This window comes from Saccopteryx leptura, chromosome 4 (assembly GCF_036850995.1).
Source record: "Saccopteryx leptura isolate mSacLep1 chromosome 4, mSacLep1_pri_phased_curated, whole genome shotgun sequence".
Lineage (NCBI taxonomy): Eukaryota > Metazoa > Chordata > Mammalia > Chiroptera > Emballonuridae > Saccopteryx > Saccopteryx leptura.
In genome coordinates, this window is record NC_089506.1 from 108,727,152 (window position 1) to 108,799,240 (window position 72,089).

Consider the following 72,089-nt stretch of genomic DNA (forward strand, 5'->3'; position numbering starts at 1 on the left):
TTTTTTCTTATTTTCCTCCTTAAAATCATAGGTGTGTCTTATGGTCAGGTGCATCTTATGGAGCGAAAAATGCAGTATAGCCTTTTCTATGGCTTTTGATGGGTTCCAAGGAGACTCGATAGCACCTGTGCCCAAAGTTGTCTAATTGCCCACCCCTCACCAGCTTTTACTTGGAACCTGTGCCCATACCAGGCTTTGAGCTTCCCTGGGATCACCTCTCTTTTTCCTATTTACATGATAGATTTGTTTTCTGCAAAACCACAGAGCATGTACCAGTTGCTCTGAGCATTACCAACTCTGATGCTCTGAGCCAGTTGTTTGGGGTAACCCATGAGGGCCAGTTCTTCTCTGCTGATGTCATTTGTGGCCCTTGGTCTTGCCCATCTCTTCATTCTTTCATTGAGATTGTATTGAGTGCCTACTGTATGCCATGCACTGTGGCATGAGTTGGTGAGACAGAGATGAAAGTATATGAACTTTGAGTAAGAATTGCTTCAAGGTCAGTGGCAGGGTAGGGCACATAATCCAATCAGTCTAATCCACAGAGACAGGTGACACATGGTAACTCTGATCAGAGGTGGGATGTCATGTCTCAGGAGACACCTAGATAAGTAGATTTTTCCATTTGCTGCCAGCTCATATGGTTACACTGAGCAAATCTCCCTTTCTGTACCTGAATCATTTATTTAGATTCCTCCCTCTGGACACATACACATACCCGCCAGTTTTAGGGTCCAGCTTGCAACCTTCCACTCCTATGGTAGTGAGTCTAGTGGGCCCAGGCTGCACATTCATGGTACACATGAGAAAGATCCCTCTGTTGTTGAACAAGAAGGGTATTCATACCATTTTTCTTCCTGTTTTTTTTTTGTTTTGTTTTTTTATGAAACTATACTCCCTCCTCTGTAATAAAGAAATTTGGAGTAGGGGTGAGGAAGGCTGGCTTCTCTTCCAAAACTTATAGTTTCATGCCACCGAGTCCAGACCTGTCTCTGGTTTAATTGCTCCTTTTTGGATATAGTTTAGTCTCTCCATCCTTCATTGAAGTGGGAAAGCTATAACCCAATACAATATTCTGAATTTAGCTGAGAGAAGACTCATAAATATAAGTAAATGAGGAACAATAAAAATAACAAAATAAAAAGGAGTTGGCACATTTGTGTGTATGTGTGTAATGCACGGGTTGGGAAAGAAAATGTGTTTTTATTTTCAATTTTACATAATGCAAAGTCAGTTCAAAGACTTTTTAGTATAGCATAATTGATTTTTACTGTCTTAGATTTTAACATATTTCTATTCTCTGATGTGTTTATGCTAAAATCAAATTAAGAAAGCTTGATGAAAATATCTGACTACATCTCTGGGTAGATTCTATGGCTATCAGTCCCTCAAGTCACACTTGACCTCTATTTGACCTTTCTTCATTAGCCATTGTCTCTGTATCCCAAGCAATTCCCTATTTCTAACTAACTTCCTAATGTAGTCATATATGTGGCTTTTTCTCTATGCCAAAGCCATGACCAAGTCCTGCTCTGATGCAGATAGCCACTGAAAAGGATTGCACAGACAACTGCAGGGCCATTTTGCTCACAGTCTCTGTGAATAATGCACAACTTGAGGAATTTACATGATCACTATTTTAAGGAGCACATAACCTGTGCGACCACACATTGCACCTGGATGCAGACAGCTTGTGATGTCTGCCTCTGAAATACAACTCAACAATCCTGTTCCTAATCTCGGGAGATTGTCATTGTATCAGAATTTAACTGTCATAGATATGGTAGATTTGTACTTGGCATCTATTCCAACTATATATCTTCCAGAATCCCTTGCAGCTAGGGTTATAAAGGCAAAGCAAGGTTCCCTAGTTAGATGCTCTCCCACAAGATTTGAAAAGGGGAGATATAACAAAAGTCAGATTACTATAGTTTTGGCTACTATTTCTGCTTAATGTGCTGTATTTTTCTGTAGCAAAATTCTGCAGCATAGTTTTGCCAGTCTCATATGAGTAAAGAGGCAATTGCATCAGCATGCTGATAGTTTCCAGGTCCCTAGCTCTGGTGCTGTGTTCTGGAACTCAGCTACTCCTGTGGCAGCTTTTTGGGGTAGAGGGAACAAATCCCCTCATGGCGAGGTCAGCTCTGCAGTACTAAAAGTCATTCTTGGAAAGCTAGAGAACGGTCTATTCTTCCAACCCATCCAGCAATTTTGTAAGCACTAAATCTGTGTTAAATTCCTTTCTGTTTAAAATTGCTAGAGTACTTTTTGTTTCTGGAAACTGGATTCTGATGGGTACATTTATCAAAAGTAGTTCCAGAATGGTAATTTCAACTCCTTTACCTTAGTTAAAAGTGTCTTGTGATCGATCTTGAAGAGCACTGCACTAAAACTTGAGGTTTAGTCCTGTATCTATTGCTTATACACCTGTGCCCGTGACCTTGAATAAGTCACTCATTTCTCGGGTCTTTTTCTTTATCTTGTTAGAAGCATTTTATGTATTATAGTAGCAAGAAGTATTAGAACAATAGGAAATAATGCCACCTTTTAAGTTTTAAGTCTAATGGTATACAGTGCCAGATACATAAAATTTCAGGGAGAAAAAGGGTGTAATTTATTCAAATCAGGATTTAAATCAAGTAAGTGAAGTGTATAAGTATGTTCTGTAAGCATTATAAAATTACCATTTTAGGGTGTGTGTATATTTCTTCAAATGAAAGAATGTGATGCTTTGCAACTACTTGCCTGAGGAGGTAAAATCTAAGGAGTCATTAAAAAATATCAATGTTATTAATGAAAATACCATACATACATTTGTATGGGTTGTAAAATATCTAATATTTTTATATATATCATCTCATTAGAACCTCATGGTAACTCTGTGTTAGATAGGGCACAAGTTTGTACATGGAGAAATGGATTTAGTCTAGTGATTGTCCCTTTGAACATACCAGACTCTGTTGGAAATGCTTTAGAGAAATGTACTTATCTGAAAAGTTTATTGGCTACCATTTTGTTTTAAGATGTCAGACTACACTACTAATTAGCTTAATACCCATTAGTAGATTACCAGTTAGGGTCAGAATTAGCTAATGATACCCTGGAGCCGACAGAAAAGCAAATTAATGTTTTTTGAAATGAGGGCATTGTTCATATGGGTTACAATGTTGGCATGAGTATGGTCTTGAAGTGTTTATTAAGATCAAAGTCTGTATAAAGCAAACAATGCTGAACATTTCATTCTAGGCATTTGTCTTTCTATCTCCCTATAGTATATATCTACACCAGGTACATTCAGAACTGCTAGAAGATGGGGTGCATATCTGAGGTGCTCTGAATTGGTTATATGTGGGTAAGAATCAACACCCTGTCTACTTTCAGCTCTCCATTCAACTGATGGGATGCCAACTAGAAATCAGTCCAAACTCTTGTGAAGAAAGAGATTAAGAAACAACTCTCTTTTGTTTTGAATAGAGAAATAAAATATAGAAAAGTATGTAAAATATGGCAGAGTTTTTTAAAGTTAGTTATTCATTTGCTTAGCTATGAAAATATCACTTTGCTATATACTGGGGACAGAGATGGAGACAGAGAATGACATGGTTTTTATCCTTAAGGAGATCAAAAGCTAGAGGGGAAGATGAACACACAAACAAAAACAGTTCAATAAGAATGTCTATGAGAGTGTGGAGATGGGAACATGGGCTGTCTGAAGGGATTTGGTAATGCTGGAGGGTGCAGAAGCTCGATTATGTCGGTGAAGAGAGGTACAATTACTCCAGGCAGAGGAAACAGAGTAAGCGAAAGCACAGAGACATAAAATGTAGGGATGATTGGTTACAATGGTCAGTGGTTCATAAAGTATATGCAAAAATACAAATTGTGATGGAGGAAGTTGCACAAGAAAATAAAGGGAATTTATAAGTGATGTTTCTTAAGGACACCTCTAGGGCAATGTGTCTCAAGCCTCATTGTGCATAGACTTTGTAGGAATCTCACGAAAATGTAGATTCCGATGAAGTTGATTAGGGGTGAGGGTGAGGTTCTCTATTTCTTTTTTTATTATTTTTTTTTAAATTATTTTTTTTTTATTTTTATTTTTATTTTTTTTCATTTCTGAAGCTGGAAACGGGGAGAGACAGTCAGACAGACTCCCGCATGCGCCCGACCGGGATCCACCCGGCACGCCCACCAGGGGCGATGCTCTGCCCACCAGGGGGCGATGCTCTGCCCATCCTGGGCGTCGCCATATTGCGACCAGAGCCACTCTAGCGCCTGAGGCAGAGGCCAAGGAGCCATCCCCAGCGCCCGGGCCATCTTTGCTCCAATGGAGCCTTGGCTGCGGGAGGGGAAGAGAGAGACAGAGAGGAAAGCGCGGCGGAGGGGTGGAGAAGCAAATGGGCGCTTCTCCTGTGTGCCCTGGCCGGGAATCGAACCCGGGTCCTCCGCACGCTAGGCCGACGCTCTACCGCTGAGCCAACCGGCCAGGGCCGAGGTTCTCTATTTCTAACATGCTCTCAGGTGATGCTGAGGCTGCTAGTCTGCACAGCATTTTGTGACTATGAATGGCCAGTGGGAGGAGGGCTGATGATAAGCATAGCATCCAGTTTGTGTGTGTTTGTGCATTGCATGAGTGTGTGCTTGTGTGTGCATGTGCATGTGCGTGTGTGTGAGTGTGTGTGTGTGTACAGACCATGGGCTAGATTTGATGCTGTTAGGTAATGGGCAGCAATGTTTTTAAACAGAATAGTGACAAGATCATGTGTGTTTGGTTGCAGTGTGAAGAATGGCTGAGAATGGGTAGAATTGAACACAAGAATGGGAGGTTGCTGCACTAATCTAGGGACTGATGTTGGAAGCCTGAACATTAACAGTGGCTGCAGGAATGAAGAGGATAGGGCCAATTCAAGAGATACTCATGAGGCAAGACAGATGGGACATGAAAATTGAATGGGTTGAGGGGCATGAGACAGAGGCAGGAGGAGAAAAAAAGAATCCCTAAGAGTCTGTCACAAAAGAGTGAGGGTTGGGCCCTGGCCGGTTGGCTCAGTGGTAGAGCGTCGGTCTGACATGCAGGAGTCCCAGGTTCGATTCCTGGCCAGGGCACACAGGAGAGGTGCCCATCTGCTTCTCCACCCCTCCCCCTCTCCTTCCTCTCTGTTTCTCTCTTCCCCTCCTGCAGCCAAGGCTCCATTGGAGCAAAGTTGGCCCGGGCACTGAGGATGGCTCTATGGCCTCTGCTAGAATGGCTCTGGTTGCAGCAGAGTGATGCCCCAGATGGGCAGAGCATCGCCCCTTGGTGGGCGTGCTGGGTGGATCCTGGTTGGGCGCATGCGGGAGTCTGTCTGACTGCCTCCCCATTTCCAGCTTTGGAAAAATACAAAAAAAACAAAAACAAAAACCCCCCACAAAAACAACAAAGGAGTGAGGGTTGGTGCTATCATGATGAAGTATATGATGCAGAAAGAGGAAGTGGTCAGTCTTGGGGTAAAAGCCTATAGGTCATCCAAGCAGAGCTGCTCAGAAAGCAGTTGTGATTCAGAACCAGGCTCTAGCAGAGCTGGATGCAGACCTAAAATGTATAGTGAACCCACACTACTCAGAGAAAGAAACAGAGAATTGAATGAAGGGTTCAGTAAGTGATGGCCCAAGTGGTAGGAGGAAAACAGCAGGCAGGCAGTATTGTAGCAAATAGAAGCCAATGCTTCAAGAGATAGGTCATGTTAATGTCCAACACTGCAGAATGGTCATATAAAGAAGAGGTGTATTAAGCACCTGAGAATTCAGGATGACTTTACTGGAGGTAGTTCCAGAAGCATTGTGGATGCAGGGCCATAGTTCATCAGTTAAGGAGGGTATAATAGACAGAATATGGTGTCCCAACAATAGGACTGCCCTCATCCCCAGAACCTGTGACTGTGTATCTTGCATGGCAAAGGGACTTACAGCTGTGACTAAGGTATGGACCTCAAGTTGGGAAGATTATCTTGCTGAGCCCAATCTAATTACATGAACCCATACAAGCGAGAAAGGAGCCAAGAAGGGTGAGTCACAGAGCTATAGTATGACCACTCAATTGCTGGATTTAAAGATAGAAGAAGGGGTCTATGAGTCAAGGAATGTGGTGATTTCTAAAAGCTGAAAATGGTTTTCATTTTACAGCCATGAAGAAAATGGCAATCTTGGCCTTGTAACTGCAAGGAATTCTGGCAATGACCTGAATGAGGAGGAAATAGGTTCTCCTCTAGAGCCTCCAGAATAAACACCGCCTGTTTCACCTTGACTTTAGTCTTCTGAGACCCATACTAGACTTCTGATCTGTGAAACTATAAGATAACAAACTGGTGTGTGTCATCCACTAAGTTTGTTGGTAATTTTTCATAGTAGTAATACAAAACTAATCCGGAGAAGTTAAGATTTAGAGTCATGGCAATCATGAAAAGTCAACTGGTCTTTCAAGATATTTGATGAATAAAATATAGGATTATGAAGGTTGGAAATATGGTAATAGAAAAAGTTTCGGAGTATCTTTGGAGTAGGAATTCGGATGTCTTGAGTCAGAGCTCTACACAGACCTCTGATGCTATGCCCTTTCAGACCTTCACTGGAGGAGGCCGAACCAGAGGTAAGGTCCCTGCACTTGCTGCAGGGGCCATAGCACATCTTGGCCCCCCTTTGAATTTATTTACAAATAAGATTTCTTTCTTTCTTTTTTTAATTTAAAAATTAAATTTAATGGAGTGACATGAATCAATAAGAGTACTTAGGTTTCAGGTGAACATCTCTATAACATGGGAACTATTGATTGTGTTGTGTGTCCATCACCCAAAGTCAAATCATTTTCTGTCACCATATATTTATCCCTCTTTACTCCTTCCCCTCCACACCCCTCCCCCTGGTGGCCACTTTAGACTATTTTTTAGAGCAGTTTAGATTCATAGCTAAATTGAGCAGAAAATCTAGAGAGTACCTATATATTCCCCCCCCCCAACATGTGAGCCTCCCACTACCAACATCCTACACTAGAGTGGCTAATCTGTTACAGTGGATGACCCTACCTTGACACTTCCTTATTGCCAAAGTCCAACCCCATTTACATTGGGGTTCACTTGTGGTCTAATAAATTTTTAACCTAAAAATAGAGAGATCCTACCAGCAAACTTGAGTACATTGATTCCCTGCTGTAATCAATCCATAGCCCCCTGGAGCCCACCCTGTGGCTTGATAGGAGTGTGCACATGTGGTCAAAAACACCTTTAATTCTTCCTGCTCTGTCTCCTCTCGGGTCTCCTGCTCAGCATTTTGGCTATTACAATAAGTGCTTAATGTGTGCTCTAGCGTTGTTGTGGTATCATTTGGCATGCTGGGCCGATGTGAGTCAGAGGCGGCAGAGTATTAAGGGCTCATGGTTACCAGCTTGCTGGGACTCAGCTGGTGGAGTGGTGGTAAGCCTCAGACGGCCTACTGAGACATGACCCTGTTTGTGTTCCTTCCTCATCCGGTCCCATCCCCTCATGCTCTGTCCCTTGTAAATGTTGTTTCCCAATGCTGTTTGAAGCAAATGTGTAGCTTGACTGCTTTTTTTGATCTTGTGCAACCCCTGGGAACATAGACATGTCAATTGGTGAAGATGATTTTATTGTTCTTGCCTTTCAAATGAGAAAGGGCACTGTAGTAATAATGGCCATGGAGTTTTAAAACATCTTTTTTAAAAAATAATAATTATATACATTTCAGTGTATATTTTAATTTCTCTAGATACTGCAATTGTTCCAATTGTACTCATTTGGTTTTGAAAAAAAAGTTACTAGAAGGTCTGTGCATATTTGATATATATTTAGTTTGCCCAAAATGTAGCATCCAGTGCCACCCCATGGATTTCTTATTAACACTGGTAGAGGTTTATACGTCTAAGCAAGCCCTTCCTTTTTTCTTTTCTGCATTCATCTATATTTTTCTTTTCTATCTGCCATAGGAAACTAACCATTTCTATATGGTCATCATTCATTTTAATTACTAGACACACCGTGGAGTGCTGGGCACTGGGTTGATAATAGTACCAACAACACTTACAATAATAATCATTAGTCAAGTTTTCTCTCACAGGTGCCCTGGGGAGCCAAGCAGGTATTCCCAGACACATGCATGGTTTTATGGGGCACATGCAAGGTACATGAATACTCTCTACCCTCACAGAAAGGGATCGAGTTCAGCCTATAGCTTTAGTCCCCAAAGAATTCCCTTTATCTCACTGGGGAACAATTATGAGGAGAAAGGAAGATTGCATTCTGTGAGCTGCTTACCCATCAAGCTACACTCTGTGTTAATGTGTATCCTTCCTGTCTCAGCTGTCTTGGGTCTCCTTACCCTAGTTGGTTGGTGGGTCAGTCTTTCTTATCATGCCCATCTTATCACGTATAATATAGGTACTGAACAATACAGGTAAATTCACAACAAATTCTTTGCCCACATTTGCTTTAACTCTTAGGGACCAGCTCCTATTTATTCTTTTTTATTTTTTTCTACAAATTTGTCTTCTTATCAGCAACACTGACACACCACCCCTATTTCTTTGATGGTTTTCTGATGTTAGAGACCTGGAAAAATGTATTCATGTGTAGATTCAGCATCTAGCATTTATTAACTATTGTGAAACAGGAATTTTTAGCAGATAATGAAAATATTTAGTTAAGTAAGACACGGTTTCTATGCTCAAGAAGCATAAACTTGTTTTTAACTGACCAATACCTTGCCCTGAGGGTGAGGTATTTGACTGACATGTGCCAAATGTCTCATTGGATGGTCCATCCTGGAGGAGTGGCTGACATGAACTGGAGTCAAGTTGGATGTCTAGGCCCACGTCTCCCTTCTGAGTATAGAGGCATCCTGGATGCACTTAAAATCTTCAGGTGGGGTGCTTGAGAGTAAGCCAGGAATGTCCTCAGCCACCTTCTTTTTTGACCTATAAATTCCATATTGACCTCTGTGAGTACTTGTGGCTAGGTGAGAAATCTGATGGACACCTGTATTCTCCAAGAAGCTGTGACCCTGTGACATTGTTGTGATGGTCAGGTGTAAGCACACCTTGAAACATAATCTTACATTTTATGTTTGAATATTTTCAAAAGTAAATGCATATACCTTTGTTTGATATTTAATTTGTGCAGTACCTCATTTAACACTACTAGTTACTAACTTGGATAACTCAACTAATCTAAATAATGCCTTCCTTTGTTACTGATAACACTGTGTCAGTGATATAAAAACTATGCATATATATATTATAGATATACAAACTTAATGTTTACACTTAATGAAATAAGTTTTCTATTTGTAAGTTTAATGAAATTATGGTAGAACATCACCCATAAAAGAAAGAGTATGTGTGAACAATTTCAGGTTAGTTTGTCTACATGTGAGCTGTTGTAGATAGCTTGGTAGTAACGATCATTGGTGAGGAGGAGAGAAAGAGGGGGGAAGTTGCAGAAGGAAGAAGTTGGGACAGGTCTAGGATGGCTTGAGTGTTCAAGTTCAGTAGAGTAGATTGTGCTAGGGCTAGGTTTCAGAACTCTGTGGGTGAATATTTAGAAAGTGGGGTGATGGTGCTTGGCCGCAAATACCAGTCAGGAGTTATGAAAGACCGGTTTGGGCAGGGGTGTAATCCAAGGAAGTATCATTTGCCTTCTTTTCATTAAGCTTCACTCTAGGCAGAGCAATGATGACTGATTTTTGTTCAGTTTGTGCCCCCAAAGCTCAGAAAACAGGAAGACATTTTCCATCAGTTATGCTTTCAAGATATCCCCTACTGACCACGGCATGCTGGCAGCCTCCCTGGTCTTGCCCACTCTGTGTATTCTTGGGCAGGAATCCTTCCCCTTTCACAGCCTGGGGACACAGAACACTTCAGCCATGGAGATCCACAACTACTTTCTCCTTGGTTGGAGGTTTTCTTGGCTCTGACAACTTCCTGTGTTTCCTGACCTCACCGTTGTGTGAAGAAGAATGGCCTGACTGCGGAAAACATACATGAATGTGTTCTGTTAGGAAAAAAGAAAAGAAAAACTAACTTGACCAGACACACCTTCAGTGGCCATTGTTCAGCACTCAGAGACTGTGGTCCTGCACCATGTGAAGGGGAGGAAGGGGTGGCCCTAAGAGGCATTTCCTCAGCAGAGATTAGAAAGAGCTGGGGAGGCTGGAATTGGTCGGGAGGAAATGAAAAGCAATGGTCTCCTTCCAAATAGGGTGATTCTGCAGCAGATGAGCTGAGGAAAAGATGTACTGACAGGACCTAACAACTAGGAATTTCGAAACAAAACAAAGCACTGTCATCACCACCTACCCAGCCAGGGGCTTCCTAGAATCTAGAGGTTCTATTCCTTACCATACGTAAAAAAACAGCACATTCACTCTTCAGCAATGCTTCAGCATCTTCTTCCAGCAATATATTCCAGAATCCAAAATTCCTCAGTCTGGAAAACTTCTCTCCTGTTTGATCCCAGACCCTGACACCACAGTGAAAGGCCATCACTCCTTCCTCTGTTCTGGTGGAGACGGAAATCACCTAGTCACCATTTCCACCCTAAGAATTCTTCAGACACTGAATGACTTAAAAACAAATCTTATTCTCCCAGGGTCATTCAGAACTTCTCTCTGAATCAGGCAATTCTAGGGAATTCTTCTCAAATCTTTAAGTTTGGGGGAGGGTGGAGTAAGTGCTAATTAACAAGAAAGATAAAAATGGCGACACAAACACCCCTATTATTCTTTGTCTAGAAAAACCGTGTGGCCATGGGCTCTTGATTTCCAAACAGAATGCAGCACACTGAGAAAAAGAGTATTTTGTTTTCCTTTTCTGGGACTCATTGTCCGTTGCATCAAAGACAATGAGTGTTTCATACAGCTGCAGTTGTCAAAGACTTAAAACTTCCCTTGCAGGTCTGGATGCGCGCTCAGAAAGAAGAGTAAAACTGTCAAGTAGGTGTGCGTGTTCTGTGTGTCTGTGTGTGAGGGCGGGGGTGGGGGCCTGGGGCCCACAACATCCTTTTTTCCAGCTTGAAGCATTCCCTGCCTCTTTCTTTGAGGCTCAAGCGGCTGTCCCTACAGTGACACACACTGAGGACCTGAATAATTGTTGGCAAGACCTGAGGGGACAGTAAGTCAGACTGGGCGGGTACAGCATTCCATTATTATAACACAATGCCATAATAGGACACAGAATTCTTTTCCTATTAATTCTTATACAATAGGAATCTCAAGGCTTGATCTTTACATGGAAGAGGGAGGCCAAATGTGGCCCTTTGCTGTGTTTTTGCAGCCGACGTCATCTTCTTCATCTGGTGGTGCTCCGTGTGGCCCTCCGCGGCCAGGCTCTGCTTTTAGAAAGTGGGGGGCTCCTCCTGAGCGGGACAGTGGCAGTCTCTCCCCCAGCCAGCTCAGAGCCTTCCCCTGGAGGCCTTCCCTGCTCAGCTCTGACTCTGGCAGCTGGTGTAGCTCTTGGGAAACTCATCTTTCTTGCCCTATGACCAGAGGGCCTTGGAGGGTGAAGCCAAAACATACCCAGGCCTTCTCAGAGGATGCTTTTCAGTTCCTGCAAAGCTGCTGGTGTACACCTAGATCTCCGAGTAAAGTGTTCACTTCCAACACCCCACTCCCAACCCTGGGGCATTGGCGTGATGCTCACCCAGGGCTGGCAAGGACAGGGTGTCCTCCTCCTGTGCCACTTTCCTTGGGCCTCACAGAGCCCAGTGCCTACCTCATCAATGTTGTTGACAGACTGACTCACAGACCGGGCACAGATGCTGGAACCCAGAAACCTGTATGCTATTTCAGGCTTGGCTCTGACTCCCGGCTTTGCTTTCCTACATGGAACCTGTGTAGAGAAGTCATCGGGCAGGTGCTCAATAAGGCAGCCTATTTGGGGTGGACACATAGGAGGAGACATGGGACTTTTTCTTCATAAAAAGTGTAGAAAATGACTTTAACAATCCTTGTGACCTGGTCCATCTCAAGTGCAATAGAGATTTGGCAACAGTAAGCAATGAAATAGATTCAAGAAACCTCTATGAACCCTGTAGAGTTTCAATACATCTTTGAGAGTAACTTCAATTTTTACCCTTAATTCACTGTTGTACTGATTTGTTGAATGTACATTTATTTAGGATATTTAATGAAAGACCTTCATAAAAATCTCCACCAACTCTAAGTGTACATAAGCTGCATTCTCCAAGTTTCACAGCTCTCAACAAGATCAATTCCTATTTCAATTCCTTTGGAAGCACCCTGCAAGGTAGGGGTTGTTCGGGCAGTATTTCAAATTCTCTTACTAATAAACATCTTGTGAGGAAGTTAGGACACACTTTCTTATTTTCTATTAGATTGGTACTTGCTCTTTGGATGAAAGGAACTCCAAATGTAAATGTGATTATTACTTTCTGAATTTCTTCCATGTGGTTAAGCACCAGGATCTCCTAGGCAGTTTGTACAAGATTCGGCCCTGGCTTTCCACAGCGAATCAACAAAGAAAAGCAATGAAATCCATAAAAAAATTAACATAGCTAAGGAGGACCACTGGTCCTCGGGGGTTATAATCCTAATGAAGCGGTTCTCTGATTAGTCAGAGCCGGCCCTGGCATCTTCCCCGGTATGAACACCCTGCTCCTAAGCCGGCCCAGCCAGTGCTTTCAGAGGCTGAATTTTCTCCCAGATTAGTAAGCTGGCAGTGGACAGCAGAGGACATTCCACTGAAATCGGGCCATCGGGAACTGGAGACAAATGCAGCTGATTCAAGTGCACCCAATTGGAGTTTCTCAAATCAAATATATTAAATTCACCATCATTGTTGATTGTTTTAATGGGAAGAAAGGGCAGCTGTACCCTTCATTTCCTAAGCATTTTATTTAGTGCCACAGGGAGGGAAGCAGGGGTGGGGGGGCAGGATGGGAAAGGAAGAGGGAGTAGAGATGGCTAAGAAAGCGACAGGAAGCTAATGTCTTTGGTCTTAAAAGAAAAATAATTCTGCATGCTCTTCAGACCCATACTGAGAGTTCCCAGAGCCATCACTTGAGGAGAAAACCTAAGATAAGCAGTTTATAAAGTACGTTGACAGCAAGCAGACTGGGGAGGCTGGGCAAAGGATGACTAGGGCTAGACGGATATGTGTTACTGGGTCCCTGAGAGCTGCCCAGTTGAGTATTTCCTCTCTACTTATTTGTGCTCTATACAAAAAGATTTCCATTTCAAGACATTGGTGGGAACTTACCTCCACTCCTTTGTAACCTTCCTGACTAAGCAGAATTCACAAAAGACCTTTCTACTATGTGAACAATGAGATTCAAAATTCTGATAAAGAAACTGATGGTCCAATGAATTTTTTTTCTAAAACAGTTTAACAGAAATTCTCAGAGTGGTGCTTCCTGCCCAGAGTGCAGCACAGCGACATGCGGTGTCCTGGGACGCACCTCTTGCTTCAAAGGAGAGCCTGGGTGGGTGACGTCACTTCCTCCGTCTGCTGACTTGGTAACAGGATGAACCTGCACAAGATATATGAACCAGACATTCCACTGTGTGATTAATTATTTCACTCTGCGGTGAGGCAGGGTACTTAGGTAGACATTGTTTTTGTACTTAAGAGCTCTGCACACACAAATGCCCTTCAAAGAGGAAACAAAAGGTCTAGGAATTGCTGCACGGGCCTCCAGGACTCACACAGGGGAACGTGAGTCATCCAGAGAAAGGGCTTTGGAGGCTGGTGCCTGTCACAGCCTGAAGCCAGCCTGTTTCTGAGCTGGAATGTGAAAGGCAGCTGGCTGTGTCAAAGGGGCAGAGAATAAAGCAACAGTGTAAAATGAAGACACCATTCAGCACAGAGAAGATGCTCTTAAAATGGTTTTTGCTCCTCAGGCAGCTCCTTTTGGAGGGTCCCTCCCCACCCCCCCTTTTTTTTAGAAACAAATGACTCTATTCCTCTTAGAAAGAAAAAAAATGTAGGGATTCCTTTCAGGAAAAATGTTATCGGACTCTTTTTAAATGTCCCCATTTGAAAGGAATCAAAAGGAATGTGATAAGGCAGCATCTGTAGACTCGGGGGCATTGTATCAAGCTGCACAATGCGGGCTCAATGAAGCTCTTCGTCTATTCGGAGGAAATCTAATAACTCAATCAATCAGCTCAGGTCTTCTGTCATATACAGTGGGCATCCAGCCCCTTTATGGAGGTTCTGTCCTTTACCACGAGACAGCTGCTTGAGGCGGGCTGGGGGGGGGGGGGGATCAACAGTGCATTCCTCCCCATGCCTTTCTCCTTCCCTCTCTCACAATGCCTTTTTGTTCCTGTAGCCCCATCCCTCAGGGCACGGCCTGAGCAGGGTGGAGGCTGTTGCCAGGGAGTTGCTCAGTGCCCAGGCATCATCATCTTGTGGTGGCTGTGTAGGGTAAGCCTCCCGGGCTAGCGTGGTGTCCCATGCAGAGTTGGCAGGCTCTGAGGAGGTGAGCACTGTTCTAAGCCTGGGTCTTGGTTGTGTTGAGTGTGGCCATCTCTTCCCACTTGTGGCTAGGGCCTGGAGGCCAGAAAGAGGGTGCAGAGGTGCTTGCGAAGACATGGAGCCACAGAGAGAGAGAGCTCAGGGGCAGGAGCTGAGTGACTTGAGTTGGAGCTCCAAGCACACTGAGCAAGTCTTAGGTAAGACACCTAACCTCACTGTAACTTGTTCTTCTCTGCAAAATTTAAGGCCTGAGGAGATGACATCCACAGTCTTTTTCAGGCCCAGCAGCATGTACCTCTCAGTATGTAAGAGGACATGGCACAGGAAACACAGTGGGCTTCTGGGGCACATGAGCCTCAATTTGAATCCTGATTTCACCCTTGTGAAGTTTTGATCAAGTTATAAAGCTTCTGTCTCTCTTTTGAAAACATACTGGATTAAATCGTATCTACCATACAAAGATGTGTGAGTTTAATGACCCAAATTACAAGAGAGAATACGGTATGATTCCTGGCACACAGTATTTTCTTCTAAATATCAGTTTTCCTTGCAACCTATAAGATATTGACTACTAAAAAATAAAAAGTACTTAATAAAAATATGCATTAGTCCAAGAGGTTTGAAATTCAAAAAGAAATTATATAACATTTCCATGTCTTAAGTTAGCAGTTGCTAGACATTTCTATTTCAGAGACAAGAAAGGTGGAAAAAAATAATTAGGACCGGTTGCAAGGTAGTATTATCAACTTTAAAAAAAATTTTTGGCCAAGTTTGAAAAAGAACAATTCTCAACTACTGTCACCATTACTTAAAAAAATAAAGGCCATAATGACCTAAAAGTCTTTACCAGGTAAGGACAGTTGTTCTTACTAAATTGACATGGATGTCACACATGTATTTTTATTATACATAAAACATATATAAATTTTGCCTTTCTGTTTCCTTTTATTTATAATTTACTACAGAGAAGTGACCATTTGTCCCATTCTGCCACCAACATGGGGCTGGTCTGAGGAAGCCAGTGTCTTAAGGAATAAATTTAGCTTACTTCTGGATCTCTATGTGTTGGTGTAAACAAACTATTTCCCTTTGTCATTTTTCTCCCTAGTCTCCTTGCCCCTGTGCATATACATCCCCCTTCTGTTACGTTAGCTCACCCAGCCTACGCCCAAGTTTCCGGAAGTGAACAAGACGTGCTGCAGGTGTCATACATCTCAATCCTGCACTCTCTCACTCCCACTTGAAGCGATGTTTTTTAGCAGCACACCTAACTTGTCTGCAGGAGAGGGTGCTCCTTTCATTTTGGGCAGACCGTGATGACACAAAGCCAAAGGGCTCCTTTCTCCTGTGGACCCACTGTGCTCGGGCATCTCCCGGTCTCAGGCATAGCTTCTCTGTATTGGCTCAGCTCCCGGGAAAGAAGGGCTTTTGATTCGCTCAGTTGGTCCCTGCTTCTTTCTCTCTTGGTAGAAGACAGAAGACCTCCGGGTCTTAGCCAAGACCGCTCCTTCAAAGCCAGCTCCTGGGTGGCATCAGCTGACGGCTGGTCCACCACCCCCGCAGCGTGGCGTCCCAGGGAAGCGCAGGGACTGCGGAGCAGGAGCTGGGTGGGAAAACTGGACTGCTCTCTGCCTCCTCTTGATTTGGATTCTCACACTGTGGCCTCATGTGTTGTCAATTATAGAAATACCAAACACACCACGTTTAAATACAAGTACTAAAGTGCTCTTGAATGCCAAGTAAAAGGGACTCTGAAATGCTCTTACTTGCACTGCCTGTACATGGCTTGCTCCGATGCGTGTAGTGGGGCTTGTGCTGGCCTGCTCACACCCACCAGCTGACACTGTTACCTGTGCTCATCTTGCACTGTGCTGCCAGAAGCTAGAGTTTTGCTGGGATCACATTTCTCTGGGAGAGGATGGACCCTTCTTGTAGTCATATTTGGTCTTCGTGGGAGGTCTACCCATGGTCAAAAAGGAATACACAGAAAATCCTTGAGGCACAATGTCAACTCTCTTTCTGGGGTAATGGATGTCAGTGATACTCACAGAGATCTGAATCAGAAATCTACAGTCTCCTGGGGCCCCCAGTGTGGCTAAGCTTAGTGGACCAGCCTCTGGCCATGCAGACCACCAAGCGTAATGCCATCTCCCTGCTCCCCCTCGGGGCCTGGGTCCCACAATATGCAAATCACAGTGATGTGCAGATACCAGCCAGGGTCTGCCCTCTGCTGCTCCCCCACCTCGCAGCCCTGCTGCGTCGGTGTCTATTTCCTGCAAGGTGTGGTAGAAGGTGTGGGCAAGAAAGTAGGGTGGGGTCCGCATTGAGGCTGGGCTTTATCTCTGTGGGCTGCTGAGTCTCTTTTGAAGTGATTTAGACCATAAAGAACAACGAGGCTTGTTTTTCGTTTGGAAGGCCTCAGTTCTACCAAGAAGCTTCTTAAATGTGGGGAGGCGCGCTGAGGTGGGCATGCTCCCTTCATGTGGTTCGGAGTTCTCATGTTTGACTGATTTTTGATGTGGTGTCTGTAGCCAATGAAAGCGATGCCCCCTCCTCCTCCCTGTCCCCAGCCCCAGTTCAAAGTTATAAACTGAGAGTTTGGGGTTTGTCTTTAACATTTCCTCTCCGACATCTCTGTAAAGCTGAGTATCTTTTTCTCAGTTACTCCCAGGTGCTTCAACTCTTACATGTTCTTTGTTCATTAACAGGGTCAGTGGCTCAGAGGACGGAGCCTAGAGTCAGGGCCAAAGGGCCTTGGAAGACATCCCTGAGTGCAGGCCAGGTGCCACGCACCATAGTAGGAACTCAGGAGCTAAAGAGCAATCAAGCAGAGACCTCCATCCCAAGGCGGTTCTTCAGCCTTCCTGGGGACAGAGGTTCTTCCTGTACCAGGAGATAGCTGGGTGAGGCTGGCTCAGGGACAGGAAGGAATTACTAGCACATTCCTTTGAGCTCTCTCTTTAAGGGCCAGCAACAGCCTTTTCATTGCCAATCCTTTCAGTTCTTATAACTTCTTGACTTCCCTCCAGTTGTGAGCCTGTTGATCGCCCCTTCTTCAGCTATTATTTTGTTCAATAGATACTTATGAAGTGGCTAATTCAATGCCATGGGCAGTGGTACAGCACGATAGTCAAAAGCAGGTTCTAGGGTTGGGTAACATCTGTATTCAAATCCAGCCCTGACTTTTCTTTGATGTATGACCCTGGTAAGTTATGCAGCTTCTCAGGGACTCGGTTTCTTCATCTATTAAATGGGGTAATAATATTACTTATCCCATAAGATTTTGTAAAGATTAAATATGATAATATGAAGGATGTCTTTAGAACAATGCCTTGGCACATTGTAGGTGCTCAATAAATATTGGCTTCTATTATTATTATTATTATTATTAATTACTATGAGACACTGTGCAAATCACTAGAAATATAGCTGTGAACCCAATAGTCCTGGTTTCTTTCCTCACCAAGTTTAAAGACCAGTATGGGAGACAGCCATTCAACAAGTGTGCATCTGTGTGTTAAAGTAAAAACCACAAGTACAGAGCTATGCTTCTGCAACCTGCAGAAGTCTGCTTCCTAGATTCTTTAACCTTTATTTCTCTGCCTCTGTTGTTGACTTGTCTTTCTCTTTTCTTCCACAAAGTAGTGACTCCCAAAGGTTCTGCGGGTTTTCTTTTCTTTCCTATGCCCCCACACCCACCCCAACTTTCCCACAGCTGGCTGTGAAGTCTCAAGATGAATCAAAGGCTTTGAATCTTCTCTATGGGGAGTCAATTTGGGGTAGGGGTGGGACAATATAAGGAAGTGCTTAAGTGTGGGTTTCCTTGTCAGGGGGAGATGGCTTCAGATGGCCACCCCCATTTCCTGCAGTTACCTAACCTCTCTACGACTCTTTTTAGTAATCTCAAATAGGGTGATAGTAATAGTCTCCATGTGGGATTAATTGACTATATAGATATATTCTCAACTATATATACACAATTTATGTTTTCATACATCTATGTAAACATATGTTTACATATGTATATATATGTATATGTATATATATATATGTATATGAAAAGTCTCAGCTCAGTGCTTGGTCCATAATAAGCACTCAGTCAATGTAGCTCCAGCTCTAGTTCTGGTTGTTTCTATTATCTGAGCATCCTTGTGGGGTGTGGCTATTGTAGCCCAGCTTCTGGGATCCAGAAAAGTGGTCCTGTACAATGTCACTCAGCCTTGTGTCATCACTAAGCTATAAATATGGGAGACAAAATGAACAGAGATTGGCTCATGCTCTTGAAGGAATTCACAGTACAGATTTTTGCACAGGTGACTCCAATGCAAGCCAAACTATAGAAGACAATCAAACTGAGGACACTTACCTAGAAACTCAGAGAGGAAACAGTTCTGCTCAGGACGTTAGAGAAGGTATCTTTAAGCTTAGGCACTTCAGTTTAGAGAATCAGAAAAATGTTGATGTGGGAGATGAAGCTGGTAGAAGGACATTCTTATCGAAAGGCAGAGGAAAGTGTTTGAGCAAATGCACAGATGTAGGTAGCCGCCTGCCAGGTTTGGGCTCTCAGCGTGGTGGCTGGCGCACGCACAGCAGGCACAGAGGGATTACATCTGCAAGGAAGGCTGGAGTCGTGGTCGAGGCTTTGTAGGCTACTGAACGGTCTGCAGCTACACACCTTTGAGCTTAAAATGTGATGTCCTGGAATGACTTGAAGAATCCACCAGGAGAAGACACACTTACCAACAAGAAAGGATTTGTGGAATAAGGATAGAAGGCAGTGAACCCTGCCAGTGACGGCACCGTTTTTTTTTGTTTCTATTGGCAAAGGACTGTCATTAAGTTAGAGTGCCATGGCCACCACCATCAGATTAAAATTGTCAACAGATTTCCATGTGTAATAGAAACTTTAACTTTTTTATTAAAGAGCATGGTGCCAAAGCCACAGTCTTGGTGTGATTAAGCTTTGGTATTTGAGCCTGGCTATGTGAGGAAATAATCTGAACACCAGTCCTTCCCCCCCATCTGACCCATCTTTATCCACATCTGAACCTTCCAGTGGCTTCCTCATTACCTAATAAATAACTTCCAAACTCCTAGGCATGATTTACAGCCCGCTTTACCCCTTCAGCCTCTTCTCAGTCACCCCTTACTCCTTGTATCTACAATGCTCTGTACCTGCTCTGAGCTTTCCCCTCCACCATCTTGGCCTGGATAAGCTTTCTTCTCCTTATCCAAAGCCCAGCAAGGCTTTCTGACCTTCTCTCTTTTGTTCTGGCATAGCAACCTGTGACTATCTTTATTGTGATAAACTCTTCTGCTATATTGTAATTGCTAATTTAATGGACCATCTTTCCCACATGCTTGTGAGCTTCTAAGAGCAAGAACTTCTCTCATCTGATAGTCCCAGTGCCAGCACATCATCTGGGCAAGAACAGGATTTCAAAATTGAAGAACAGCAAGTCTAGGAATCCAAAACATTCCGCTGTGTGCCTCAAGATAATATTAAAACACTTTTGGGGCCAGGATACAGCATTTACTCTTGAGTACTTGATATGAAAATAAATAAATAAAAGAATCCACCCTGGGAATGCTGAAGAAGGCAGGGTCTCTTGAGGAGTTTAAAAATTTCAGCTTTGGCCCTGGCTGGGTAGTTCCGTTGGTTAGAGCATCATCCTGATATGCCAAGGTTGCACATTCAATCCTTGGTCAGTGCACAAAAAGAAGCAACCAATGAATGCATAAATAAGTGGAACAACAAGTTGATGTTTTTCTCTCTCAAACAAAAAAAATAATAAATACAATTTTCAAATTTGACCTAGGCCAATATAGTCTTAGATTTCCTGCTTCAGAATTAACTGGTCTACCAGCTAAACATATTTCTTTTTTTTTATATTTTTTAATTTATTTTATTTTATTTTTTTAATAAATTTTTATTAATGTTAATGGGGTGACAATAAATCAGGGTACATATATTCAAAGAAAACATGTCCAGGTTATCTTGTCATTCAATTATGTTGCATACCCATCACCCAGAGTCAGATTGTCCTCCATTACCCTCTATCTAGTTTTCTTTGTGCCCCTCCCCCTCCCCCTTCCCCTCTCCCTCCTTCCTTCCCGCGTCCTCCCTCCCCCCACCCCTGGTAACCACCACACTCTTGTCCATGTCTCTTAGTCTCGTTTTTATGTCCCACCAATGTATGGAATCATGTAGTTTTTGGTTTTTTCTGATTTACTTATTTCACTCCGTATAATGTTATCAAGATCCCACCACTTTGTTGTAAATGATCCAATGTCATCATTTCTTATGGCTGAGTAGTATTCCATAGTGTATATGTGCCACATCTTCTTTATCCAGTCTTCTATTAAAGGGCTTTTTGGTTGTTTCCATGTCCTGGCCATTGTGAACAATGCTGCAATGAACATGGGGCTACATGTGTCTTTACGTATCAATGTTTCTGAGGTTTTGGGGTATATACCCAGTAGAGGGATTGCTGGGTCATAAGGTAGTTCTATTTTCAGTTTTTTGAGGAACCACCATACTTTCCTCCATAATGGTTGTACTACTTTACAGTCCCACCAACAGTGAATGAGAGTTCCTTTTTCTCCACAGCCTCTCCAACACTTGCTATTACCTGTCTTGTTAATAATAGCTAATCTAACAGGTGTGAGGTGGTATCTCATTGTAGTTTTGATTTGCATTTCTCTAATAAGTAGTGAAGATGAGCATCTTTTCATATATCTGTTGGCCATTTGTATTTCTTCCTGGGAGAAGTGTCTGTCCATGTCCTCTTCCCATTTTTTTATTGGATTGTTTGTTTGTTTTTGAGTTTTATGAGTTCTTTGTATATTTTGGATATTAGGCCCTTATCTGAGCTGTAGTTTGAAAATATCATTTCCCATTTAGTTGACTGTCTGTTTATTTTGTTATCAGTTTCTCTTGCTGAGCAAAAACTTCTTAGACTGATGTAGTTTCATTCATTTATCTTTGCCTTCACTTTCCTTGCCTTTGGTGTCAAATTCATAAAATGTTCTTTAAAACTCAGGTCCATGAGTTTAGTACCTATGTCTTCTTCTATGTACTTTATTGTTTCAGGTCTTATATTTAGGTCTTTGATCCATTTTGAATTAATTTTAGTACACGGAGACAAGCTGTAGTTGAGTTTCATTCTTTTGCATGTGGCTTTCCAGTTTTCCCAGCACCATTTGTTGAAGAGGCTTTCTTTTCTCCATTGTGTGTTGTTGGCCCTTTTATCAAAAATTATTTGACCATATATATGTGGTTTTATTTCTGGATTTTCTATTCTGTTCCATTGGTCTGAGTGTCTATTTTTCTGCCAGTAACATGCTGTTTTGATTGTTATGGCCCTATAATATAGTTTGAAGTCAGGTATTGTAATGCCCCCAGCTTCATTCTTTTTCCTTAGGATGCTTTGGCTATTCAGGGTTTTTTATAGTTCCATATAAATCTGATGATTTTTTTTTATAATAATTTTATTTTTTTAATGGGGTGACATCAATAAATCAGGATACATATATTCAAAGATAACAAGTCCAGGTTATCTTGTCATTCAATTATGTTGCATACCCACCACCCAAAGTCAGATTGTCCTCTGTCACCTTCTATCTTGTTTTCTTTGTGCCCCTCCCCACCCCCTTTCTCTCTCCCATTCCCCCCTCCCCCCCCGTAACCACCACACTCTTATCAATGTCTCTTAGTTTCACTATTATGTCCCACCTACGTATGGAATAATACAGTTCCTGGTTTTTTCTGATTTACTTATTTCGCTTCGTATCATGTTATCAAGATCCCACCATTTTGCTGTAAATGTTCCGATGTCATCATTTCTTATGGCTGAGTAGTATTCCATAGTGTATATGTGCCACATCTTCTTTATCCAGTCATCTATTGATGGGCTTTTTGGTTGTTTCCATGTCCTGGCCACTGTGAACAATGCTGCAATAAACATGGGGCTGCATGTGTCTTTACGTATCAATGTTTCTGAGTTTTTGGGATATATACCCAGTAGAGGGATTGCTGGGTCATAAGGTAGTTCTATTTTCAGTTTTTTGAGGAACCACCATACTTTCTTCCATAATGGTTGTACTATACTTTACATTCCCACCAACAGTGTATGAGGGTTCCTTTTTCTCCACAGCCTCTCCAACATTTGCTATTACCTGTCTTGCTAATAACAGCTAATCGAACAGGTGTGAGGTGGTATCTCATTGCCGTTTTGATTTGCATTTCTCTAATAGCTAAAGAAGATGAGCATCTTTTCATATATCTGTTGGTCATTTGTTTTTCTTCCTGGGAGAAGTGTCTATTCATATCCTCTTCCCATTTTTTTATTGGATTGTTTGTTTGTTTGTTGTTGAGTTTTATGAGTTCTTTGTATATTTTGGATATTAGGCCCTTATCTGAGCTGTTGTTAGAAAATATCATTTCCCATTTAGTTGGCTTTCTGTTTATTTTGTTATCAGTTTCTCTTGCTGAGAAAAAACTTCTTAGTCTGATGTAGTCCCATTCATTTATCTTTGCCTTCACTTCTCTTGCCTGTGGAGTCAAATTCATAAAATGCTCTTTAAAACCCAGGTCCATGAGTTGAGTACCTATGTCTTCTTCTATGTACTTAATTGTTTCAGGTCTTATGTTTAGATCTTTGATCCATTTTGAGTTAATTTTAGTACAGGGGGACAAATTGTAATCCAGTTTCATTCTTTTGCATGTGGCTTTCTAGTTTTCCCAGCACCATTTATTGAAGAGGCTTTCTTTTCTCCATTGTGTGTTGTTGGCCCCTTTATCAAAAATTATTTGACTATATATATGTGGTTTTATTTCTGGACTTTCTATTCTGTTCCATTGGTCTGATTGTTTATTTTTCTGCCAATACCATGCTGTTTTGATTGTCGTGGCCCTATAATATAGTTTGAAGTCAGGTATTGTAATGCCCCCAGCTTCATTCTTTTTCTTTAGGATTGCTTTGGCTATTCGGGGTTTTTTATAGTTCCATATAAATCTGATGATTTTTTGCTCTATTTCTTTAAAAAACATCATTGGAATTTTGATGGGAATTGCATTAAATTTGTATATTGCTTTGGGTAATATAGCCATCTTAATTATATTTATTCTTCCTAGCCAAGAACAAGGTATATTCTTCCATCTCATTATATCTTTTTCGATTTCCCTTAACAATGGTTTATAGTTTTCATTATATAAGTCCTTTACATTCTTTGTTATGTTTATTCCTAAGTATTTTATTTTTTTTGTTGCAATCGTGAAGGGGATTATTCTTTTGAGTTCCTTCTCAGTTGTTTCATTGTTGGCATAAAGAAAGGCTATTGACTTCTGTATGTTAATTTTGTATCCTGCGACCTTACTGTATTGGCGTATTGTTTCTAGTAGTCTTTTTGTGGATTCTTTGGGGTTTTCGATGTATAGGATCATATCATCTGCAAAAAGTGATACCTTTACTTCTTCTTTTCCGATATGGATGCCTTTTATTTCTTTGTCTTGTCTGATTGCTCTGGCTAGAACTTCTAGTACCACATTAAATAAGAGTGGAGAGAGTGGACAACCCTGTCTTGTTCCTGATTTAAGGGGTAAGCCTTCAGTTTAGTGCCATTTAATATGATGTTAGCTGATGGTTTATCATATATGGCCTTTATCATGTTGAGATATTTTCCTTCTATACTCATTTTGTTGAGAGTCTTAAACATAAAATTGTGTTGTATTTTATCAAAAGCCTTTTCTGCGTCTATTGATAAGATCATGTGGTTTTTGTTCTTTGTTTTGTTGATATGGTGTATTACGTTAACCGTTTTACGTATGTTGAACCATCCTTGAGATTCTGGGATGAATCCCACTTGATCATGATGTATTATTTTTTTAATATGTTGTTGTATTCGATTTGCTAGTATTTTGTTTAGTATTTTAGCATCTGTATTCATTAGAGATATTGGTCCGTAGTTTTCTTTTTTTGTGCCATCCTTGCCTGGTTTTGGTATGAGGGTTATGTTGGCCTCATAAAATGTGTTTGGAAGTATTGCTTCTTCTTCAATTTTTTGGAAGACTTTGAGTAGAATAGGAACCAAATCTTCTTTGAATGTTTGATAAAATTTGCTTGTATAGCCGTCAGGGCCTGGACTTTTATTTTTGGGGAGGTTTTTAATGGTTTTTTCTATTTCTTCTTTACTGATAGGTCTGTTTAGGCTTTCTGCTTCTTCTTGACTCAGTCTAGGAAGGTTGTATTGTTCTAGGAATTTATCCATTTCTTCTAGATTGTTGAATTTAGTGGCATAAAGTTTTTCATAGTATTCTATAATAATTCTTTGTATATCTACGGTGTCCGTGGTGATTTCTCCTCTTTCATTTTGGATTTTGTTTATATGAGTTCTTTCTCTTTTTTCCTTGGTAAGTCTTGCCAAGGGTTTGTCAATTTTGTTGATCTTTTCAAAGAACCAGCTCCTTGTTTTATTAATTTTTTCTATAGTTTTTCTGTTCTCTAATTCATTTATTTCTGCTCTGCTTTTTATTATCTCCTTTCTTCGGCTGGTTTTGGGTTGTCTTTGTTCTTCTTTTTCTAGTTCCTTAAGGTGAGAAGTTAAGTGGTTCACTTGGGCTCTCTCTTGTTTGTTCATATATGCCTGAAGTGATATGAACTTCCCTCTTATTACTGCTTTTGCTGCATCCCATAGATTCTGATATGTCGTATTGTCATTTTCATTAGTCTGTATATATCTTTTGATATCTGCACTTATTTCTTCTTTGACCCATTCATTTTTTAAAAGTATATTGTTTAGTTTCCACATTTTTGTGGGATTTTTTTCCTCTTTTTTGCAGTTGAATTCTAGTTTCAAGGCTTTATGATTCTGATGATTTTTTTGTTCCATTTCATTAAAAAAAGTCATAGGAATTTTGATGGGAATTGCATTAAATTTATAAATTGCTTTGGGTAATATGGCCATTTTGATTATATTTATTCTTCCTATCCAAGAACAAGGAATATTTTTCCATCTCATTGTGTCTTTTTCGATTTCTCTTAACAATGCTTTGTAGTTTTTGTTATATAGGTCTTTTACATTCTTTGTTATGTTTATTCCTAGGTATTTTATTTTTTTTGTTGCAATCGTGAAGGGGATTATTTTTTTGAGTTTGTTTTCTACTATTTCATTGTTAGCATATAGAAAGGCTATGGACTTTTGTATGTTAATTTTGTATCCTGTGACCTTACTGTATTGGTTTATTGTTTCTAGTAATCTTTTTGTGGAGTCTTTCGGGTTTTCGATTTATAGGATCATATCATCTGCAAAAAGTGATACCTTTACTTCTTCTTTTCTGATATGGATGCCTTTTATTTCTTTGTCTTGTCTGATTGCTCTGGCCAGAACTTCTAGCACCATGTTAAATAAGAGTGGAGAGAGTGGATAACCCTGTCTTGTTCCTGATTTAAGGTGGAAAGTCCTCAGTTTTATGCCATTTTATATGATGTTGGCTGATGGTTTATCATATATGGATGGTCTTTATCATGTTGAGATATTTTCCTTCTATACCCATTTTGTTGAGTGTCTTAAATATAAAGTTGTGTTGTATTTTATCAAATGCCTTTTCTTCATCTATTGATAAGATCATGTGGTTTTTGTTCTTTGTTTTGTTGATATGGTGTATTACGTTAACCGTTTTATGTATGTTGAACCATCCTTGAGATTCTGGGATGAATCCCACTTGATCATGATGTATTATTTTTTTAATATGTTGTTGTATTCAGTTTGCCAGTATTTTATTTAGTATTTTAGCATCTGTATTCATTAGAGATATTGGTCTGTAGTTTTCTTTCTTTGTGCCATCCTTGCCAGGTTTCAGTATGAGGGTTATGTTGGCCTCATAAAATGTGTTTGGAAGTGTTGCTTCTTCTTCAATTTTTTGGAAGACTTTGAGTAGAATAGGAACCAAGACTTCTTTGAATGTTTGATAGAATTCACTAGTATAACCATCTGGGCCTGTACTTTTATTTTTGGGGAGGTTTTTAATAGTTTTTTTCTATTTCCTCCCTGCTAATTGGTCTGTTTAGGCTTTCTGCTTCTTCTTGACTCAGTCTAGGAAGGTTGTATTGTTCTAGGAATTTATCCATTTCTTCTAGATTGTTGAATTTGGTGGCATATAGTTTTTCATAGTATTCTACAATAATTCTTTGTATATCTATGATGTCTGTGGTGATTTCTCCTCTTTCATTTTGGATTTTGTTTATATGAGTTCTTTCTCTTTTTTCCTTGGTGAGTCTTGCCAAGGGTTTGTCAATTTTGTTTATCTTTTCAAAGAACCAGCTCCTTGTTTTATTAAAATTTTCTATAGTTTTTCTGTTCTCTATTTCATTTATTTCTGCTCTGATTTTTATTATCTCCTTTCTTTGGCTGGTTTTGTGTTGTCTTTGTTCTTTTTCTAGTTCCTTAAGATGTGAAGTTAAGTGGTTCACTTGGGGTCTTTCTTGTTTGTTCATATATAAACATATTTCTAAACACAGTTTTCTACTCCCAAATCAAATTCCTGGAGGGTAGGACCTGGGAATTAGCATTTTAACAATTTCTCCTGGTATTTCTGATCCATCCTCAAGTCTGAGAACCCCTGATTCAGGCAAAGTTTCCAATCACTGTGATATTGGTAGGTGTAGGTTGAAAGGGGAGATTGTGGAGTGACAACACACATTGATATAGTTTTTATGGTTCGAAGAATCATCTTCCTAAATTAAACTGTATGCAGCGTCCCCCTTATTTACGGGAGATACATTCCAAAGCCTGCAGTGGATGCCTGAGACTGTGACTAGCACCAAACCCTGTACGTACTGTACTTTTCCTGTACATGCAATCTCACAATCAAGTGTTCTTTAAAAATCAGGCACATTAAGAGCTGAACAACAATAACTAATAATAAAATAGAAAAGACAATTGTAACAATATACTGTAATAAAAGTTATGTAAATATGGTTTCTCTTTCAAAATATTTTCTTGTACTGTGCTTACCTTTTCACTTCGAGGAAGCACTCTGTGGTCCCCTTTGGCATGTCTCAATTGCCAGCACCACTACTCTTGTGCTTTGGGTTCATGGTTAAGTAAATAAAATTTACTTGAACATAAGCACTGAAATACTGAGGCACTTACTCTGATCACTGAGAGGGCTACTAATTGATTGACAAGTGAGAATGACACAGAATGGGTACGCTGGACAAAGGGAAGAGTCGTATCCAGGCTGGATGAAGCTGCACCGTATGAGAGCTCATCATGCCGCTCAGAATGCTATGCGATTTAAGACTTATAAATCCTTTATTTGTGGAATTTTCCACTTAATGTTTTTAGAATTTGGTTGATGGTGGATAACTGAAACCACAGAAAGCAAAAATGGATCAAGAAGAACTACTCTATTTTGCAAACTGCCATTGAAGGGCGTCTTGACTTCAAAATTCAACCTCTCTCCTGCTTCCTTCATTCTGTGATTTTTGAAATCTTTATAAAACAAGGAACAAGACCAAGATTTTCTGAGTGTCATATTATCCTACTAGGATATTGGAACAAAAGCCATAGCCATGAGCAGTCAGAACAACCTGAGAGGTGAGGGAATGTCATTAGAAAAGACACTGTCATGGAGAGAGTTGAGGAAGGCTTGTGTCCCTTAATTTGCAAACAAATAAATAAATAGAGCACTTTGCAGGGCTTGTGGTGGATGGCTCTTAGGTTTTGTGTGTGTGTGTGTTTGTTTTGTTTTGTTTTGTTTTGTTTTTGCTGTTTTCTGGTTCCAAAGAGAATAAATCATAAATTCACAGAAATGAACTCTCAGCTTCCTAACCAGATAACTTCCATCAGATTGTGGACTCGTCTCAGGTTGGACAATATAGAAAGGAATTACAGGTATGGTGGCTCTGGTGACACACAGGTGGGGGAGACTAGTCCCTCCCATTGAAAATGAGAGGAAGAGGGGATGAAGACATCCAGGGGGAATTTTCCTGCTTGTCTCTCATCATATGAGAAGGCTCAGCTTCTCCCAGCCCGCAGTTTCCTTCCTGGGAGGAACTGTGCTTCTATGATGGTGGCAAGGGAAAGCTCTGGACCACATGGTGACTGAGCCAAAGAGAAGGAGATGGTCATCTTCCAACTGAGGTGTTGTGCTGATGGGTGAATAAAGCACCATGTCATAACCATCTGGAGATAAAAAGGCTTAGAGCTGAAACTGTTCAAAATAATTGTTGTAACCACAAGAAGACAAGACACATCAATAAAAATAGAAGCATGGCTTTGAAATTTCCCTTACCTTTGAAAATAAAGGCAGCTTTAGTTATAAAGGTTTCACTTACCTGGCAACGCCTGAATATATGTTGCCGGGGGCTAAAGAGCAGATTAGGGAATGCGTCTCTCCTGAATAAAGAGCTGTGGTCTATTTCTTCACTTAATCTATTTTTTTGAAATTGATAATGAGATAGAAAAACCTTGAGATTAAATTGACCTAGAAGCAAAGGGATAAATTATTTGAAGTTTTTTGTTTGTTTGTTTGTTTTAGCCAATTACCCCAATATTAAAGATGGAGACAAATTATTTTTCTTTTTTCATATATATATATATATATAGCATTTAAACATAAAATTGTTTTAGTTAATATGGACTTCTAATCACATTGTGAGACTTTCATAATGAAATTGTAACTTTTGACAACGACAAATCTGAAAGACATGGCAAAATACAATGATTAACATTTAGTGTGCAGACACTTTAAAACTCATTGGCCCTTATATAACAGAGAGAAAGTTTTGTATGACAGAACTATATCTAAACTTTCACTTACCTCGCAACACCTTTAAGTTCTTGCTGATGCAACCTAGAATAAAAGAGGTAATAATCAGGAAAAAGCTCTAACAGAAAATATAAGTTGAGGTGTAAAGAAAACTCAACGTGTGTCTATCAAATAATAATAAGAAAAACACCCAGAAAACAAAAAGTAGAGATGCTTATTTGTACTTAAATAGATAGATTTTCCACCTTTGCTCTGAGGTTGTTTTAACCAAATATTTGTTATGATTTACTTCTCCATTTTTTTTTTCTACACACAATTTTTTTAGGGATAGATTTTACACATAAAAGAAGCCAAATATATTTTGTTACCCATTTGTTGACTCAGTACATCTACAACTCTGCTCTTTAAATAAATAGGTGTCTCTTTTTCAGCTGTGGTTGAAAAAGTGAACATTGACACCAGGCAGGTCTCCATGACCCTGCACCATTGAAAGCCAAGACTGTTATTATTTATATTTCTTGGACAAGTGCAACTCATCTATGTGATGTGCTATGTTTCTGTATGATTCTGGAACATAATTATGACTAGGTTTGTTAACTATTGAAGAACTTCACGTGTCCATAGTCACTCAGACCCATGATTGCCACACGTGATAGCTCCCTACACTGGCTAAACCATCTTGCTCTGCTTACCTCAGAAATGTGCATCTGGACTTCTCATCAAGAATCACACCTGGAGCCAATGTATTTCTAGGTGGTGATCCTGTGTCACCAGGATACACCAAAGTATTACATCACATTTCTGCTGTGATGTGAAGCCTCAGGAGAAGGGATTGCTGAGAAGGCAGTTTCTCCTAACTAAAAGTGCCTTGTACATTCCTATTCTATTCTGAAATAGTATTCCTTCAGGGGAACAAAGATGCCGACTTAGTAGGCGGATGTTCCAACTGCTACCTCCCAGGCAACATCTTAACCTTTTCCTATGTTGCCTACGAAAAGTTTGCTATATCTCTTTAGACATACTATGGTCCTAAAAGGTAGATATATTAATGCCCTTATTTTCTGATAGAGAAATTGATGGCACAGATGGCCATGCAATTGTCCTACCATCATGTATTCAAACCCAAGCCATTCGATTTAGGAGGCTTCAGCTTTTTCTCCTTTACAGATCCCCTAAAGGTGACCATGCTGGAGACTGATCATTTTCTGCAGGTATTTAAATGATTCTTAAACAGAAGGACCTCCATGCAAAGGGCTAAGCTGGCTAACAGCTACTGAACAGTGGGGGCTGTGTGTGTGACAGACACAGAACAGGGTTTGCCATGCTTTCCAGCCGCAGTCCCCACGTCTGCACCCTACTGAGTCATGTGCACTATTCCCGGGACTTGACTTCAGAGGCAGTGCGGAAATTCAGATCTCCAGGTTCTGCCTGATTGCACGTCTGTAGAGTCAGAGGTTCATCTGGAGCTGGAACAGCTTCCCTGGCTCGGTCTAGTGCACCTGCAGATTCCCCACTACAACGCCTGCCAGATCAGTGATAATGATTCTGGGAGGGGGGGATATTATTTGCATTTGAATTAACATTGAGTTCAGAGACACAGATTCCTCATCAAGAAGGATTTAGAGCAATTGGCATATCCTGGGGAATCTGTGACCAGCTCATTATTTTCATCTCACAGGGTAGTACTAAATTTTTTTATTTTTTTTCCAAGTCTTCTTTTGAAAGTTTGGCTCTCTTTATCCCCACGATCATAATTATAATAATTTTGAAACATCAGCCTGTTCAGACATCAAGGTGTTGAACGGATAATTTCACTTTAATGAATTTGTCACATATGGGCTCATTTTCGACATCTGTCCTGAGCTGAGTAGTAACTGGTTAGTGTGAGGACTGTTCCATTTCATTAGCTTCTCCCTGTTGGTTTTCTTGAGCTGGAACTGATGCGCCACCAGTCGCAAGCCCTGTCAGCTCTTTTTTTTTTTAAGGCAAAGCACAGCTTCAAATCTATTTTAAGACACTGATTTCAACTAAAGAGAATTAAAAAAATGAAATAGTTTGATCATCCAGATACACTGCGGGATTCTGTATACCCTGGGGCTTCTGAGAGATTAGTGAGTACTTGTCAGGTACTTGGGTAAACTGCAAGGAAGTGCACAAAGTCCTGGCAGAAATGAAGACAGAAAGAAGTTTAATCAATGAGCATAGGAAGGGATAGGAGAAAAAGACAAAAAAAAAAAAAAAAAAAAAAAAAGACAAAAAAAAAAAGGCAGATATGTGGAAGGAGGCCCAGGAAGCTTGGTTGAAGGTCTAGAGTTAGAATGCAACAATTTCTAACCTTTTTAAAAGAAGGTCTCTTGATAGCTATGGTGGGCCAGAAGGATGTCTGTGGAAGAAGTTTAAGGTGAAAAGGAAGATGTCAGTGAATTACTGAGCCCCCTGGAAAGGGAAGTGTGCTGCCTTTTTCATAAGGGGGTGGGGAATGTTCACTAAGGTGCTCTGGGCTCTAAGAGAAACCCTGATGTTCACCACCAGGAGGAAAATCGTCTCTCACAGCAAGAAGGTAGAGTGTCCTTCAGGGATGTTTCATTCAATGGCTACGTGTCTTCAGGATCCAGTTACTGGGGTCTTTCTGCCCTATGTCCTTGGCATTAGTTTCATTCTTGAACTTTCTCTTCAAGGTTATATGATGGCTACCTGCAAATATTAGGGATTATTGCTTCCTTGCTTCCATCGTTGGGGTTGAGTTCTTCATTCATGGAGGAAGAATCCTTCATTTCCCTCTGATTGGGCCAATTTAGCTCTTGCCCCACTCTGACACCAGTGACTATTGCTAAGGGAATGCCATGAGTTGTTGCTGAAGCCTGAGCTCCAAAGCCAATCCCTGGTAAAAGGTATGGGTTGACCTGGACTAAGCAATACCTGCTCTTCGGGCTGGTGATGGGTCAGCTTTCTGTGACAAATATGGGCTATTCAGAGAAAGGGTGGAGCGTGAAGATATTAAGAAGAAAGAAATAGAAAAATAGTATACGATGTTAATTTACAAAACAGTGTTGCCAGTACTACCATGAAGAAGATAAGGATCTCAACTGAAGTCTACTAACCCCATAGGTAGATCAAGACAAGATCACCTTCCCTTAGTGATCTGAAACCAAATTCTTGCTCAGATGTTTATGAGCCAAACAAACAAACAAACAAACAAATGGAAATGAAATCAGAAAACAAAAAGCAGCACCAGAAACTCAGCTATTAGAGAGAGTAGGCATGTGTGTGGGAAACGCTTTGTGCTGGGTGTGTCCATTTTTTCCATCCACAATATCCCACCAGTGTTTAGAAGCGGCATGGTCTGTACATCCCAGGACTTTACTATCCAGCCAGAAGAAAGAGTGAAGACTGAGTCTCAGACCTTCATGGCATATAAAGTGTCCTCTTGCTTGATAAAACTGGTAAAACTATCACTCTAGCTGTCATAAAGTACTCTGTGCATTTTGTTATCTGTTTATACACATTATTTCAAGTGTGATTTTATACCTCTTAGTTGCACAGAAATGTTTTATAATTGTCATTTCTATGTATTTTTCAGTTTGCCCTCTGAGAATAATAAATTGTGTCATCTTTTTAAGGTTAAGGTTAAATATGTGTGGGGATAGAGCTATATCCCCCCAGATTATCCAATATTTGTATTTCCATTGTAAATTTTTAAGTAGTTGTGAAGTTAATCACAGATGTCCCAGGAAGAGTTGAGTATAGGTAGAGTCTTGAGGTTCATTCAAGTGGGATGAGCTTGAACTAGCTCATATCCAGTGAGAGACTCAACAGGGGTGCTACATGAGCAGAAACTAAAAGTTTGCAGTTTGATAAAGACAGTGACAAGAAGGAGAGAGCCATCTGTGTCAGAAGTAAGAAAGGGCTTGATTTCTGGTGCTAGTTGTGCAGTTAGGGACTAGTGACCCAGAGGGTAGAGTCAGGGACTCAGACCCCAAGAACAGCTAAGAGAGAGAGAAGACAGAAGGAATTAGGGGTGTACTAAAGCTAATGGCCACAATCCTCGTGCATATTCTTTTCTCTGAAATGGCGGTCTGGCTGATCCGCTGGTACAGACCTGCCTGTGTAGTTTTCTCTGTCCTCTGCAAGTTGTTCCAGGCATGAGGCAAATGCTACAACACGATGGCCAACAGACATGAACAGCCAGGCCATTCCAGAGAGACTTCAAACTCCCAGTGGGACACAGAGGGTTAAGGGTGTTTGAAGGAGCCCTGTGAAAGGAAATGGAAGACAGTGAGAAGAGCAGACAGTACTAATTTGTGATAAAGAGGCTCTTGAGGTTAATGCCATACCAACTTTAATCCAGGGCAAGGGTTCCCAGTGTCAGTCCAGTAGACATTTGGGGCTGGTCGCTCTTTGTTACGGGGCTATCCTGTGCACTGTAGGATGCTTACCAGTACCCCTGGTCTCTACCTCTTAGACCATGTGATAGCTCACAATGTTTATTTGTTAAGTAAACACATAAAATAGCTGATATTTTCTTTCTTTTTCTAAATTTTTTTTTTATTTGTTGATTTTTGGAGAGAGGGGAGGCAGAGGGAAAGAGAGGGAGAGGGAGAAAGAGGAGAGAGAAGTGGGAAGCATCTACTCAGAGTAGTTGCTTCCTGCATGGGCTTTGACCAGGCAAGCCCGGGGATTCAAACCGGCGACCTCAGCATTCCAGGTTGATGCTTTATTCACTGCGCCACCACAGGTCAGGTTTTTGTTTTTTAAGATATTTTATTTATTGATTTTTGGAGAAAGGGGAGAGAGAGAGAAACAGAGAGAGAGGGGAAAAGAGAGGAAGAGTGAGAAAGAGGGAGGTGATATTTTCTATCATTCCCTTGACACCCTCATTTTCTGAGAGCTCGAAGACTCCCTGAGCTCTTTCACTGTGAGTGGAGACGAGGCTGGGTCACAGAACCACAGCTTCTGTTGGTGGGCCACAGCTGGGCTGGTGCGGAGGGCTCTGGGCAAGGCTCTCAGGGCCAAGGATGAAGGTTCTCTTGAGTGGCTCCTTCAACTTTAATGTGCAAAGAAGTCACCTACTATTCTTGTAAAACCAGATTCTGACTGAGAGCTTGAGGTGGGGCCTGGAATCCTGTATTTCTTAATTTTGACGCCGCTGGCCTGGACGCATCAGTGAAGGAAACTAGTTCTTCTAAGTGTTTCTTTGTAAAGCAAATTTGCTAATGAAAGAACTGACCATAAAAATCTATAGGACACAAGAGAGTTGAAGAAATAGTGCTAAGGGCAAGAAGAAAAGGACAAGTAGTACCTTCCCCACCTGATAAACATGGTCAGAGACTGAGGCGCAGAGTGGCTTGAAGCCTTAAAGAGTGAGAGTTTCAGAGGAGTTGAAATAATTACAGCTTCATACAGCAGGTAGTAAACTTATGGAACCAATTATCCTGAAGTTTTAGTAAAGATTAAAAACACAATTACAAAAATGCTATAAATAAAATCGTAAATTACATACTTGCAGTAGGCAATGGAAGGAAGCAAGGGTATTTTGGAACACCTCCCTAAATCCTGAGGTTGGCACACATGTAAGCTCTTTTCGCATAATTTTTAAACCAAAAATAGGGATTTATGATTCACAGAGAATTCCTTCCTTTTCTCCCTGTCTCTGGGTGTAAATATGGGAAGATGTAGTATGGATGCGGGAATGGTAGGATTTCCAGGACTTTAATGGCTTCTGAGAACGAAGGGCCAAATACTTGAAGTGAGTATAAACTGGGAAGTCCAGGGTCTTCGGTCCTCCTTTCCGATACAGCACTGGACCAAGTTCCCGGTTATTCTTGTGGTACAGGATGTGCAGAGTGAAGCCTTGGTGTGTTGTTCTGTGCAGAGGGGTTCAGTATACTGGATCTCAACTTCCATATACCAACTCTTCGTTCCATTGCGTTAGCTTCTCTTTGCTGATTTTCTAAGATGGCTTGTAGGACAATGTGGCTCTAGTTACTCTGGTCACTGAGTGTAGTGAATTCAGTTGTAAATTACACAATTATTTGTAAATTATTACATGTCCAACACTGCAGAAATAAGGAGAAACAAAACACTAGCTCTCTCATCTCATGACACTTACCATCAAGTTGGGGAAAAATTTTGTAGAAAAGTTTGTCAGTTTTCAATAGCTTACTAAAGTGCAGATGAAGATGGGATACACACACTGATGAGCATTCTCAGATGGGGTGGTTCAGGGAAGGCCTAAGGGAATGACTTCCACATGGAATTCTTGAGGAAGAATAGGAGTTAGCTTGACAAAGAGTGAGGAGAAGGACATTCTAGGAGTACATAAAGATGCTAAAGCAGGAAAGATCTTGAAGGCTGTCCGTGGATGTCCTGATTGGGAGTAAGAGTGCTGTGTGCCAGACAGGCCATTAGCAGAGGGCCTTCTGGGAGGCAGTGAGTTCAGCTTTCCTTCTACCTACACTGGAACCCATGCAAGGGTCTTGAGCAAGGGACTGCCTTCACTTGCCTTGGAGCTCATGTTCTTCTAGCCTTCAACCCTGTGAGGGAGATAGAGGCTTGAGTGTGGATCTAGCCAGCTCAGCTGCCCAGTGGGCACAGAGAGATGGGCTAGGGCTGCTTTCATCACCCACCTGGATGGGCTCTGAGTTCTGTGCCATTGTCTAAACTATAAGGCACAGGGTGGCTCTGTGACAGAGAATACGGACAGCATGAACAAGCAAAACACATGAAAGCAAAGAGCACATCATCAACACTTGGCGTGGAGGAGAAGTGAGTCACACACAGAGCACTAGGGCATTCATTGTGAATTATGTTTTGTGCTTATGAACTCTTTTCCCCAAAAAGTAAGAGCAAGAGCTGCAAGGAACTCCAAAGCTGTTTAACATTCCAGATTCTGTCACTTGCATGTAGATTTCCCTCAGATTTGGGAGATAATTTAAAATATTCTTACTTGCTAAAAGGATCAGCCTTTTAGTGGTAGCTGGGAGATGAAGTTGTGTCTCTTTTTACAAAAATCATCTTATGATGAACTTAGTTTGATGAATTATTCACACATGTCTTAGTCTCCTTGGTCTCATTTACCTATAATTTTTTTTTACTATAGATGTGAGGGAATTCTTTCCTTAGGTATCACTAAGGAAAGAAGGGAGTTGAGTCTCAACCCAGGAAAAGGAAATCTTTCTTGTTTTAGCTTGTACACCCCCAGATAAATTTTCTGCTAATTGACTTGCATTCTGGGAAACAAGGAGAAAGATGGGGCTTAGAAGTCCGCCATACAGTTTTTAGCCAAATAATTTATTGTTTTTTGCACCCATTTAAGCATAAAATGTTTTCAAAAAGAACTTCTTATACTGTTGTGGTATCCCCTTCAACAAACCCCCTCCGAAAAAGCTGTTCTCAAAGTTGGAATCCAACAAAGAAAAGATGAAGTTCAGTATCTGCTTCCATAGGAGAGCATATATCAAATTAGAGAGACTGAATTGCTTAAGACTATAAAGTTAATATAACTGAGGACTTTATTTTAATTCTTTCCAAGAGTCATCCATAGCTTGTTTTCTGGGTATCTCAAAGCAAGTTGGGAAGAAGTTGGGGCATGGTCTCGTTCTGCCTATTTTGATGTGAGATTTCCTCATAAAGGAGCTTCTCCCGATACTGTCGAGACTTGGAGATGAAAGAGAACATGAATACTTAGATTTGTATAAAACATGCTTAGGTAACCAGAGTCCTAAGACCTGAGTTCTAAAGCCTCCATCTTCCTGGCAGACATCAGCTCAAGAACAAAAATGTAAATAAACAGACACTTAGGATCTCAAAAGAAAAAAGCATGGTACACAGAAACAATGTTAGAGAATAATACTCTGCTTCATTATCAACTATAAGAATAATTAAAGGGGTTTTGGAATCTCAGTGGCCACCACTGCACTGTTTAATAGTAATTATTTGGTAATTACATATTATTATATGAGAGATATATAATTACATAATTGTTATTATTAAGTATGATGTTGACCATTGTGGTTCTAACCCCTTCTGCACTTGTGGGACCTCTTTTGGGATGGTAATTGAGATAATAAGGGATAAAGTAGAGAAGAAGGAAAGTAATTGGGTGAGACCATGTTTGCTTGGCTCAGCTTGATCAACAGTCGGGGAGACGGAACCCTAGGAGTCAGTGTCACCTGTGCAGGAGCAGTTGGGTTAGCATCTCTGACTGACCTGGGATGTACCGTATTTCCCCATGTATCAGACACTCCCATGTATGAGACACACCTTCATTTGGGGGCCCGCAATTTGAAAAAAAGAATATATTACATAAAGTTATTGAACTCAAGTTTTATTCATCATAAAATTCATACAGCTCCTCATCACTGTCGAAACTCCCATCCATTAGCTTGTCCTCATCTGTGTCTGATGACGAATCACTGTCTTCAACAATGAGTGTAAAAACAAGTGCGAAAAAGTGGAAAATGCAAGTAAAAAAAATCTACAACTACTGTATAAGATGCACCCAGTTTTTAGACCCCAAATTTTTTGTAAAAATGTGCCTCTTCTACATGGGGAAATAAGGTAATTGTTCTCACAGAATTTCTGGCACGAGTGTTCTGACTTTATTTTTCTCCACTGCCTTTGCAAAGTGTGTGACCGTGGCATCAATGAGGACACGGAACACATTTTTGTGATATCCTGCTTTGGTTAAACTAAGAGACTCTGGTGGCTCTTGCTATCCCCTGTTTTGTGGAAGTAGCCTTCGGGCAGCTCAGAGGCATATGCTGGAGTCCGAACTGTCAGTGCCGTTCTCTGCACAGTGTGGCAGAAGGCAAGTCCAGGCTTGCTCGCCTGTCTCAGTGTAGCGCAGGTCATAGGGATGGAGTTGCCAAGCAGGAAGTGAGCAGCCTTCAAAGGCAATCAGGATAGTGAGAGAATAGGGCAGGCTTTGTAAAAAGGTGATGCTAGGTGAACACTTCTCACCTGAAGTCCCCTCCTTGGAGGAGGAGATGCCTGCAAAGGAAAAGAGTTACCATAGTTTTCAAAATGGAAACAGTGCCTCCAATCATTCCATAAATAATTCACTTCTTTCTTCACAAGCACATTTTCAAATGCTCAGCAGGAAAATGACCCATAGATGCAGACACACAGGGTACTAAGAGACATTAGGAGCAGGACGAGGCCCACCTCTGTGGTTTATTTTAATAACATTCTTCCTGGAGAGAGTCAGGTGGAGAGAAAGCCATTCAAAATTAGACTGACTGCAGAAAAATAAAGGATAACTGAGCTTATAAAATCAAGTCTTTAAAACAAAATGTTGAACTTTTCTGGTTCTTTCTCTCCTGAAAACTCAGATTATTATCAAGCATCTGCATTTAATTACTTATTTCTCCCTTTAATAGGAGAAAAAAATAGGAGGTAGTAGAATTCTAAGTGTGGGCAAGTTATGCCTTAAAATAAGGATCTTAAAATATGACTTTGATCTCTGCAAACTAGTGCTTCTATCCTTGGACTCTGTGATTAACAAAAGTTTTTTCTTATGTTTGTGTCTAATATGTATACAATTTTTCACTCACCTCAGAATTAGAACACCAATTTCTGATTTTGGTATTTTACTGTAAGATAATATAAGGTTGGTGTGAACAGGAGGTAAATTTAGCACTAAAATGAGTAACTGACTTGGGATCAGGGGAGTTAAAGGGTAGAGTGTTCATTCTGGGTAGATCAGTGCTGAGTATTTTTAAATAGTATTTGACATATGGAACTTTGAGCCAGTATGAGTGGCTTTGGCCATATTGAGTCAGCCACATTGAGTCAGGAAAAAGAGTCACCTTGGAAGTCACCTCCATCAACAGGAAGGGGTTCTTCTTCCCAGGTGAGTTTTACTTGACTTGACACTTACAATAATTCATAGGTAAAGATGAGCTCCATTTTTCTGGCTGACTGCCTGATCTTTCATTAACCATGTTAGTCAGAGGTGTGGCTACAATAACCTTAGCCCTAGAGTTAGAAGATTGGGTTCTGACAGTGTCCCATATTTAGGGTGACAAGATACTTTGTCATTCAAACTAGGACACTTTTGAGAGTCCAAGGAGGCCCTTTCCTAGTTCCTGTGGAACACCATGTAGAAAGGGGCCTGTGCAGTCCCCCCACATTGGTCTTGGGTATGTCACCTAACCTCACTGAGCCTCAGTTTTCAGCACTTTTAAAACAATAAATGCCTGTCCTGTCTATCTAACAGCGTGTGAGGCTCCTGTGAGACAGTACATGTGGAGAGTGTCTTTAAAAGAAGGATTCACTTCACAATTTACAGGTTATTTCCAGATGTTCAAAAAGGAGCCCAGAGGTGGGTAAAATGGGTAGAGGTGGTCAAAAGGTATAAACTTCCATTTATAAGATAAATAATTTCTGTAAACATAATAGATCATGGTGACTATAGGTAACAATACTGTATTGTTTGTTTGAAAGTTGCTAAGAGAGTAGATCCTAAATGTTCTCATTAACAGGAAAAAAATATTTGTAATCATGTGAGGTGATAGATGTTAACTAAACTTTGTGTGGTAATCATTTTGCAATATACACATATGTGAAATAATTTTGTTGTACATCTAAAACTAATACAATGTCATATGTCAATTTATCTCAATAAATTGGAAAAAATAAAAAAAAAAAAGAGAAGTAAGTCTGCAAATAGTATTAGGAGAGATCTGTATTATTATTATTTCTTTTTACCAATTAAATAAATAATTAAAAAGGAGCCCAGAGACATTTATTTCTTAATAGTGCTCAACCATGAACACAGCTCCCACAGTTCCAGTTTGATTACAAATAAACTGCTCCATTGTTATTTTCCTAGCCCTTGTACCCCTGTGGAGCCAATTCCATGACTGAATCTATCTTTTGGTACAAGGAAGAGTGATGTCCATCCAATGGTAGAGGTTACACCACATCTCAGTTTTGTTTCTTTTGGTCAGAGAGTGTGGAAAAGATATTTTCTTACCAGTGTTTTGAGTCTTTTTTTTTTTAAACCACATTCACAGGATTTAGCATCAGAAGCCAAGGAGTGGCATCTAGTTCGAGGTTTGGGTGCGGTTTTTAAATGTTTAAAAAATGACTAGATATCCAGCTTGTCTGTCTGCTGACAACTATTTTGGTGTCTTCTAAGTGGCAACAATTAAAATATTATTGCTTTTGTGCCATATAATTTCCCCATAACACAAAACCTAAATATATTCCCTTCAGTTTCATTGGAAGAACGTTGCTACAAGTGTGGGCTATAGCAGTCTCTGTGTCTATTACCACACAGGGTGGGGGTAGGGAGGGGACTCTTTACATATCCATGGGCTTCAGAGCCTAATTAACTTACTGCTTGCTGCATAGGCTGATCTTGACTCAGAGATAGAAGCTGGGGCTTTAAGGTCAAACTTTTAAAAATATATTATTAGGAAACTTGTTATAATTATATGGTGAAAGCATAGTGTGCTTGGGGCCAAATGTTGATTAATGTTAATTTGAGGGTAAAGAGGGAGAGAAAGACAGGAAAAGCTACTGGACTCCAATGCTAAAAATATTCTTGAGCTGAGACTCAGGACCTGTGAGTTTACAACCTGATGATTACTTGTGCACAGTGATTACCTGTCCTTATGTAATTATCCTGGAGGCTCATCTGGATGGCTAGGGCTTCTTGCCTGGACTGTCCCGATCACTGTTTCATGGACCACTGAGCTCAATAAAAAAATGCCCATGCACTGTGTAACTTCATGCCGCTCATTTAGAACAAGTGTCTTCTCTTTCTGCAATAGAAGAGTGATACTGTTTTTCAGGGACTGAATCTGTTGGGCAGATAACAGCAATGGCCACAGGGGTCCCCAAACTTTTTACACAGGGGGCCAGTTCATTGTCCCTCAGACCGTTGGAGGGCCGCAGCATACAGTACTCCTCTCACTGACCACCAATGAAAGAGGTGCCCCTTCCGGAAGTGTGGTGGGGGCCAGATAAATGGCCTTAGGGGGCCAGATGCGGCCCGCGGGCTGTAGTTTGGGGATGCCTGGTAGACATTCCTGTTGTGGGTGATGTGCATTGGAAAGGAGACACAGATGTGAGGGAAACTTGCAGCTTGGTTTAATTAAAGCCACTTGAAGAGCCTTCTCATCCTACAGTCCTTCTTTCTGTTTCACTTGGGATAGCCTGGGGCGGGGGGAATGTTAAGCAGCCCTTCAGCATTCTGGCACGATTAGTACAAGCTGTATCCAAAATAAAGAGAGAGTAAGAGACTGAAGGAGGCAGAAGGCGGCTTTCTAGGCGCGTATGTGAAATAAAGGAGAACACTCTGGACTAGAGCTGGGTTGAAATGAAATGTAAGTGGGGGTTGAGGGGCAGGAGAGACTGGAATCAATGATAGCTAGTTGATTACTTTATTTTCTAGGCAGATATTTTTGGTTGTTTACCAATAGCTATTTTCCTTTTCATCTTTATTAAGGGAACCCTGGTCTTATTTTGGATAATGCGCCCTCCCTCCCATCGCTTTGTGTTTCAGTATGACTCTGATGGTCATTGCATCTCCCTTCCAGGCATTGGTTTAGGCAAGAGCACATTTCCCAGTGAGATGGGAAGGGATGTTGTCGGGGCAGGGGGTGGATAGCTGGAAAAGATGTTTTTGGTTATAAAATAAGACCGCCGGGAAAGCGTAGGCACCTTTGCCTTCCTCCGCTGGATGTGGTGATTGTGTGTGTGTTGCCAGAGTCCGCCATCTTGCTTTCGAAAGGAGCTAGCTCCAATACCAGCCAACCTGTTGAGGAGGGCAGAGCTGAGAGAGAAGAGGAACTCGGCTCACAGATGATGTCAAGGAGCCCGTGAATTAACTAACTGTAAGCTTCCTTCCTTCCACCTTCTATGTGAATGACACTCTGGTTGAGTCAGGGTTCTGTTATCAGTATTTGAAAACATCCTAACAGATAAAGTACGTTTTTAAGGAGAGTGATATATCTTCAATAACAAATCCATTTCTTTGCTCATGCAAGGAGCCTCAAATCCTTAGGAGGGGTCTTATGAACCCTGTGCTGGACAATACTTAAGATTAGTAGTAACGCTCTGGCTGGTTTGCTTAGTAGATAGAGCATTGGGCCAGTGTGTGGACATCCCGAGTCCTATTCCTAGTCAGGGCACACAAGAGAAGCAACCGTGTGCTTCTAGTCCCTTCCCTTTCCCCCTTTTCTTTCTCTTCCCCTCTCACAGCCAGTGGCTCAATTGGTGTCAGCATCAGCCTCAGGTGCTGAGGATAGCTCAGTTGATTCAAGCCTCAGCCCAAGATGGGGGTTGCAGGGTACATTCTGGTCAGGGTGCATGTGGCATCTGTCTCTCTATCTCCCTTCCTCTCACCTTAAAAATAAAAAAAGATTAGTAATAAATAACTTGCACATTTTAGACTATATAATCTCTGAAGTACTTTGACATTGATCCTGACATGTGAGGCAGGTAAGATGAATATTATTATTCCTATTTTCAAGACAAGAAAATGAACACAAGGACGTAGAGTGATTTACCTGACACAGCAGAGTGGAGCTAATATGCCCAAGCCTGGCAAAGAGAAATATTTGCATAGTGAGAAACTGTAAATGTAGGAAAGGATGAAAAAGCAGGGAATTGGAAGGCCTTCGGAACGAGGTTTAAATTCTCATTCTACTTATTAATATTGTGGCCTTAAGCAAGTAACTTAAATCTCTCTGAACTTTAGCTTCATCCTCTGTAAAATGATAGTTAAGCCATACCACCAGGACATTTCAAGAAACCAATAAAAAAATGCACAGAACATACTGAATCTAGTGCCTGGTATATAATCAATTTCCCTCCCCTAAGCACTGCTCACCCCTTACTGAATGCCATTGAGGCCGCTCTGGTTTTGTTGCTGTTTACTTAATGACCCAACAATCCCTCTACCAGGTGTCTACCCCAAAACTCAAAAACATTGGTACACAAAGATAGATGCACCCTTATGTTCATCGCAGCATTATTCACAGTGGCCAAGATATAGAAACAACCAAAGTGTCCCTTGATAGAGGATTGGATAAAGAAGATGTGGTACATATATACAATGGAATACTACTCAGCCATAAGAAATGATGATATATTGCCATTCACGACAACATGGATGGACCTTGAGAACATTATACTGAGTGAAATAAATAAATCAGAAAAAGCTAAGAATTGTATGATTTTACACATAGGTGGGACACAAAACTGAGAGTCATGGACATAGATAAAAGTGTAGTGGTTACCAGGGGGAGGGGGATGTGGGGAAGGGGTTAGGGAAATAGTGTAAAGAGGGACAAATAAGTGACATCATGGAAATGGCGCCGTGAGCAGCGCGTCCGACAGCTCTCCCCTAAATCACAACAAATTTATCAACTAGAAACAGAAAAATCTATCCTCGGAGCATTCCGGAATTCCACACAAACTGATAGCAAAAGGACTGTTATCACTTGAATCTGAGAGACGAGGGTGTGGAGGAAGCTACCGCAGGGACGTTCATTCAAGCCGCGAGAAGGTGCGCCTGGGGTGAGTTGGCCCACACTCGGGAGCCGCGAGCCGCCGCGAGCCGAGCCGCCGCGAGCCGAGCCGCCGCGAGCCGCCGCGAGCCGTGCCGCCGCGAGCCGCGGGGCGCGCACCCGGTCCGGTTGCAGAGTGAGCACCGCTTGCGTTCCCAGTGGCCCACGCACTACGAGTGAGAGTCGCCAGCCACCGGTGCCCGGAGCGCCCCATTCGCGCGCGTGCCCTGGGCATTCCACGCGTCCAGAGCGCCCTACTGGCCCGCACACCCAGGGGGCCCCATTGTCCTGCGCCTGGTGCGATCCAGCCGCTGGCGGCAGGGCGAGCGGGAGAGGCTTGGGAGATTCTCTCCGTGGGCGGGGCACCTCACCCAGCCATTCAAGCTAACAATCAAGCGTTGGGGGAGGGGCGCGCGCAGGCAGCCTAAAATACCTTCAGGAGCACAGCTGCGACCCAATCACTGAAATTAGCTTAACCCATGAAATCTGCGCACCCTCGGTTCTAATTGATAAGATCTCTCTCAGTTCAGCGATCCAAGACAAGAGGCGTGATATTTTTTAGTGCCTCTCGCTAAAGGGGCGGGGGCAACTTCTGATTGATAGAGCCTCCATATTCAGGGATAAACGCTAACAAGAAGGACTTGGCAGATAATAAGATCTATACTACACTAGTCGCAAGCAGAGACTAGTGCCTCTTCTTCCCAGCAAAAACAGGCTACAAAGTGTGGAAAGCCTGGGTTGAGAGGTCCAACTGAATGATAGGCGCTGAACAGTCACCTTGACAACAATTGACTCCCACCCCCGCCTGATTACACTGGAGGCCCTGACTGCCAGAGCCTTTCCCAAAGCTTTGCACTGAGTGGGGATAGAGTGGGGATTTCCCAGCTCTTTGAGCCTCTTACTCCCCAGGCAGAAGCAGTGGCAGCCTTATAGCTGGATCACCAGGCTGCTAATTCAGAAAGGGGGGACTAGGAGAGAGAATCCAGGAAAGCAAACTCTCTCATCATTGGACCCTGCAAACGCCAACAAGCCTTGACTACCAGCAAGACTAAAGCCAATTATATGACATTGCCATAGAATCCCATCAACTGCAAATCCCTACCTAAGTGTGACACAGGGGCAGAGCCTGGGGTACAGAGTCACCGACCAAGAAGAGGGAGAGAAAAGATAAAGGAAGAAGTTAACCTCTCAAAATCAAGAAAAATCCACAGACTTTACAACTTGTTCCACTAATTCTTTTTTTTGTCGTTGTTGTTTGTTTCTTCTATCTTATTGCCTTTATTTCCTCCACCTCGGTCCTTCTATTCTCTGCCCATCTTATGCTTCCCTTTTCTTGAACTACACTACCCATGAGTGTTACATTTTATTTCTCTTCTTCATCCTCACCCTCCTTTAAGGTTATACTCCAAAACACTTAACTCTCACTCTCTCCTCTTTTGTTTTTTTTTTGTCTTGCTTTGTTTTTTTTCTCTTCCTATTTTACTTCTTCCTTCGTTTTTCTCTTTTTCTTATTTTTTCCTTTCTATTCGTTTTTTCTTTTCTCATTTTACTTTCCTCCCATTTAATCCTCAATCACAAACAAATTAGTTAATTTGGGACTCAAGGCATTTTTTGGCTTTATTTTTCTTTTTTGCTTTTGTTTTTATTTTTTTTCTTGTTTGCTTATTTTTGAGGCATTTTGGGTCCTCCCAACCCAAGGTCTCCATTGTATTTAGTCTTCGCTCCACTTAATACAACAGATTTTTACTTATTATTTTTATTTTTTTCTTCTTTATTATTCTTTTTTGGTCCTTTTTTCTGGTTCCCTCTTATCCCTCTCATTATATCTCTTAGTTGACCATCACTTACAAGCAAATCATCTTATGCTTGTCTAAGATTTTCTTCCTTTTTTTTTCTTTTTTTTTTCTTTTTTTTGCATTTAGTAGGTCCCTACTCCCTTTTTTTGCCCCATAGAATCCCATCAACTGCAAATCCCTACCTAAGTGTGACACAGGGGCAGAGCCTGGGGTACAGAGTCACCGACCAAGAAGAGGGAGAGAAAAGATAAAGGAAGAAGTTAACCTCTCAAAATCAAGAAAAATCCACAGACTCTTCACCCCAAATCAGGCCCTCCATTATAGGCACGATATTTCCCTGAGGAGGGGAGAGGAGGGAAAGAGAAGAAAGAAAAAAGGGGGAAATAATAAATTATTACTGTTTTTTTTTTTTTGTGGGGTGTTTTACCTTTTTTTTTTATTTTTTATTTTTTTTATTTATTTTTTACTTTTTACTCTTTATTAATTCTAATTAGTGCTATCAACAAGACCACCCTCAGATGCCGATAAGAAAGAGGAAATCGAATATTATGGATACAAAAGAAAGAGAAGTAACACAAATAGATGTGGAAAAATCTATGGAGAAAAGATTTAACATATTGGAAGCCTTGGAGCTAAATGACAGAGAATTTAAAATAGAACTCTTAAAAATACTCAGAGATATACAAGAAAACACAGAAAGGCAATATAGGGAGATCAGAAAACAACTCAATGAACACAAAGAATATATTACCAAGGAAATTGAAACTATAAAAACAAATCAAACAGAAATGAAAAACTCAATTCACGAGCTGAAAAACGAGGTAACAAGCTTAGCTAACAGAACAGCCCAGATTGAAGATAGGATTAGTGAAATAGAAGACAAACAACTTGAGGCACAACACAGAGAAGAAGAAAGAGACTCAAAAATAATAAAAAACGAGAAAGCCCTACAGGAATTGTCTGACTCCATCAGAAAGAATAACATAAGAATAATAGGTATATCAGAGGGAGAAGAAAAAGAAAATGGAATGGAGAATATACTCAAACAAATAATAGACGAGAATTTCCCAAGCCTGTGGAAAGAACTAAAGCCTCAAATTCAAGAAGCAAACAGAACACCGAGTTTTCTTAACCCCAACAAACCCACTCCAAGGCACATCATAATAAAGATGACACAACCCAATGACAAAGAAAAAATTCTCAAGGCAGCCAGGGAAAAGAAGAGTACAACATATAAAGAAAGGCCTATTAGATTATCATCAGATTTCTCAGCAGAAACTCTACAAGCTAGAAGAGAGTGGACCCCAATATTTAAAGCCCTGAAAGAGAGGAACTTTCAGCCAAGAATACTATACCCATCAAAGCTATCCTTCAAGTATGAAGGAGATATAAAAACATTCACAAATACAGAAAAAATGAGAGAATTTATCAACAGAAAGCCCCCACTCCAGGAAATACTAAAGGGGGTTTTCCAACCAGATTCAAAGAACAAAAGAAAACAACACCACAAGTAACAGCTCCACCAAGAACACAATAAAACCAAACTTAAACTGTGACAACAAAGGAAAAAAAGGGGGGAGAGGATGGAGATTAACAGTAGCAAAGGATGATGAAGTGCAGAAATACTTATAAGATAGGGTACTACAATGAATATGGTAGGTACCCTTTTCATTACTTAATGGTAACCACCCTTGAAAAAACCACCACAAAAACACTTGACTTAAAAAAGGTAGCAACAGAGGAAAGAAGTATGGAACACAAACAAACAGAAACAAATGATAGAAAAACAAAAGAGAAGAATCAAACTAGATACAAAACTAACAGAAAGCAATTTATAAAATGGCAGTAGGGAACCCACAAGTGTCAATAATTACACTAAATGTAAATGGATTAAACTTACCAATAAAAAGACACAGAGTAGCAGAATGGATTAAAAAAGAAAATCCAACTATATGCTGCCTACAAGAAACACATCTAAGCAACAAGGATAAAAACAAATTCAAAGTGAAAGGCTGGAAAACAATACTCCAAGCAAACAACACCCAAAAAAAAGCAGGTGTAGCAATACTCATATCTAATAATGCTGACTACAAGACAGAAAAAGTACTCAGAGACAAAAATGGTCATTTCATAATGATTAAGGGGAAGTTGAATCAAGAAGACATAACAATCCTTAATATATATGCACCAAACCAAAGAGCACCAAAATATATAAGACAGCTACTTATTGACCTTAAAACAAAAACTAACAAAAATACAATCATACTTGGAGACCTCAATACACCGCTGACGGCTCTAGATCGGTCATCCAAACAGAGAATCAACAAAGACATAGTGGCCTTAAACGAAATACTAGAACACCTGGATATGATAGACATCTACAGGACACTTCATCCCAAAGCGACAGAGTATACATTTTTCTCTAGTGTACATGGAACATTCTCAAGAATTGACCATATGTTGGGCCACAAAGACAATATCAGCAAATTTAGAAAAATTGAAATTGTACCAAGCATATTTTCTGATCATAAAGCCTTGAAACTAGAATTCAACTGCAAAAAAGAGGGGGAAAACCCCACAAAAATGTGGAAACTAAACAACATACTTCTAAAAAATGAATGGGTCAAAGAAGAAATAAGCGCAGAGATCAAAAGATATATACAGACAAATGAAAATGAAAATACGACATATCAGAATCTCTGAGATGCAGCAAAAGCAGTAATAAGAGGAAAGTTCATATCACTTCAGGCCTATATGAACAAACAAGAGAGAGCCGAAGTAAACCACTTAACTTCACACCTTAAGGAACTAGAAAAAGAAGAACAAAGACAACCCAAAACCAGCCGAAGAAAGGAGATAATAAAAATCAGAGCAGAAATAAATGAAATAGAGAACAGAAAAACTATAGAAAAAATCAATAAAACAAGGAGCTGGTTCTTTGAAAAGATCCACAAAATTGACAAACCCTTGGCAAGACTCACCAAGGAAAAAAGGCACAGGACTCAAATAAATAAAATCCAAAATGAAAGAGGAGAGATCACCACAGACATCATAGATATACAAAGAATTATTGTAGAATACTATGAAAAATTATATGCCACCAAATACAAAAATCTAGAAGAAATGGATAAATTCCTAGAACAATACAACCTTCCTAGACTGAGTCACGAAGAAGCAGAAAGCCTAAACAGACCAATCAGCAGGGAGGAAATAGAAAAAACTATTAAAAACCTCCCCAAAAATAAAAGTCCAGGCCCAGACGGTTATACTAGTGAATTCTATCAAACATTCAAAGAAGACTTGGTTCCTATTCTACTCAAAGTCTTCCAAAAAATTGAAGAAGAAGCAATACTTCCAAACACATTTTATGAGGCCAACATAACCCTCATACCAAAACCTGGCAAGGATGGCACAAAGAAAGAAAACTACAGACCAATATCTCTAATGAATACAGATGCTAAAATACTAAACAAAATACTGGCAAACCGAATACAACAACATATTAAAAAAATAATACATCATGATCAAGTGGGATTCATCCCAGAATCTCAAGGATGGTTCAACATACGCAAAACGGTTAACGTAATACACCATATCAACAAAACAAAGAACAAAAACCACATGATCTTATCAATAGATGCAGAAAAGGCTTTTGATAAAATACAACACAATTTTATGTTTAAGACTCTCAACAAAATGGGTATAGAAGGAAAATATCTCAACATGATAAAGGCCATATATGATAAACCATCAGCCAACATCATATTAAACGGCATAAAACTGAGGACTTTCTACCTTAAATCAGGAACAAGACAGGGTTGTCCACTCTCTCCACTCTTATTTAACATAGTGCTAGAAGTTCTGGCCAGAGCAATCAGACAAGACAAAGAAATAAAAGGCATCCATATCGGAAAAGAAGAAGTAAAGGTATCACTTTTTGCTGATGATATGATCCTATACATCGAAAACCCGAAGGACTCCACAAAAAGATTATTAGAAACAATAAACCAATACAGTAAGGTCGCAGGATACAAAATTAACATACAGAAGTCCATAGCCTTTCTCTATGCCAACAATGAAATATTAGAAAACGAACTCAAAAAAATAATCCCCTTCACGATTGCAACAAAAAAAATAAAATACCTAGGAATAAACATAACAAAGAACGTAAAGGACCTATATAATGAAAATTACAAAGCATTGTTAAGAGAAATCGAAAAAGATACAATGAGATGGAAAAATATTCCTTGTTCTTGGATAGGAAGAATAAATATAATCAAAATGGCCATATTACCCAAAGCAATTTATAAATTTAATGCAATTCCCATCAAAATCCCTATGAGATTTTTTAAAGAAATGGAACAAAAAATTATCAGATTTATATGGAACTATAAAAAACCCCGAATAGCCAAAACAATCCTAAGGAAAAAGAATGAAGCTGGGGGCATTACAATACCTGACTTTAAACTATATTATAGGGCCACGATAATCAAAACAGCATGGTATTGGCAGAAAAATAGACACTCACACCAATGGAACAGAATAGAAAGCCCAGAAATAAAACCACATATATATGGTCAAATAATCTTTGATAAAGGGGCCAACAACACACAATGGAGAAAAGAAAGCCTCTTCAACAAATGGTGTTGGGAAAACTGGAAAGCCACATGCAAAAGAATGAAACTCGACTACAGCCTGTCCCCGTGTACTAAAATTAATTCAAAATGGATCAAAGACCTAAATATAAGATCTGAAACAATAAAGTACATAGAAGAAGACATAGGTACTAAAATCATGGACCTGGGTTTTAAAGAACATTTTATGAACTTGACTCCAATGGCAAGAGAAGTGAAGGCAAAGATAAATGAATGGGACTACATCAGAATAAAAAGTTTCTGCTCAGCAAGAGAAACTGATATCAAAATAAACAGACAGCCAACTAAATGGGAAATGATATTTTCAAACAACAGCTCAGATAAGGGCCTAATATCCAAAATTTACAAAGAACTCATAAAACTCAACAACAAACAAACAAACAATCCAATAAAAAAATGGGAAGAGGACATGAACAGACACTTCTCCCAGGAAGAGATACAAATGGCCAACAGATATATGAAAAGATGCTCAGATTCATTAGTTATTAGAGAAATGCAAATCAAAACTACAATGAGATACCACCTCACTCCTGTTAGATTAGCTATTATCAACAAGACGGGTAATAGCAAATGTTGGAGAGGCTGTGGAGAAAAAGGAACCCTCATTCACTGTTGGTGGGAATGTAAAGTAGTACAACCATTATGGAGGAAAGTATGGTGGTTCCTCAAAAAACTGCAAATAGAACTACCTTATGACCCAGCAATCCCTCTACTGGGTATATACCCCAAAACCTCAGAAACATTGATACGTGAAGACACATGTAGCCCCATGTTCATTGCAGCACTGTTCACAGTGGCCAAGACATGGAAACAACCAAAAAGCCCTTCAATAGAAGACTGGATAAAGAAGATGTGGCACATATACACTATGGAATACTACTCAGCCATAAGAAATGATGACATCAGATCATTTACAGCAAAATGGTGGGATCTTGATAACATTATAAGGAGTGAAATAAGTAAATCAGAAAAAAACAGGAACTGCATGGTTCCATACATTGGTGGAACATAAAAATGAGACTAAGAGACATGGACAAGAGTGTGGTGGTTACCAAGGGTGGGGGGAGGGAGGACATGGGAAGTAGGGAGGGAGAGAGTTAGGGGGAGGGGGAGGGGCACAGAGAACTAGATAGAGGGTGGCGGAGGACAGTCTGACTTTGGACGAGGGGTTTGCAACATAATTTAATGACAAAATAACCTAGACATGTTTTCTTTGAATATATGTACCCTGATTTATTAATGTCATCCCATTACCATTAATAAAAATTTATTAAAAAAAAAATAAAAAGAGGGACAAATACAAGGTGACAGAAAATGATTTGACTTTGGGTGATGGGTATACAACATGACCAACTGTTCAAATACTATAGAAATGTTTACCTGAAACCTATGTACTTTTATTAATCAATGTCACCCTGTTAAATTTAACTTTCTAAATAAAAAGAAAAACAAAGAAAGGTGAGCTGGTTGAACATAAGTCCCAACTAATGGCAAAGGACTAGATAGAACTAATTATTTTTAAAAATCCTTCAAAACACAAAGAGTCTGTGGCAAGAAAAAGAAAACAAAACAAAGAATTAAAATTGAAAGTGTTTCTGGCCAGCTGGTGAAGGCAAATGATATAAAAACAGGATGCTGCATAATGGAGACAGGGCTGGGAAATTTATGTGGGAATAAAAATAAGACCATAAAAACAGAACGGGAAGGAGCTGGCAATGTACAAGTATGGGATAAAGACAAGCTGGGACCGCAGTGGTACGCAAGCTCAACACTAAGTCAGTTGTTGTTCCCCTACTGAGAAAAGGCAATGGTGCAGCTTTGGAATTCAAAAATAAGTGCCCAGCGTGCGGGAACTTCAAGGTGACCCTCCCACCCTGACCAGCCTCTGTTAGAGTTCTCGTTCTTTCTGGCATCACCTCTAAATAAGACGAAGTGACTGAGAAGGGACTTGAAGAAAATCCAGAGAAAGCAAATGAAAGTGATTAAATAGCTGGAAGGCGGGACAGAAGGAGCAGCAGTGGTTTCTCCTGTAGAAACGAGGCCAGGCTAAAAATCCAGTGACTTCAGCGCCTGAAGGGATGCTGTTCTGGAGGTCAGGATTCTGACCCTTTCCCCTTTCTGTGTCCTCTGCACCTGGCCAGGTGTCTGTATACATCACATATTGCTAATGATATCGGTGATGTAAGTTTTAAGTGACTTCTGGAAATTTAGGTTGAATATTATGAAGAACTTTATGATACTAAGTATTAGAGAATCTGGAATACGAGTGATTAAAACTTCTTTTCGGAACATTTTAAAGAATATTGTAGAAATAAGCCAAACAATAGAAAATCAGTATTAAAAAGCATGCAGTTAGATGACTGGACTCTGTGTTTGTGGCCCCGCTTTGCCACTTACTAGCTCTGTAATTTTGGGTAAGTTCATTAGCCTCTCTGAGCCTCAGTTTTCTTATCTGTAAATTGGGGGTAATAATAGTACCCACTTCATAGAGTATGAGGGTTAAATGCAATAATGCCTATTAGTACTTACACAGTGCTTAGAACACGAGCAGAGAGTAAAAAGCACAAATATTGTGTTTAGGAATGTCAGTAAATATTAGCCTTTATTGTGGAGGAGGTTCAATTTGCCTTAGAACTTCTTTAGTATCAGACACTGCCTGTAATTCACTAAAGTCCCGCTTTTCTGGACTCGGGTGGCGCCACTGCTGCAACGCCCAGATGCCCCTTCCAGCTCCACCTCGCTCCCTCCCACCTGCAGCCCCTTCTGAAGAGGGAGCCAGTGTGCCTGCTGCTGTGCCATGTGGCTTGACTCGGTCCTGACCACACAGGGTGAGAGTGAGCCCCTGAGCCCTGAGGGGGCCTGCTCCTGTTTGCCCTCTCGCCTTACTCTTTCTCTGAGGAATTTCAACAAAGAGACACAGACTGGGGCTCCATTGGTAGTGGTCTCCAAAGTTGGGACGTCATCGAGATTTGGTGGAGGGATCTTTCATTTCGGGAGTGGCACGTGGGTCCTGGTGAGCGGTCAGTGAGCACACAGCAGAGAAGGGGCACTCAGAGGTGAGAGACAAGTGGCCTCCAAGAAGCCGAGAGCTCAACATGCGACAGCCTCCCAGGTCACCTGAGCCCTGGCTGCACTTCTTGCATGTGTTCTATAATGAACCCTCTTGCGACTGGAGCTGCTTAGTTCCTTGAAACCAAATGACCTTTGACCTGGACATTGGTCCATAATCTTCTCTGTCAGGCATGAGGAGCCACTCAATAAATGTCGATGACCAAAACAATGATGATGACAAAGAGGGTAGTGTGGGCAGAAACAGTTTGTTTTATAATTTTTCTTCTTAGACACTGCTGTGCCCTCTGGATTCTGTAGGACTGCCTTGTCCTAGTCTTCAGCCAAGATAAGATGCACACAGTAAGGTCCTTGTTTTTTTTTTAGTTTGTTTTTTTTTAATAACAAGCATAAGTTCAGCTCCAGTGTCTACTGATATCCTCTTTCAAGCCACCACTTACTCTTCTCTCCTGTCTTCTGTGTTTAAAGTCTGCAACTCCGATACTTGGGTACCTGACATTCATTTTTCAGCTGAACCCTGAGTCCTTTTCTTTGATATTTTTGAGTTAACAGTTCTATTAATTAACATAATTAAACTACCATCTATATTTAAAAATGTAGAATAGCATGTTTTTTGGAGATGCGGTTCAAAAGTCAGTATGTGAGACAAAGATTGAAGACATTCACAATTACTGGGGAAAGCCCCTTATATCACCCTAAAGTAGATGGTGGTCTGCGTGGTTGGTGTACATTCACCTGTACAGTAATACTCATGTATAATGTTTGCTAATGCAGACAATAATATAGAGTATATGATAATGTGTTCTATACAAAGTACATTTCCTGCTTCCCCCTTTCCTGCCTCTGTCTCTCTTTTTGCTGAGCACACATAGTTTAATGCACATAAGTTAGATGCATGTGCGAGGCACTGTGCTATACTGAGCTGCACTGCGTTTCCTGACCTCAGGGGTTTCCACTTGGGGGCAAGGTTCTTGTCATCTGCAGTCCGCGTGGGAAAGGTCCCCTCATGCCCCTCCTTCTTCCCACACTTGCCTCGCAAACACTTCTGCAGCCCTGCAGGCAAATATACTCACCTGAGACCTAATCAGAAAAGTAAATGGAAAAACGAGGGGGTGGGAAAGATTCTAAAATTGTCAATTACCCACCTGGGACACCGGCTCTTGACTTCCCTGGCAGAGGCAATTTGTGGAAAGAAGGGCAGAGGGAGTGGAAGGGCAATCTGGAGCGTTCAGTCAGATCATGTGACCTGCTGCCTTGAGCGCGGAGGGTCGGGGAGTTACAGTGCAGCTGGAGCCTCTGGTACTCACCATGTGCGAGGCATGAGTTTCACATGCTCCGTTGAGTTTCATATCAGAAACTGGCAATCCTGCTGAAAACTTCAGATTGCTCTTCAGATATCAGTAATGACATCCCCGGGAACGAGAAGGCTCTTGTTCCCACGGAGAGCAGCTGTCTGCTGGCACGTGCCTTTAAGTTGTGCATTTGGCATGACTGACTTTTTAAATAAAAATCACCTAGCATGGTTTACCATATGTCTGATGAAATACTGTAAATACGAAGTGCAGATCTTTGCCATTTATTTTTAAGCAAATACATATACCATCACATCTCAGAGCAATTTATTTCTCTTTATTTTAAGTGTGCTCAGGGCCACCCATCCAAATGCACATCAAGTGCACAAGTAAAAATAAAAAATATGTTTTTACTTAAACATTAAAATTTTATCTGTAACATGAAATAGGCACAATGCTTTGGATAATAAAATAATAAAAAGTAATAAAATGTGTTGATTAATTTTGTAAAATGTAAGAGAATGCTGTAGATGTTAAAATAAAAAATAATAAAATAAACTAAAATGATATAAATAAAAATTTCAGAAAAAAATGGGCTGAATATGTATTTCCTAGGAGTTGGGACCTTGATTCAGGGGTTGGCAGGTGCCATCTGAGCCTTACTCAAGCTCTGAGGTGCCCTGTGTCATTGGATAAACCACGGTACTGTTCAGTGACCTAGTTTTCTGACCATTGGTGGAGAAGAATAGTTCAGTCTAGGTCACAGCCCCTGCCACAAGCATAATAAGGCGAGTGAGAGAAATAAATGCTTCATGGCTAACTGAAGCTCAGAAAAGTGGTCCTATATGTGTATGACTTCATGCATCTTTTGAAGCATAGGAACTGGCTTGTTAGTTACAGAAAAATTATTCTGAAGCTAATGGCCCCATCACTCTGAGCCCGTCATTCAGGATGGGGGTTGGTTGGATTGAGGCCAGGGAAGGGCTCTGCCGTTGGGGAGGAGGGGGAGCCTCCTCTATCCTGTGGAAGTGGGTGTGAGCAGGAGACTGGGACCATATGACTTTGCTGCCCCCTCAAGGGGTGTCAGGAACTGGTGTCAGTGCTGAAGTGTGCGCTGTAGTTGGCTGCCAGCTGCCTGTCTCCCAGCAGCTTCTCAACATTCTGGCTTCCTGTGTGGCCTGGCAGTGTCCCTGGAGAGGCCAGACTCTCCGCATCCCCTGGGGCCGTACAGCTCTCTGTAACAAAGGAGAGGTCGCTCCCTGCTGCCAATGTCACACAATTAGCAGGCCCAGCTTCCAGGAGAGCAGTTACCCCAAGGTTGGCCCGGGTGCCACCCTGACTTGTCAAGCAGAGAAATAAAAAGCCCATTCACACCATATGCCGAGCCTGGCACTGGTTCTCCTGTTCGCTGGCTCTTACGCAACACATGCCAGGTTCTCCTCAGAAATTAAGGAGCTGTCAAACCACTGCACTGCCTTTGTCAATAGCTTGGTTCAGCTCTCTTTTCCAAGTAGTGGACTCTTCTCCCATTTCTACAGAAAACATAAGAATTTTAGATAAGGAAGAGACCTTAAACATTAGCAAATATGCATGTTCTCATTTTAACGATAGTCATTAGGGCTCATGACCTGAATAGAGGCAGTGTACAAGCTGGCCTATCTTCTGCCTCTGTCCAGTGGAGATTTGGGGCGGCAGAGGGTGGAAATAACTCAGGATTCTTGAGTCCGGCTTGGGGACCTGCTGCTATGGCCCCCACCCCTCTACAGAATGCAAGCCCTACATGTTCCTTCCTGAAGGCCATGTCTAATCATCTCTGGCTAGCTGTGTCATTCCTTACAAGCCCACTCCTGGCTCTGGGAACATGGGATCCTGTGCATTAGTTTGCTATGACTCTCATAACTAAGTACCACTTTCTCATAATTCTGGAGTTTAGAAGTCCAAGATCAATGTTCTGGATTCTGGAAGATTTTTTTTTTTCTGGGGCCCTTCTCCCCGTGCTTATAAATGGATGTCTTATCCATGTATCACATGGTCTTCCTTCCGTGTATGGGCAAGTCTGGCCTGTTTGTAGTCTAATGTTTTCCTCTTAAAACGACACTATTCATATTGAATCAAGGTCCACCCTAATTACCGCATTTTAACATAATCACTACTTTAAACATCGTATCTCCAAACACAGTCTTATTCTGAGGTACTGGGGGGTTAGCATTTCAACATATGAATTTTGGGGGCACACAAGTCAGCCCAGAACAGCCTGCTTCTACTCAGCAATGTGAAACCTGTTCCCATCTTCCCCAAAGGCACTGGGCTTCCAAACACTCAGGAAATCGTTGATCATTCTGGAAATATGGAGAAGGAGCCCTGCCCTCTCCTTTCTCTCCTGGCCTGTCTGGTGGGCGTGGATAGCAGCCCCCCCCCCCCCCCAGGCAGGGTCTCCGGCCTGTGCTTCCTTTCTCTTTGCTCCTCATGAAGGGAGCTGCAGCCCCCGGTTCCCTACCGCTGCTCCCCTGCTCTTGTAGTGGGACCCACACATGGGAATGTTAGAAACCAGTGGACCTGATTGCTCTTCAGATGGGCAGCTCCTGACCGTCAGTGAGTCAGCTCTTTGCCATGTCTCTTGTCCCCAGCTCCCTGGAAACTGCGCCAGGCCTAAGGATCGCTGTGCTAACAACTTACTGTAAGTGTTGAATAGAGTGCCACATAATTTGGTAAGGTCATTATCATTACTCTTACGTTATAGGTGAGAAAGTGAAGATTCTAGAAGGTAAAGGGAACATAGCTGGGAAACAGAAAACTCCAAATTTGAACCCAGGTCCATGTGACATCAAGACTTGACTTATAACCATGACACTACATTGCTTTCCTAGCAAACCTGGTCAGCTTCTTTCTCAAAATACTTTGTATTTCTATGAAACCTTTTCTCACCTTCCAGAGTGGTTCTCAGGTTCCAACCTCTCAGTATTACTTTTTCCATATCATTTCTTGAAGACAGAGCTTAGTGCTGTGTAAAGGGAAGGGGGTCGATTTTGGGGTTAGGGCCACTTTCAAATACTGGCCACACCATGTACTAGCCATGTGACCCTGGGTAAGTTATTAACTTTTAATGAGCTTCAGTTTTACTGTTTGTAAAAGGAGATATCTCATAAAAATAAAATCAGATGAGGTATGCCAAGCACTTGCACATTGTCTAGCGTGCAGTAGGCACTCTGAAAAGGCAGTTCTTAATTAAAGGAGACTCAACAAACATGATAATTCAATGCACTTGAGACTTTTGATTGGCTTTTGCATTAAAAATTTAAAAATAATTATGTTAATATTATATGTTAACAATAATATATATTATATATAAAGTATATACTCAAATAGCTCTAGTCCCAATAATGTGCACATATGTATATATATTTGTGTGTATATAGTTTATAATGGGACAGTTATATGTGTACATTATTAGAACAGTCAGAGGAATTTGAATGTGGACTTTCTATTAGCTGTGAGTAAAAATGAGGTTCTGTAATAAATCTGACAATTTCCAATGACTCAAAGTAACTTCAAAGGGTGATCTGATCATGAATTCCTAACTGGGCAGGTCATGGTGGGTGGTCATGCCCCAGGCTTATGACTTCTTCAGTAAAAGTTTAATCTTTGTTTTAAGCAAGCCCTGTCCACTGTTTTTGTGCATCTAGGTTAATACAACGAGGTTAACAGAGAAGCCTCTTTTTCAAACTCTTGGGAAGCATAACCACCTTCAAGGGGAGCACATGATCTTGGTAACTATTCTGGAGTCCAATCATAGAGACTCTCCTGCTTTGCTTTCTCCTACTTTTACATAATCTTTCCTACGTTCCCTCCTTAATTTCAAATGTGTAAAAATATTGTAAAACTGTCATTCTCTGGAGTATTTGAGATCTTGCTTCCCAGTATGTCATCAGTTTGGCTCAAGTAAACTTATAAAAATTCTCTACAAGTTTGGCTGTCTCTTACATCGACTTAGCTAATAGTATGGTATTAGTGCCATATTTCCTGAGTGCGGTCATGGTGTTGTGGCTATGGAGAAGGATGCCCTTGTTCCTAAGAGACACATGCTGAAGCATTCAGGGGTGAAGTGTTTCAACATCTGCCACAGGCATTCAAATTGTTCATCAAACACATGAATACACACACGTGTGTGCTTATGTGCACATGTGTGCACACACATATTTAGAAACAGAAAGCATATGTGGCCAAATGAATATTCATTGTACTATTATTGTCACTTTTCTATAGGTTTGAAATTTCTCAAAGTAAAAATTTATGGGGTGAGGGGGCTTCATGAAAAGTGTGGGACACAAGCCTATGGGACAGCACAGTGAGAAATGGAAGTTTCCTTTTCTTTTTCTTCTGTTCTCTGTCATAGACATAGGAAACGGCCTCGTTCAGCATGGGAGTCAGCTCTTCTGATACCCGGAGGCTCACCACCACCTGGCTTACAGTGAGGAGCCCACCTGCTCTCCCAGCTGGGTCTCCACTCAGCATTTTAAAGATTTGCAAAAGTCCAAATTTAAGATTCCAGATGTAGAAAACAAAAATACAGAATGCCCAATTGAGTTAGAATTTAAACAGGAGTAATTTCTTTAGTATAAGCATGTCTCAAGCATTGCATAGGTCATAACTTTTACTGAGAAATTATTTGTAGTTAATCTGAATTTTAAATTTAACTGGACATTCTGTATTTTATCTAGCAGCCCTCCCCACACCTACCCTCTATCTCATCCTCACCCCCGCAACTAGAGTGCATGGTCATCTCTGAATGCTGAGTCTTAAGACCCAATAGAAAGGGTTTTCCGTCCTCTGACAAGGTTTGTAAATCACCACAGTGACCCTGGCCCTCTGTCGTAGAACTTACAAGCGGGTACATGAGAGGGCAGCTGGTTGAATAGGGACAGGCTCATGGACTTCAGAAATGGAGGAAACTGCCCAGAAATCCTCCAGGTCTCTAACCCAATCATGCGATGCAGGTGAGCCTGTGTGCTTTCCTCCTCCTCCCTCCACGTCCTCCCAGCTTCCTCAGCCTGCTCCTCTCCAGCTCAGCTGGAGGGCCTCACATGTCACCCTGTGGCTGCTAGCAGAGGGTTTGGAGCTGGCTGGCTAGGGGTTGAATCTCAGTCTCACCACTCAGTGGCTGGGTGTATTTGGGTAGGAAATGTATCTCACTCAGTTTCCTCATCTGTAAGATCCAGGTAATAGCAGTGCCTCCCTCACAGCCTGGTCAGAAGGTTTAAATGAGCTAATATTTGCAGAGCACTCTGGAAACTCCCGGAATGCATATAGTAAGCCGTGTACAAGTGTTTGTTAAATAAATAACCCCCTCGTGGAGGAAAGCTAGAGTCCTGTGCTGTAACCAACTATAAGCTACTGTTCCGAGGGTCCCAGGCCCTGCAGGGACTTCACCCTGGAATTAGGTTGGTGACATGTGCAATGCGCTCAATTCTTGAGGCTCGTTTCTTGCTGGGCACTTGCTGACATGAACTCAGGAGGTGACATGGAGACAAAAAGGTTGTTCACCTGGAGGAGTGACTGTGCCTCCAACCCAGCTAACTACCACCTGGGAGGACTCAGGCACTGGCGCCAAAGGAGCTCAGCGTCTAGGAAACAAACCTCGTGACCATCCCATCACCATGAGGATTTACTCATGGTGCCTCTTTTGCTCTCTGAGGTCTCTTTTTTTGACTCCATCAAGGCCTCCATCCCTCCCCTCTCTTTAGTTTTCAGTTCTGTTTCATGACTTCCTTTTTTCCGTTTACATTTATGCCTCTTCATCTTAGTTTTTTTCAAAAGGAAAAAAAAAAATCACTCACATGGTCCTCAGGGATGTTGAGGGTGATGGTTGAAGCAGATCAACTGGGGTCCCCAATCAGACCCAAAGGGAAGCATTTGATGGTGACAAATTGACTTGGAGCCAGGGGCAGACCTGCATCTTGTGTCTCCAACTGATGGGGCCCTGGGCCTGGGGGAGGGAGGCCACAGTGGCTCATGCTGGCAGTCACCTGGAGGAAATGACGCTTAAAACAAAAGAGCTGATTTCTTTGAGTACAGTGAGAAACATAACAGCCTGTGGCTGATGGGGCCTCTCCCTCCTCACAGGCAAGTTAATAGCGAGAAAGAGCCTCCAGATCAGATCATTCCAGTTCCCAGCAGCTAAGTCAGCCCCATCTCCAGGTCTTTCCAGCTGAGGGCCTGGACGTGCGAGAGCAGAGACAAAGTGCAGCTCTGTGCCCGGTCTGAATCCCTGCCCCCAGACTCCATGAGCGTGGTAACATGGTGGTCGCTCCATGCCCTTAGGTTTGGGTTAGTTACCGCAGCAACAGTGACCAGAATAGACTGTTTCCCACTGGCAGGGCAGGTGCTTACTTTTGTTGGTTTCCTTTTCCTATGCTTCCATCGCTACCAAGCCTTCTTATTATTGATGTATTTGCAATTTTTTTCCCCAAAATTAACATTACTATAAAAAGAGAAATTCAAGGTCCTGGCCAGGTGGTTCAGTGGAATAAACATCATCTCCACACACTGAGGGTGCAGGTTTGATCCCTCATCAGGGCACATACAAGAAGCAAAGAGTGCACAACTAAGTGGAATAATGAGCTGATGCTTCTTTTTTCTCTCAAGTCAATGGAAAAGTAAAAATAGAAATTCAAGATATAATTTACTCATGATCCCATCACCTGAACAAAACATTCCTATTTGTCTATATAATTGTCATTCGCCATATCATGGTTCACTTTTCGCAGTCTCACTGTATCACGGATTTTAAAATTGTATATATCTAATTTTGTATCGTGGATTTTTTGTTATATTGTGGGATTTTGTGGTATATAAGTATTTATATATATATTACTTTAGTTGTTTTTGCAGTAAAACAAGCAAATAAGTGTGGGAAATGTTTATAAGAGTGTGGGAAGGGTTTATAAAGCCTTAAAAATATATAAATAAGCCCTGGCTGGTTGGCTCAGTGGTAGAGTGTCAGCCTGGCGTGCAGGAGTCCCAGGTTTGATTCCCGGCCAGGGCACACAGGAGAAGCGCCCATCTGCTTCTCCACCCCTCCCCCTCTCCTTCCTCTCTGTCTCTTTCTTCCCCTCCCACAGCCAAGGCTCCATTGGAGCAAAGTTGGCCCGGGCACTGAGGATGGCTCCATGGCCTCTGCCTCAGGTGCTAGAATGGCTCTGGTTGTGACAGAGCAACGCCCCAGATGGGCAGAGCATCGCCCCCTGGTGGGCGTGCCAGGTGGATCCCGGTCGGGCTCATGCAGGAGTCTGTCTGACTGCCTCCCCGTTTCCAACTTCAGAAAATACAAAAAAAATATATATATATATATATATAAATAACAAAATAAATATAAGGTTGCTACTTTGCGGATTTTCGCCTATTAGGTGGGGGGTTCTGGAACCTAACCCCTGCAGTAGACGAAGGACCACTGTGTTCTTTGATTTTTAGATCCATAAGCACTCCCTAACTGCTTACTATGCGATGGGATATAAAGAACCTACATTTCCTCTTTCAAGGTCCTCTAACAAAACCTTAATTTCTGTGGAGACCAGTCTAGAGTCATGTTAAAGAAGAAGTTATACAGTGACACTAGTTAAATATGGTAAGAAAGACTTTATTCAAAAGGAGGACTATCACAATGGTTCAGGGACCATGGCAATGGGGTCTTACAGTGGGAGGCAGAATAAATTCAGTTCCTAACACAACTTGGGCAAGTGGGGCTGTATAGCCAGGGAGCAGGGTGGGTGTTGGTAGATGGAAAATTAGTAAGAGGAAATACTGGGGTAAAGGGAGATTCTGGCTACATTGACCTAACCAGAGTCTTGCTGAAGGCAGGCCAGTGGGATAAGACATAGCCTGAGGGTGGTGGAGAATGAGGAACCTGACCAGATACTGATGGTGATCAAGATCTTGAGGGTGGGGGATTCTAGTTAAACTGACTCATTCCGGATCTTCCTAAACTTGGGTAACGTAGAGAGAGCATAGAAGTTCAAAAGTCAGGTTGAGAAAGATCTCAGAGGAGCCTAGCAGAGCTCAGTCAATAAGAGAGTCTTTGCCACTCACAAACTTTATTTTTTAGACCTGTCATGGTGCAAAAGATAAAATGTCAACCTGGAATGCTGAGGTCACCAGTTTGAAACCCTTAGCTTGCCTGGTCAAGGCACATATGAGAAGCTATGAGTTGAGGCTTTCTATTCCTCCATCCTCACCTCTCTCACTCCTCTCTATCAATATCAAGAAATAAAAATCTATAAAAATAAAACAAAAAACTTAAAGATATTCTAGAGTTGCAATCAAATCTTGCTTTCCTGAGATACACTTTTTTGCTTAATGATTGACTTTGAATATCATTGATATTGCTCTATTTTGTACCAATTTACTGGTTTAAGGCCAAAGACATATTATTTACCTAATTTCCAAGTTACTACTATTGGTGGTAGCAGATACTGAACTTCTGTCACACCTCCATTCCATCCGTACTAACTTTTCCTTACTTCTCTCTCTTTCCTTCAATTACTTTTGCCCTAAGTTAGGATTGTCAGTCATATTGCCTATGACATGGGAGTTTAGTAAAACCCCAAATACCTATAACTTCAGATGTGGACTGTGCTCAATAAGAAGTTATATACATCCTTAAATGTCTGAAATCTAAAGTTCTCACTGAGAACTTCCGCGCTTAATTAAATAAATAATGAGCCTTAATTCAGTACCAATTCACGGTGCTTTTCAGGTCAGGTTTCAGACTCGATGCATAGGTTTCTGCATTTCCTAATTCCCTTGTCTCCTCTCTCTCTCAGGGGTTTTCTGCCTGTGTCCCCTGCCTTTCCCCACCGTTACCACTGGGGATAGTTTCAGAGCCTTTCGCTCGATGTAGAGCCAAGGCTGCTGACTTGGGCTAATGTTCTCAGGCCACAGTTGATGGGAGCACTACAAAGATGACCTTTAAGAGTTCACTTAATTTTTTTTTTTTTTTACTGAGAGAGCATTTTTAGATTGTAGAACAGCGGTCCTCAACTTTTTTGGGGCCACGGACCAGTTTAATGTCAGAAAATATTTTCACGGACCGGCCTTTAAGGTGGGATGGATAAATGTATCACCTGACCGAGACAAGCGTCAAGAGTGAGTCTTAGATGAATGTAACAGAGGGAATCTGGTCATTTTTTAAAAATAAAATATCGTTCAGACTTAAATATAAATAAAACAGAAATAATGTAAGTTATTTATTCTTTCTCTGCGGACCGGTACCAAATGGCCCACGGACCCGTACCGGTCCGCGGTACCAGTCCGTGGCCCCGGGGTTGGGGACCACTGTTGTAGAAGATAGACAAGCCTGTGGTTAGAATGAAGCAAATGAGACAGAGTTGTCTAAGTGCAGGGCTCATCTATCCTTATTTAAAAGTTTGATTTTCTCTATTAATTTTAAATTTTTAGAAAAACAGCTTAAAATAGCAGTTATCTTGATTTCTGAGTTTTGTCCCCCTCTGTAATGCTGGTGGATGAGGCCAGGCAGGTTCCCATTGAATTCAGGCAGACGGTAGAGGAACTGCGGAGCTGGAAAGCGTCAGGTCATAACCGTTTATTGGAGGCTTTCAGAGACACGTAAGTAAATAAACAACAAAAGGAAAAGGCTAATAAACAAAAGAGAATGTGCTTTTTGCAGGGAAGGGCAAAGGAGCAGGGAAAACTACACCCCACAGTGGCGGGAGAACAATCTGGCAGAACTGTTGCCCAGGGAAAGCACCCACAGCCTTACATAGGCTACGCACACGTGGTGCTGCCACACACTTACTTACCCATCAGGCAAAGGGCTTGCAGCCGGTAAATCCGCTGTGGGGCAGCTGTGTTAGGCTTGCTCGTGGTTTACCGGCTGCAAGCCCTTTGCCTGGTAAGTAAGTGTGTGGCAGCGCCACGTGTGCATAGCCTATGTAAGGCTGTGGGCGCTCGCGCTCAGGGAGATTGCAGATGCGTGGATTGCCTGCCTGCCCGCCACTGTGAGGGGCCGTTTTGCTGTTTGTTTGCCTGAGAGGCGGTTTCCCCTGCCTGTGGGCTCATCTGCCATTGTGAGACTTTATTAAACGGAATGGCTGACACTTTCTGGCTCCACAGTTTCTCTACTGTCTGCATGAATCCAGTGTGGACCTGCCTGGCCTCAGCCACGGGCATTACATCTGGTGTAGTGGGCAGGGTTCAGAGCAGATTAGTATGGAGTCGCAGACACCCTTGAAGGGTGGAATAGAGAAGTGGCTGTTCCTGGTGGCTCTCCTGGTGGGGACTGTGGGCCCCGTGTTTTTTACAGCCCTATGTGAGGAAACTGAGAGGGCTGTGCGAGAGGTGGCCTAAGGTTGGGAGTTCCAGGGTGAGTTGCAGACCCAGTGGCAGCAACAGCTTGAACTGGAGCTAGGGCTGGAGAAGGAAGCCAAACGGGTTCATGATTTGCAGTTTGACCTGGAGGTTGAACATTGGCAGAGGCAGTTGTTGGAGGAACAACTGCAGGTTCAGCAGCTAGAGAGTCAGCTTCAGGCCGAGAGCTGGCAGCCACAGGAGCTGAAGCAGGTGCAGAAGGTGGAGCTGCCTTCCTGCCAGTGGAGTGGCTCTGAGTTGGCAGGAGAGGGCATTTCCAACTCTTCTGAGGGGGAGGCTCAGGCTGCAACTGCCTTCCGCAGACTCAGAGCCCTGCTGGTGGTCACCAAGAAGGTAAAGACCCAGCAACCAAGAGTCCCTCAGGGGCAGCCACAGCCTCCTCCCCAGGTAGTGGAGCACTCGGTGGTCCAGCCCTAGACCCAGGCAGAGCAGATGGAGCTGGGGGTGAAATTCAGGCAGAAACCCACTGAGCCCCTGGCACCCTGCATGGTGTGGCTGTGGGACAAAGGGGGGGGATGGCATCATGGTCTTCAGAACAGAGATGGACCTTAAGGCAGTGAGGGCTGCTGCCCGTGCCGCTCCCACCCCCGCCCCAACTAACAAGAGAAATGGGCCTGTGAAAGTTACTGAAACACAGAAATTAGATGGCAAGCCTAATAAAGTCTTGTTGGAGCTTTGGTAGCAGATTGAGTCAGAACAGAGATTCCAGCCGCTGAAAAAGTGGGGGAAGCGGGTGACTCTGGCATCTGCTAGGAAAATGGCTGGTGTTCAGGTTATAGGATCCCCAAGATCCATTGTCCCAGTTTGAATAGGGGGAAGGGCGAGGGACCCATTTGACAGGGCCAGGCTGGGGTCAGAAGTCCCATGTGAAATTGGCAATCCACTGGTCCCCTTCTAATGTGCAGCAGATGTTGGCATTAGATGGTTATAAGTGCTTGCTTTTTTTTTTTTTTTTTTTTTTTTTTGTAGCTAAGAGAACTGTTAGGTAACACAGGCCTTGAACGCGGTCAACCCCTCCAGGCCCTGTGAAATTGTTGAGGGGTTTGGATGGGGCTTGTGGCAATGGGCAGCACTAACTATGGAAAGGTGCTGAAATCTGTTAATAAAGAGCTGTATGGCTAGTTGCCTGTAATGGACCTTTAACCTGGTGATTTGCACTGACAGCTGGGCTGTCTATCGTGGACTGACCCTTAGGATTGCTACTTGGCACATTAACCAGTGGACGGTAATGCACCATCCGCTATGGGGGCAGGCCATGTGGCAGGACTTATGGGAAATAGGACACCAGAAGCAGGTGACGGTATACTATGTCACAGGTTATGCCCCCCTTGCCCATCCTGGGAATGATGAGACAGATACCTTGGCAAGGGTGTGATGGTTGGAGACTGTGCCCACAGGTGATGTGGTAAAGTATCTCCACTGGCATCTGCTCCATGTGGGACAAAAAACTATGTGGGCTACCATTAAGGCATGGAACTTGCCTGTGTCCTGTGCAGAGATACTTGCAGGCTACAAGCAATGAGCTGTGTGTTCCAAGGAGCACCCGCAGAGACAACTGGCATCACCTGGACAGATCCAGAGGGGTCATGTTCTGCTGACATGGTGGGAAATAGCCATCATGGGACCCTTACCAAAGTCAGATGGACGGGTACCAGTATGCAGTCACCTGTGTAGATACTGCCACCGGTCTGCTTGCTGCTTACCCTGCCCGTAACCCAGACCAAAGAATAGTCATAGAGGCCCTGGACTGCCTGAGTGCTGCGTACGGGCAGCTGCTGGTCCTTGAAAGGGACAATGGTACCCATTTTATGGGTTTTATGGTGAGGCAATGGGCTCAAGACCTAGGGGTGGACTGGAAGTACCATGTCCACTGCCACCCCCAGGCTACTGGTATTATTAAGCAGTATAATCTTAAAGCAGGGACTGCGACAGGAGGGGGGTACTGGCTCCTTTACTGGATGAACATGCCATTTGTGGACAGTACTGTGGATTCTGAATGAGAGACCTTGACGGAGGTGCCAAGCTCCTATGGAGGCCCTGCTGCATCGGGCAGCTGCTCCCATCCAGTTGCAAATACACACCAAGGACACTTTTCTCAAGCTGGGCTTTGGACAGCAGGGCAACATGCTTTTGCCTGCCCCAACAGCCCTCCTTAAAGGCCAACAGTTTCAATGGACTTGACCCTGAACTGTACAGGTCCCCCACCTACGATACGTGTTCTTGTTGGCACCATGGGGTAGGGGGCTAGAGGTGGACTTCCAGTTAACTTACTGGGCAAACAGCACTTAAGCACCTAAGGTAGAAGTGTATTGTCCCTTGAGTGCTCAGGGGGACAGCATTATGAAGGCAACCTTTGTAATTTCTTTATGGCCCATAATGAGTTCTCCCACTTTTGCTGCACCTTGAACCAGCAGATCTTGGTGTGCAGGCCAATGAGGTTTGGTATGCCCACCCGGGGCGGCCTCTGGTACCAGCTACTGTGCTGTCCGCAGACAGAACTCTGGCCTATATTTGGCCAGAAGGGAAAGATTTGCCTCTCTTACCACTGCTGAGGATTCTCTCATTTTGCCCATAACTTGTGTTTTATAATTCTGTAGTCTGCACTGTTTTGGTTTTTGTAATGCACCTCACTCCTCGCACAGGGACCATCATGGAAGAAACCTGTTACGTAGATTGTGAAGCGAGCAAATCTAAAGAGGTGGAATGTGGGGCAGCTGTGTTAGGCTTGCTTGCGAGGTTACCAGCTGCAAGCATTTTGCCTGATTGGAGCATGAGTATGTGGCTGCGCCACATGTGTATGGCTTATGTAAGGCTATGGTTTTTTGCGCTCGAGAGAGATGGGTGACTGTGGATGTGTGGATTGCCTGCCCGCCACTGTGAGGGGCCATTTTGCTGTTTGTTGGCCTGATTGGCAGTTTTCCCTGCCTGTGTGCTTGTCCGCCATTGTGAGACTTTTATTAAATGGAATGGCCCAACGCTTTCTGGCTCCGCAGTTTCTCTACTGTCTGCCATACTCCAGGGTGGTTGCCTGGCCTCGGCCACTGGCATTATACCCGCAAACAATCCTAACAAATGTAAAAGTTAGTTTTTAAAGTGAGTAATGTGTCCCCCACTTCTCCTCTTCCTGAACCTCTTCAAACCCTTTGAGTTGGGGTAGGGTCTGAATTTCAAGGGTGACATATAGGTTAGTTGACTTTTTGGAAGGGGTGAGGTTATCTGCTTTCCCATTTTTTAAAAAAATAATTAAATTAAATTAGCAAAAACTGAAATTTAAAAAAATATTCTCCAATAACAATAGTGGTATCAAAGTGGCAATGTCCAACTATTATGCCCCCCCCCCCCACTTTCCTGATCCTAAGTTTCTAATGGATATCAATTTAACTTAAAATTTACTAAAGCTTCAGGGAAAAAAAAGCTAATGAAATGGAAGATTTCTTTAACGTTATGAATATAGGCAGATAAATATGGGCTTCTTTCTTTCTTTCTTCCCCCTCCTCCTGTCCTCCCTTCATTCCTTCCTCCCCACCTGCACTTTCAAATGTTGGAAATCGTCTTGGATTTGCTTATTAGCCATTCACTGCAATGTATGATGTGCATTCTAATGAACCAGGTGCAATTTTGTGTACATCTTAAATACTGATAACTTTGGTTTAGTAATGATAATCAAAGGTTTTGCTTGGCCAGATTAGGCATAAAGAATATCTTCTTCCAGGAGTCTCAAGGTATTGACTAGTGTGGTCTTCTCCTGCATAAAGAGAGAACTCGTTGAGATGGATGGGCCGTACAGTACAGGGCACATCAGAGCATCAGAGTTCCGCTTTCTAGTATGTGTTTTGACTAAAGCTTAATTCACCTTATAAAAGAATTTAAAATATATTCTTTACCTATAACATATATTTGGTAACACTTTGAATTTTAATGTGAACCTGTGCCACATAGATACAACTAAATCTACAGTATTAATACGCCACTGATAACACTTTATTTTAAAGAATTAGCCTTCTTCCCAGTTCTCAGCTAGAAGCCCATAGACAGTAATTAAGCCATTATGAAAACACAATAGGATGTAACATAATAGAACCATCATACTGTCAAGGCACACAGAGCAGGGAATCAGGATAACACAAAGGAACACAGTACATACGATTTAGTCCTGTGGCGAAAATGTCACAAACCAGTACCTTCCAAGAAGCAGTAGGAGGAAAAGTTGTTTCCACAGATAACTAGAGACAGAGTTGGAATTTTCAGAAAATAGTCAACCAACCAACAAACTAATCCATCAACCAATCAATCAGCAAGAAGCATCTCTCCACATCATGGTTAGAATTAGAAGATGCAATCTTTGCACAGTCATTTGGAAAGTAAAGACTTAAAAGATAAAAATACTGTATGACAGTGGTTCAAGAGATATCACAAGAAGGATGGGATTAAGCAAACAATGTGGAACACATGTTATATAAATCCAAAGGAAGGCAAGGTGACTGTGCCCCAGAAATGCTGGGGAAGCCGGTACTTGAGGCAGAGGGCTTGAAAAGGGCTTAATAGGCTGTGGAAAATATGCATGACAAGACAGAAGAAAGGAACTGGTATGGAAAAAAATATTGGGGAGCCAGACATTCAGGAACATATTTACATGCAAATATTTGGTGCCGTAGTTCACAAAATAAAGTATCAGACAATTAAGCTGTGGATATATTGTCTTTCCTTTAAAATGGAACAATGATAAAATGATAATGTATAGTAAAAAAAAGTAGATCCACAATGTACATACAGTACAATCAATCCATTAAAAACAATTTATATGTAGCAGAGAATAAAGACTAGAAAGAATGACATCAAACATCAATATCTTTTTTCAATAGGGTATAAGAATATGAATGACTTTTATTTTCCTCAAATTTTTCTGTTTTTCATATCCTAATCTAACCCTTAAAATCTCTAAAATTAAGTGAAGCAAAGGGAGACAAATATTTTTCAAATATATTTTTGAGTGGCCTGTGTATATAAATTTTACAACCTACCATTCATTCATCCATAGACTAATACACATTAAAGGGATTTTTCGATACTATCTGTATGGACTGAATCCTGTTTCCTCCCCAGATTCGGCCTTTATGCCCAAGTGGATGTATTTGTAGATGAGGCTTTAAAGGAGGTAGTTAAGGTGAAATGAGGTCATAAGTCTAGGATCTGAACCCAATAGGACTGGTGTCAGGATAATAGGAAGAGACACCAGGGATGCATATTCACAGAGAAAAGTCATGTGAAGACACAGTGTGCAGGAGGTCATCTGTAAGTCAAGGAGAGAGACCTCAGGAGAAACCAAACCTGTCAACACCTTGATTTAGATCACCAGCCTCCAGAACTTTGAGAAAGCAAATTTCTGTTGTGTAGGTCACCCAGTCTGTGGTGCCATAACAAAATTGTTATGGCAGCTCTAATAAACCAATATACTATCTTTACATAACTGACCTAATAATAATTTAATTTGTTCACCTACATTTTTGCTATAAAATTAATATAAAATAAGTCATCATATTTATCCACCAGAATGAACCTGCCATACCTGTTATGTCTCCCACTCTTGGTGACTTCTTTTGCTGATTACCATTAGAAAATTGGCCAAGGGTCAACACCTGAAGAAGCTACAGATTGTACAAGACTCAGAAAATAGCCAACAAATAGTAAAAAGTAGTGTCAGTGGGCCTTGCTGGTCACCTAAAGGTCTCAATCCAGGTAGGGGGGCCCATTTGCTTCTTTTCTCATGTATGTGGCTCCACCCAGGTGTTTTGCAGGAGTGAAGGAACTATACCCTTAGTTTCTGGTGCTGCTAGCTGGCATCCCTCTACCATCAGCTCACTTTGGAAACTGTCTTTTATGAAGACAACCTTTGTTTTTAAAATCTGTCTGCTTTTTTTTTCTTCTTTTTTTCTGAAGTTAGAAGCGGAGAGGCAATCAGAATCCCATGCGCCCGACCCGGATCCACCCAGCATGCCCACCAGGGGGTGATGCTCTGCCCATCTGGGGCATTGCTCTGTTGCAGCCAGAGCCATTCTAGCACCTGACATGGAGACCATAGAGCTGTCCTCAGTGCCCAGGCCAACTTTGCTCCAATGAAGCCTTGGTTGTTGGAGGGGAAGAGAGAGATAGAGAGAAAGGAGAGGGGGAAGGTTGGAGAAGTAGATGGGCACTTCTCCTGTGTGCCCTGAGCGGGATTCAAACCTGGGACTTCCACACGCCAGGCCAATGCTCAACCACTGAGCCAACTGGCCAGGGTTAAAACTGCCCAATTCTTGAGGGCAGCCTCCATCCCATAGCTGGCCAATGCAAGCAGATAAAAATCTGCACCTCCTTGTCCCAATGGGGGACATTTCTGAAAGATCAGTTCAGCTTTAGAGCTTTCCATGCTGTTCATTGCCTAGTCCACAGTCCAATTTTACCCTCCTGCCATCCTGTTTCATTCCCTTCCTACACAGGTATTGATCCAAAGTCCACGCCCTAATAAATTTCCTATTTGCTAATCTCTTGCAAAGTTGCTAATGAACTGACCTGCAACATTTCTAGATTTACTGCACCCTCTCTGCCTGCCCCAAACCTAACTTGGTTATCCATGTACTAGCAAGGCAATATGTGTACATCAATGATAACAGTTAACCTTTAAGGAAGCACCAGGTGGCATTTCATGACTTCTGGTGAGCAGCACGGGGGTTAAGTCAGGAAGGTCATTCCAGTTCTATATGCCTTTCCCACCAGGTAGTTTTGTTCTCATCCAGCCTTAGGAATTAGAAATGCATAGTCCAGGTGTTTCTTGAAAAGGTCATGTGTGCAAAAAGGTCCCCAAATGCTGAAGTTTCTGAGAGGCCAAAGAATGAAGCAGACAGGTCCAGCTTGTCAGTTTAAAGACTTTTAATAGGGAACTTCATTACAGAAACATAGTCCTGAGCCACAGCAGGCCAAAAAGATCACCACACCATTCACCCCCAGCCCCCTGTTTTATATGCCCCAAAGAAACAGACCTACGTAGGCAGAAAGGGATACAGGGGTGATGGTATTGCAGGAATCAAAGGGGGACAAAAATGCCCAGACAACCTGATGAAGGAAGTAGGGTTTATTAAAGCCG